The sequence below is a fragment of the Toxorhynchites rutilus genome, chromosome 2, assembly GCF_029784135.1.
Source record: "Toxorhynchites rutilus septentrionalis strain SRP chromosome 2, ASM2978413v1, whole genome shotgun sequence".
In the NCBI taxonomy this organism is placed as follows: Eukaryota; Metazoa; Arthropoda; class Insecta; order Diptera; family Culicidae; genus Toxorhynchites; species Toxorhynchites rutilus.
Window position 1 is genome coordinate 156,263,188 of NC_073745.1, and position 72,089 is coordinate 156,335,276.

At 39.8% G+C, this 72,089-nt stretch overlaps 3 protein-coding genes, 1 long non-coding RNA gene and 1 pseudogene across 5 annotated transcripts; 3 read left to right on the forward strand and 2 right to left on the reverse strand.

Annotated features, from left to right (window-relative positions):
- Positions 1-9,924: 9,924 nt before the first annotated feature.
- On the forward strand, positions 9,925-13,431 carry LOC129766259 (zinc finger protein 699-like). Its single transcript, XM_055766776.1, has 6 exons — positions 9,925-10,369; positions 11,099-11,323; positions 11,382-11,967; positions 12,025-12,925; positions 12,986-13,243; positions 13,305-13,431. Exons 1-6 carry the CDS (start codon positions 10,349-10,351, stop codon positions 13,429-13,431), a joined length of 2,118 nt encoding a protein of 705 aa, XP_055622751.1. The 5' UTR covers positions 9,925-10,348.
- Positions 13,432-21,730: 8,299 nt separating this feature from the next.
- LOC129770379 (zinc finger protein 37-like) lies at positions 21,731-23,760 on the reverse strand. Of its 2 annotated transcripts, none has more exons than XM_055773196.1 (4): positions 23,462-23,760; positions 22,315-23,389; positions 22,024-22,256; positions 21,731-21,956 (listed from the first exon to the last, which is right to left on the reverse strand). In XM_055773196.1, exons 1-4 carry the CDS (start codon positions 23,642-23,644, stop codon positions 21,792-21,794), a joined length of 1,656 nt encoding a protein of 551 aa, XP_055629171.1. In that variant the 5' UTR covers positions 23,645-23,760; the 3' UTR covers positions 21,731-21,791. The 2 variants fall into 2 exon arrangements, with proteins under 2 accessions (XP_055629171.1, XP_055629170.1); XM_055773195.1 differs by having other exon boundaries at positions 22,315-23,410.
- Positions 23,761-38,218: 14,458 nt separating this feature from the next.
- LOC129772069 (U4 spliceosomal RNA) lies at positions 38,219-38,290 on the forward strand (annotated as a pseudogene).
- A 23,859-nt stretch (positions 38,291-62,149) lies between these two features.
- LOC129770380 (alcohol dehydrogenase class-3) lies at positions 62,150-63,905 on the reverse strand. Its single transcript, XM_055773197.1, has 2 exons — positions 63,755-63,905; positions 62,150-63,331 (listed from the first exon to the last, which is right to left on the reverse strand). Exons 1-2 carry the CDS (start codon positions 63,773-63,775, stop codon positions 62,219-62,221), a joined length of 1,134 nt encoding a protein of 377 aa, XP_055629172.1. The 5' UTR covers positions 63,776-63,905; the 3' UTR covers positions 62,150-62,218.
- A 2,190-nt stretch (positions 63,906-66,095) lies between these two features.
- On the forward strand, positions 66,096-70,169 carry LOC129770388 (uncharacterized). The gene is made up of 4 exons (XR_008742107.1): positions 66,096-66,123; positions 66,192-66,402; positions 67,520-68,290; positions 68,374-70,169. It is a non-coding gene; the product is annotated as an uncharacterized LOC129770388 (long non-coding RNA).
- Positions 70,170-72,089: the final 1,920 nt, after the last annotated feature.

Genomic DNA, 72,089 nt, shown 5'->3' on the forward strand with positions numbered 1-72,089 from the left:
ATACATTTGGTTTTGTGGTTTTTCATCAGTAGGATATTTCCGTATCCAATATTGGATGCATAAAACCTTGTGCCTCCAACGTAACGCTCTCGTTTTCGAAGTTCTCCAAATATTCATTCATTCAGAATGAATTCAGATTCAACTTCATACAAATGATCTCTAAATCAACGATAGTCCTACGTCACCCTTGCGGTTATACCATAGATATAACCCACTTCCTGTTTTTAGTATATCTTTTCGCCTTTCTTTCCAAGCAAAATGTACTTCTGTTTGGCTCCCATCGGCTTGGAGAAGAGTACTATCAGCTTACGGCGATGGTGACAAAAAATAACGCTGATTATGGCTCCACTGATTTCGCTCAGGGAGGAGAAGAATGCTGTGCATATACCGGGAAGGAGATCCGGAAAGGGCCGTTACAAGTAATTGGCTAGAGCAAAAGGAGGTTGTGCACTATATTTCACGAATATATATTTGCTTATTTTTTCCTTCAGTTATTTTCCTTAGCGAGTTGACATTGAAATCATAACCTCACACCCAAACAAAAAGTAAATAATTCTGAAAGTTACGTCTCGCTACTCGTCTCACGTCATGTCCTGAAAGTGTCAAGAACGAAACACCTATAGTTCAGCATCTTGGAAGTGAGGGTAGTGAGCCTGTGACGTTTTAGCTTTGCAAGTATCATTGAGCAGTATAATAAATTTGTTTGAATAAGTTTATATCTATGTATTTTAGCTTAATGTATATATTTATTCATTGCAGCGTAAAGATAATCTATTTAAATTCAAAACATAATCAAAACATTGGGGAAATTGTGGTTCGGTGATTCGAATTTTAGCTTCCTGAAACTCTCTGTAGCTCTTCGATACCTCCTGCCGCAATGCTTGAATTAAGCCATGCTGCTCCCGATTTCCTTTGACGGAATATCCCTCTCGGGATAGTCTTGTCTAGTCCCATTAGAAGGCTGGGCCAATTCCGCGGATGTTACGGATGCTTTTACTGGATTCAACTCTTGCTTGATGTCAATCAAGACCTTTCAGCGATCCGTCCGGTTTTGATTTCCCGAGGCATGAGAATCGTTGGCCTTTCTGACAGTAGGAACAGCTAAAAATAAGCTGTTTTGTGTATCTATTGAATGATCTAGATTTGTTTAAATTTACCTGTTGATATCAGTTTTCGACGATATTGTTCTTCCAAGCCATCGATATGCACGGAACAATCTGGACTGAAGTGAAGCGATCAAATGTACCTGTTTTTAGTATTGCTGTTTAGGTCCTGTCGGAAGAATCAAAACCATTTCATCCGAATGGTCACATCCCTCGGGATTCGATGAAATGATAATTTGTGGGATATGTTTTGACGTAGGACTACGTCTTTCATTTCTATACCGGGGTGTAAAATCAAAGTTTCGAAAACGAAAGCTTTACGCCGGAGACCGAGATTTTGAGCGTTAATAGCTCCTAAACAACTGAACGAAATGGTATGATAAACACTTCATTCGAAAGATAAAATGTCTACGCGTTATATACTTGTTACTTTTTGATCCAAAAACTTGTTTCAATAGTCTTAAAATTGCTTTCAAAACAGGCTATTGAAATCACCAATCGGTATATAAGCGAGCGGCGCTCGGAAATCCACTCAGTTCTAATTGAACAGCGATTGGAGCATGTTGTCGCTGTTGCAGTGAAGCTCTTTATTTATCATGAAAGCGCGGATGAACGGTGTCACCAAGAGCCTGTTTGTGCACCCTAGGCCAGAAGGGAATCTATCAGGAGGAGAGTGATGCCACAAACGGTTCCCTGGGAAGACATCGCTACACACACATACACGCGCGGCTATTAACAGGTGGTTATCGAGTTGGCATTAACCACTGGTGGGCTTCCAGTATCGAGGAAAATGTGAAAATATCTAATCGTTACTGAAAATAATCTGCCAGTTCCTTTGGGAATTTTCAAAATATATTCATGTTAAAGAGTTTATTTGAATGTATTCTTTCCATGTAACACTGTGATCAAATACATTTGGTTTTGTGGTTTTTCAATCAATCGCAATTAACAGGATAGCTTCAGAAGATTATTCTTCCCCATCAGTAGGATATTTCCGTATCCAATATTGTATGCGCCCGCAATCGATTATTGCTCAGTCGCCGAAAGTTCCGAGCTCAGAGAGTTCATTCCCCTCTAGTTTGCCTTCCAAATTGCCATCGTAAACCACACCTTCTCTCGATTCAATCACACACAAAAAGCATACTTAAGCGATATTCTGGTGGTGAGACACATTCATTTTTCGTGAGGACATCGACAAGACAACATTGTTGCCTAACGTGCTGGAGGCGGTGGACGGCGAAGGATCGACACATACACGCGCAGAACTCTTTCCGTTAGGATGCCATTCAGCATCGAGAAAGTTCCGGAAAGATCTAATCATTGCTGGAAAATAATCTGCCAGTTCCTCTGGGAATTTAAAAATACATTCATGTGAAAGAGTTTATTTGAATGTTTTCTATCCATGTAACACTGTGACCAAATATTTTTCAATCAAGCCTACTGGTGGGTTTCCAGTATCGAGGAAAATGTGGAAATATCTAATCGTTACTGAAAATAATCTGCCAGTTCCTCTGGGAATTTAAAAATACATTCATGTGAAAGAGTTTATTTGAATGTTTTCTATCCATGTAACACTGTGACCAAATACATTTGGTTTTGTGATTTTCCAATCAATCGCAATTAACAGGATAGCTTCTGAAGATTATTCTTCCCCATCAGTAGGATATTTCCGTATCCAATATTGTATGCGCCCGCAATCGATTATTGCTCAGTCGTCGAAAGTTCCGAGCTCAGAGAGCATCGTAAACCACGCCTTCTCTCAATTCAATCACGCACAAAAAGCATACTTAAGCGATATTCTGATGGTGAGACGCATTCATTTTTCGTGAGCACATCGACAAGACAACATTGTTGCTGAGAGTGCTGGACAGCGAAGGATCGAGATCTCCCCTGAAACGCAAGCAGTTTGTTTGAAACTGTGAGGGAGCACAGAGAAGCCGATCCTTCAGGAGAAGAGAAGGTGACCATCGAAGCAGCCGCTACACACACACATACACGCACGGAATTCTTTTCATTTGGATGAATGGCATCGAGAAAGATCCGGAAAATAATCGACCAGTTCCTCTGGGAATTGAAAAATACATTCATATGAAAGAGTTTATTTGAATGTTTTCTATCCATGTAACACTGTGACCAAATATGTTTCAATCAAGTGCTATTAACAGATCGTTATCGAGTTAGCATTAACCACTGGTGGGCTTCCAGTATCGAGGAAAATGTGGAAATATCTAATCGTTACTGAAAATAATCAGCCAGTTCCTCTGGGAATTTAAAATTACATTCATGTGAAAGAGTTTATTTTAATGTTTTCTATCCATGTAACACTGTGACCAAATATGTTTCAATCAAGTGCTATTAACAGGTGGTTATCGAATTAGCATTAACCACTGGTGGGCTTCCAGTATCGAGAAAAATGTGGAAATATCTAATCGTTGCTGGAAAATAATCTGCCAGTTCCCCTTGGAATTGAAAATTACATTCAAGCGAAAGAGTTTATTTTATTGTTTTCTATCCATAAAATATCCATATAATACATTTGGGTTTGTGATTTGTCACTCAAGTACAGTTAGCAGGAAAGCTTCTGAAGATAATTCTTCAGAACAAGGTTTTTCGTATCCTATATTGGATGCATAAATCCTTGTGCCTCCAACGTAACGCTCTCGTTTTCGAAGTCCCCCAAATATTCATTTATTCATTCATTCAGAATGGATTTAGATTCTACTTCAAACACAAATGATCTCTAAATCAACGATAGTCCTACGTCACCCTTGCGGTTATACCATAGATATAACCCACTTCCTGTTTTTATTATTCGAGTTGGACTCGAGCCCGCGCATCAATGATCGAACACTAACGCATCCTGGTGCCACCCATCGAGCCATGAGTTGTCTGAAAATGGAAATATTTTATATATATATATATATATATATATATATATATATATATATATATATATATATATATATATATATATATATATATATATATATATATATATATATATTCCTTCGCAGTCGAGCCGCCGTATAAGACCAGTTTCAAAAAGTAGCACAGAAACAACACATCCAGGGTACTAATTCCGGAAAGCCTTTCACATTAATGGTTCACTAACTACTCTATCTCACGTATTGTTGAAGAATTTTCAAAAAAAAGACTTCGAATCCAGGTTATTTTGTCATAAACGTACCCTGGCCAAACATCAAAAATACACAAAATTTTACTGAAATATTCAACGTACGTCAGTACATGGTTTAACAAATTGGTTTAAAAAAGTTTGAGCAAACAAGTACTAAATATTTGCTCGTCGTGTTTCGTGTCGAATATATTTGATCACGTTGCACACGTAACTGCAGTAACTGTTGACAATGTTGTTATTTACGTATTAACGCCATCGGAGCACTTTTCTATTATGTATTTTCGTAATAAAATTTATTCTGAGGTCAATGTAATCTAGTCAATGTAATCCAAAGGCGGCTTTCGATAGGATCGACCATAACGTACTTTTGGCTAAACTGTGACGTCTCGGATCATCTGCGATGCTCGTGTCATGGTTGAGATCTTATCTGACGGGAAGAAAACTGCGCGTTAAAATTTACGGCTGCGTTTTCTCGAGCTTCTGTACTTCGTCTGGAGTGCCTCAAGGAAGCAACTTAGGCCCTTTGTTTTGACGTAAGACTACGTCTTTCATTTCTATACCGGGGTGTAAAACCAAAGTTTCGAGAACGAAAGCGTTACGCTGGAGACCGAGATTTTGAGCGTTAATAGCTCTTAAACAACTGAACGAAATGGTATGATAAACACTTCATTTGATAGATAAAATGTCTACGCGTCATATACTTGTTACTTTTTGATCCAAAAACTTGTTTCAATAGTCTTAAAATTGCTTTCAAAACAGGCTATTGAAATCACCAATCGGTATATAAGCGAGCGCCGCTCGTAAACCCACTCAGTAATGATTGAACAGCGATTGGAGCATGTTGTCGCTGTTGTGGTGGAGCTAATTTCGTTTATCATGAAAACGCTGATGAACGGTGTCACCAAGAGCCTGTTTGTGCACCTAAGGCCAAAAGGGAATCCATCAGGAGGAGAGTGATGCCACGGTTCCGCTTGAAACATCGGAGCAGCCGCCACACACATACACACACATACACGCGCGGAATTCTCGTTGCTATCATCGTTGCTGAAAAATAATCTGCCAGTTCCCCTGGGAATTGAAAAATACATTCATACGAAAGAGTTTATTTTAATGTTTTCTATCCATATAACACTGCAACCAAATACATTTGGTTTTGTTATTTTTCAATCAATCGCAATTAACAGGAAAGCTTCTGAATATTTTTTTTCCCCATCAGTGGAAATTTTCGTATCCAATATTGGATGCATAACATGAAAAACGAAAAATGTTTCACATCGCGAAAATCAAGTCATTTTCGAGCGATTATTTGCTTTCTACTCATATAATGCTGCGACCAAATACATTTCGTTTTGGATTTTTTCAATCAAGTGCGATCAACGTAAGACCACGTCTTTCGGCAATTTATTAGAGGTGCAATGAATCTTTAGGAATTCCCGCTCTACGCGCACTGGCAAACAATGTTTACTCAACAATTTCTCAAACGAGAAATGGGTGTTGTGAGAAAGGATTAGCGAACGCGAAAACGACAAATGGGAGAAAGATACGTTTGGAGGTTGAAGGAAATTGGCAGAAAACTTCTTCATTCTATCAATCAAATAATGTGATTCATACCACATCGTTTTGCCAGAAAGAGATTATTAATGTTCAAAGGAGGAATCGAGTCCTCCGAGGAAATTACCCAGCGCAAATTAGAGTCGACTATCGATTGCGGCATTCGTACACAAATAATTTTATAATGCAGTTTCACCAAAGTGATTTCTTCGGATATATTCACTACATCATGTCATGTATTTCATATTCTTCATTAAGAAATCCATATCCATGGCACCTATCGGTAACGAATTATTATCGAAACCACGATTTTCGCTAAATGCTCCTTTCAGTTCGGCCTGTAAAAAACTTTTCTGAACTCTAATCCATCAAATTTGGAGCCCTGAAAAGGGCTGTTGATTATATGCTAAGCTAATATAGCACGCTCTCCTCGGATACGATGGGCCAGCTGGATGTCCTTGGGCATGATGTGACGCGTTTTGCATGGATAGCACACAAATTGGTATCTTCGAATAAGCCTCCTGCAGCGTCATAGCCGCGGAACTTTGGAAGCGCAAGTCGGTTTTGAAGTCCTGAGCAATTCCACGAACCAAATGCTGCAAAGGTAGCTGCGGATCAGCAATTCGGTCGACTTCTGATAGCGATGAATTTCACGCAAAGTTCCCGGTCGATAGCGATGTGGCTTCTCCACCTATCCTGCTACTGGTGCGCTTATCCGAGCTGACTTCGTGTGCCTTACCACCGAATGACTAACGAGCTGTCTGCGAAAGACTAACGAGCTCGAGTCCTCACGGTGCGAGAGTAGAGTAAGAAATGAACGAAAGCAAAGGAAGCGTCATTTTATAAACCATAAAAGTATAGAATCTAAATCCCACCCTTATTATATTCGTGAGTATACAGTAAGCTTATACAATAAAGAGGGTGGGGTTTACACTCGATTCTTTCATGTTTTATAAAATGACACTTCCCTTGCTTTCGTTCTCATTCTTTGTGTGGACACCGACTGGACAACATCGTTGCTGGACGGGCTGGACGGCGAGGTATCGAGTGCCTTTCTCAAGGCAAGAGGGCGGAGGTGGTAGCGCTGGAGTAAAATAGAGTAGTGTTTTCAATAGGCCTTTCTCAAGGCTAGAGACGAATGAACTGCAAAAGTTTAAAGTCTCTCTAATTCATTACCATTACCATTACCATTTCGTTCATTTCTTACTCTACTCTCGCACCGTGAGGACTCGTTTCATTGGGACTAAGCAGACAGCTCGTTAGTCCTTCGGTGGTAAGGCACCACGAAAGCAGCTCGGATAAGCGCACCAGTAGCAGGATAGGTGGAGAAGCCACATCGCTATCGACCGGGAACTTCGCATGAAATTCGTCGCTATCAGAAGTCGACCGAATTGCTGATCCGCAAGCTACCTTTGCAGCATTTGGTTCGTGGAACTGCTCAGGACTTCAAAACCGACTTGCGCTTCCAAAGTTCCGCGGTTATGACGCTGCAGGAGGCTTATTCGAAGATACCAATTTGTGTGCTATCCATGCAAAACGCGTCACATCATGCCCAAGGACATCCAGCTGGCCCATCGTATCCGAGGAGAGCGTGCTATATTAGCTTAGCATATAATCAACAGCCCTTTTCAGGGCTCCAAATTTGATGGATTAGAGTTCAGAAAAGTTTTTTACAGGCCGAACTGAAAGGAGCATTTAGCGAAAATCGCGGTGTCGATGATAATTCGTTACCGATAGGTGCCATGGATATGGATTTCATAATGAAGAATATGAAATACATGACATGATGTAGTGAATATATCCCCATATCGAAGAAATCACTTTGATGAAACTGTTTACCGTTTGTCGTTTTTAAGTGTTGGGAAAGGGCATTATTTTTGCTGAGTAAATTCCAAGAAAAAATCCATTCCTTCTTTAAGCGTGATTCATTCTGCTTCGGATCAACGGAACAGTGATAATCATTTCATACAAAAGATAAAATGTCCAAGAGTTATATGATTGCTATTTATTGAGTCGGAAAATTGTTTCAATAGCTTCGAAAACAGGTTATAAAATTACGCTTCCTTTGCTTTCGTTCATTTCTTACTCTACTCTCGCACCGTGACGACTCGTTTGTTTGGGACCAAGCAGATAGCAGGTTAGTCTTTCAGTGGTAAGGCACACGAAGCGCACCAGCCGCAGGATAGGTGAAGAAGCCACATCGCTATCGACCGGGAACTTTGCGTGAAATTCATCGCTATCGGAAGTCGGCCGAATTGCTGATCCGCAAGCTACCTTTGCAGCTTTTGGTTCGTGGAATTGCTCAGGACTTCAAAACCGACTTGCGCTTCCAAAGTTCCGCGGTTATGACGCTGCAGGAGGCTTATTCGAAGATACAAATTTGTGTGCTATCCACGTAAAACGCGTCACATCATGCCCAAGGACATTCAGCTGGCCCGTCGAATCCAAGGAGAGGGTGCTATATTAGCTTAGCATATAATCAACGGCCCTTTTCAGGGCTCCAAATTTGATGGATTAGAGTTCAGAAAAGTTTTTTGCAGGCCAAACTGAAATGAGAATTTTCGTTTGGATGCCATACAGCATCGAGAAAATTCCGGAAAGATCTAATTGTTGCTGAAAAATAATCTGCCAGTTCCCTGGGAATTGAAGAATACATCCATGCGAAAGAGTTTATTTTAATGTTTTCTAATTATATGGCGAACACAGTGACCAAATACATTTGATTTCATAATTGTTCAATCAAGTGTAATTAGCTGGAAAGCTTCTGAAGATTATTCTTTCCCATCAGTAGGACATTTTCGTATCCAATAATGGATGCATAACATGAAAAACGGAAAATGTTTCGTATCGCCAAAATTATATAATTTTCAGTCGATTATTGCTCAGTCGCCGAAATTTTCATACTCAGAGAGTTCATTCTCCTCTAGTTTGCCTTCCAAATTGCCATCGTAAACCACACCTTCTCTCGATTCAATCACGCACGAAAAGCATACTGAAATGATATTCTGGTGGTGAAACCCATTCATTTTTCGTGAGGCGTCGTGCACAAATTACGTAACGCGATAAGGGGGGAGGGGTTAGATGTTGCGTTACTTTCTGTTTATTAGAGATAGGAAATTGCGTTACGAAAGGGGGGGGAGGTTCAAAATCCGGATTTTTACGTTACGTAATTTGTGCACGACGCCTGAGGACATCGACAAGACAACATCGTTACTGAACGAGCTGAACGGCGAGGGATCGAGGTATTCATTACCTGGCTTGACCTGACCTGAAATGCAATCAGTTTGTTTTAACTGTGAGGGAGCGCAGAAAAGCCGATCGATCAGAAGGAGAAGAGAAGGTGACCAAGAGAGTATCAGCATCGAAATACGGTTCCTCGGGAAGACATAGAAGCAGCCGCCACACACATACACATACACGCGCGCAACTCTTTTCGTTTGCTGGTTATCGAGAGGAAACCTGGAAAGAAATGATCGTTGCTGAAAAATAATCTGCCAGTTCCCCTTGGAATTGAAAATTACATTCAAGCGAGTTTATTTTAATGTTTTCTATCCATATAATACTGCGACCACATACATTTGGTTTTGTGATTTGTCAATCAAGTGCAGTTAACAGGAAAGCTTCTGAAGATTATTCTTCAGAACAAGGTTTTTTGTATCCAATATTGGATGCATAAAACCTTGAGTCTTCAAAGTAACACTCTCGTTTTTGAAGTCACCCAAATATTTATTTATTCATTCATTCAGGATGGATTTAGATTCAACTTCAAACAAATGATCTCTAAATCAACGATAGTCCTACGTCACCCTTGCGGTTATACCATAGATATAACCCACTTCCTGTTTTTTACACTGTTTTGCAATGTATTGCTGCGAAACTAGGGTTAAAGTCCAATCTCATGTATGTTGATGGCCACGGAGGTGACGCAATCCTAGTTGGCCGTCGGCCTGTCGTCTGAAGCGGTGGCTTCGCAAACAAATCTGCGTTTTCGCCGAAAATTCTGTAGTCCTGTAGACGATTCACTTCGATATACCGTGTAGTTCATTTGACGGTGAAAAATTTAACGAACACGGACCGTCGTACAACAGATAGTGACGTAAGGCCCCTTTTACGAACCGGAGGTTTGATTTGAAGCGAAGCTGTTGCTGTAATGAAGGAGTTCAATCTGAAACAATATTATGAGTCGAAACATGCGTCAAAAATGAACAATTATTTTTGGCCCAGTCCGTGCTTAAAAATTGAGTTGAAAGAAGAATTGAGTAGACAGCGAGCGTGTTGTGCATTGAAACAATTTACATTGTATCGAAAGAAAGTGCTGCTCGATCAACAGATTTGCCATTGGATAGTAAGTTTGCGAAGGAGTGTATGTAGGCAGCGGCTCGAACGATTAGCCTATCAGGAAACGATTTGAGAACATAGCAGAATATCTGATTTAAAGTTTGAATAATTATTTATATATTTTGGGTCATATCGGAAGAATTTGAAATTGTGGAAGTATTGATTTGCCTTTTCCTAAGAAAGAAACGACAAAAGGCATCGATATCTTCAACGCACCGCGATGGAGCTCCTGATTTCTGTGGTATGTTCAATTTTGATTACACTTTCCATATTCCATTATAATATTGACTGTTTATCTTAGTAAGTAATTAAAATCACTGCTGGAGAAACACGTGGAGCACTACATTTTTAATTTTAGGTTATGGTTTCTATGCTCAAGATTTTCTATGCTGGCAACAAAAAGGCGGCCATCTTAGCAATCCCTTGGTAAAATTAATTTTGCCTTTTTCTGACACTGAAAATTTAAAAGTATCGTCAACTTGGAAATACGTTGACACACTCCAGGCGATGATGGTTGATTTTTCTCAAACTTCACATGGAAGGAAAGTTTAAAATTGGTTACTGTGTTAAAACAAAGAAAATCTAATTTAATTTTTAACTCAAAATTTAATATTAATTAACAAAATAAACCCTGCGTTACATGCATTTGGTTCGTAAATGACTATCGTTTCATTTTTCTTACAAGCATTCTCGATATATTTATCCATTCCGTCCAGCGAAAATCAGTTCAGCTGCACTCGTTCGTTCGCAAACACTTCGTTCTCAAACAGTTCGTTCCCAAACAGTTCACTTTTGTGAACTAGTTCTTTCGTACCGTTCGTGAACATTTTGCCCATCTCTATGAAATACTGGCAACTCTGTCAAACGTACAATTGCGACTCCTCTGTTTATGTCTGCGATATCATTGATTAGAAGAACGAGAAAAACAACATTGAGCTGTCATGTACAGTATGGTTTCATTTACACTCAGATTGTAGCGTTTATAAACAAACGAATATTCATCGTTCGAAAATATATCATATACAACATGAAGGATTGTGATGATCTAGAACTGCAGGTCAATGCAGAAGAAATGTGCCGTACTTGCCTCAGCCAACCGCCTCTCAATCAACTGAAGCCAATTTTCTGCGTTGAAATCATTGACGGTAAAATTATTCCGTTCCCCAAAGTTTTAGAAATAATTATGGGTGTGAAGGTATGTTACAAACCATGAATTTTATTGAAAATCACCCAATGTCTGCCTGTTTTTTTAGCCAACGAAGGATGAATGTTTCCCAAAAAATGTTTGTATCGGCTGCAAAACAAAAATGAAAGATTTGTTCGCATTCAAAGAGAAGATATCGAAATCTTACGATTTGCTTTATGAAATCTTCGGGGTGGAGAAACCTTTGCAACAACGACCATGTACAAAAAGTCAATCGTTTAGTGTAGGAAGTCAGACGGATCCGATTACTGTTCGAGAAACCGAGTTCAATTTATGTAGTGAATTTCTTTCAATCGAAAGGTTACCAAAACCAGAACAAAAGGAAGTGTCGCTTCAAGTTAAACCAACAATGCGTGATTCCTCATCTCAGGCCGTTTCGGTGTCCGAAATCAGGAAAGATGTCTCAGTTCAGGTCGAAGATATGGTGGAGCAAAATGAGCATTTGGAAGCATACTTGGATGAACCGGAAAAGTCAGACGAACTCATCGAATCCGATATAGAGGGTAAACCACCGTTCTGTAACATGGACATAATTGATGGAATGAGTGATTCAGAAAATTCACAAAATATTCAAGAGGAAAACCTCGAAGAACTCGACATGCGCGAGGATATAGAAGAAAATCATGAATTTGATGGTGAATACTATTGCAATTATTCCGTTTCTAATTTATCATAACTACCTTTCATTACAGCTACATCTATGAAAAGCAAAAACAATTCAAATGTAAAATTTGAACCACTTCCCGAGCAAGATTATGACCATGAACCAGTTGAGTATGTGACGTATGAAGTCATTGATGAATGCAATGATGAGACTTCTTCTCAAAAAAGTAAATCATCTATCCAAGATGAACCACCTGGAAAAGACCCATTCGAGTGCAAATACTGCAAATATGTAACCGAGAGCAAAACTTCGTTCACCAGTCATATTATGATACATCAGCAAAGCTTAGAGAATATCATTGATAGGGTTGATTACTTTCGCTGTGGGAAGTGTAAAACCGTCTATACAAAATCTGCTGAATTGGCGTCACATTTTAATGCTGACTCATGCACTGCTGTCGATCAGGACGATTTTTCCGAATCTACTGATACCCAAAAGCATGAGCATGTGTATAACAATGAGTTGGATGTTTGTCTTCCAAGAATGAAATCATTCTACAAGGATAAATCTCACATTGTTTGCAATGAATGTTCTTTGCCGTTTACAAATTTATCAAAGGCTCTCCAACATTTTGCTTCGGTTCACGAAAAAGAAGACGATTCGCGACGAGAAGTTAACCAAATATGGGAGGAAAACGGATACGATCAAATTCATGTGTGTGGAGTATGCAATGACCAGTTTGCAGATGCTAGTTTTATACGGCAGCATGTATATTTCCATCGTAATTTATTCGAATGCCCATACCATTGCCCGGAAAGGTTTGAAGATTTTTTCAAATTGACCATCCATATCAGTAAAAACCATTTGAAGGCAAGAACTGCACAAAATTCTTCTCTGGGTGGTGAACAAAATAGCACACAGACTGAGTTTGAGTGCGACGTATGCTGGAAAAGATTTGTATCTAAGACATCTTTCAAGATGCATATGAAGTGAGTGTTACTTGTTCTAATAACGATTAATACTGATACTTTCATTTTAAACTGTTTAAGGAATCATTTTGCTAAACGCCGTTTCACCTGTACGATGTGTCCGAAGGCTTTCTTCCAAAAATCCGATCTAACCATTCACATTCGCTCACACACTGACGAACGACCGTTCACGTGCACCGTTTCGGGATGTGATAAAAAGTTTCGCACGTCCAGCCACCGACGGGATCATATGTCTACACATGCTGAGGAAAAAAAATATCAGTGCGATATTTGTCAAAAACATTTCAAATCGGAGCGCATCCTCCAAGGACACTTAAGGTAATGTTTCAAAAGTTGCAACCGAAGTAAATGAACTAAATGATCGATTATTTTCCTGCAGATTACATTCAGGACTCAAGCCATACGATTGTGAACAATGTGGTAAAAGTTTCAGTCGAAAACATCACGTGAAACTACATATGAAAACTCATGAAAAATATGGTGACTTTCCTAAAGTTCAAATATGAAAAATATTTTATTCAAAAACAAATCGTCTGTTTATCGAGAACTTCAAACCAAAGCCTTATTTTTATTTTTTATTTACGTAAAATCTATACGTAATATATATGTCGTATATACGTATGAACGTTCGTGTCGATTTATAATTATTGGGCCCTATTATAGAAATCGAGGCGATAAGAATTTTGCTAGCAAGTCGATAGCAATCGGTGCAACTATCAGATTTTTTCGAGATGGTTGGTTTGCTTGTTGCATATCTTCAGAGAATGATTTTGTTTTGGTTTGCGTCCCTAATATTTTCCTTTGAGAAACGTTTCAGAAACCGTCCTCCTAAGAAACCCAATTTTCAGTTAAACGTCTTTTAGGATTTCCCCTATTTGTTGTGCTTCATATCATTGAGTATATAATAATCTACTACTAAAAAATGTGTAACTGTTGATTGTATAACTTTTTCGGCGTTTTTTCATTAATTTTTGAAATGATAAAAAAACACTTCTTATTTTACTGGCGGGGTAAGAAGACCCGAGGGGTAGACGGAGCGATACTATTTTCAAACAGTTTAGTCTAGTAAAAATATCAGGAACATTGTTGTCTAATGTGCTAAATGTTTATGGTTGTTCATAAACTACACACAAACTTCTGAAAAGGCTATCTATATTCCGATTATCTACGTGGGTCTAAAATCTCTCAAAATCTAATCACGTGGAGTCTTAATGATCCCGAAGTAGGTATTTCTGGTTCCGATTCGATATGTTGATATCACAACGTGTGGCGCTTTCACCCTGTCGAAAATGGTCCGTCTTCCCCCCAGAGCACCTTTTGCATTATTTTGCACTTTACATGCATTTTATATTATATTTTACATAATTTTTCATGCAGGCAGAACCGGAACAATCTACTGAAGGACTGGGATACTGACAACTAAAGGAATATACAGTTTTTGCTGGAGAAATCCTTATTTCGGTTACCTTGAAAATTAGATCGCTTGCAACCGCAATAGACGAAAACTTTGTTTTGTTTACAATTTTGATATTTCGTGCGCTCAAGTGTTGCAAGGTGTTTCGAAATGACAAAAATATGCTATTAATGCTTCTTGCGTAGCATATTTGCCAGAATACTGAGGATTTCTTATAAAACTAGAAGTGGTCCGTCTTACCCCGCCAGACGGTCTTACCCCGTCTTCCTCTAAATATATGCAATTCGCAACACATAAAATTCGAGCTCGGTAATAGATTGTATCAACTACTCGATTCGATTTATTTAAAAGGGTTCATTGGCCCATAGTGCAATAAACTTACTTATTGTTGCTGTGCTCTAAGCTGAGCGCATATTGAGTCGAATGAGGAGGTCATCGCCGTCACGGAGGCCTACTTCGCAGACCTCGAGAAAACGTATTTTTCAGATGGATTAAAGAAGTTGGAGCATCGCTGGATCTAGTGTATCGAGCTAAAAGGAGACTATGATGAGAAATAAATCGCCACTTTTCCAAAAAAAAAATGTTTTTTTGTTGGTCCCGCCATCTGACGCAATCTGGCTACCAAGATATTGGAAACTCTCGACCCTCTCCACTGCTTGCCCAGCTACCGTGAATCTGGAAGGCGTAACCGTGTTGACATCCAAAGCATTCGTCTTGCTGGCATTACTTTTTAGGCCAGTCGTGGAAGAGCATGCGGCCTGGTCGTCAAGTTTACTCTGCATATCAGAGCGCCGCGGCGGTACTAGTGCAAGGTCATCAGCAAAATAAAGTCGTTGAGGTGCTCCATTCTAATAGGCTCCCAAAGATGCCCATGATTTGCTTCACGGTCGATAGTGCCCACCATGATCTCGTCAATGACGATGAGGTATATTAGTAGTGAAAGTAAACAGCCTTGCCTAACACCAGTCGCGACCCGGATTGGGTCAATCAAGACCCCATTGTGCAAGAACGAACGAACGTGATGAATTATAGAGGTTTTAAACTTTTCAGTTCATTCGCCTCTAGTTGTGCAAGATGATGATGATGATGTTGAATTAAAGAGGCTTTAAACTTTTCAGTTCATTCGCCTCTAAAAGTTGTGCAAGATTCTGCACGCAAAGATCTCATACTGCGCTGATACTAGGTTGACTAGTGTTTCATAATTAGGGATCACAGAAGTGTCAAATACATATACGAAGATATGTTACTGTTCGCGCCCGATTCGACCGCTCCGGAATGACGTCATCGATGCACACATTGAGCGCATACGCGGGGCAGATTTATTCATCGCCGACAGCACTGCGCACCGAATTACATCGCTAGCGCCACACGTTCACTTTCACATAAAATGAGGTGGCGGTCGAGGAATTATGGTATTCAGTTTTTACGCGTTATACACACAACATCGTTAAATAAAACCTAGGAGAAAAGTACCAGTGTTTTTTGACTTCCATTCTGCACTCTTGCCATCCGAGCAAACCTTCGCACCATCGATATCTGGCTAGTAGACTGCTGTGGAAACCATTGCCTGCCTTTTTCAAGGCGGAAGAAGAGTTTTATTTCCACGCAGTTGACCAGTCTTCCACTTATACAGTCCACTGCCTTGGCGCTGAGGAACGCGCCAACAGTTACTACTTTTAGTGAAATACTGTATTAATTTAAGCGAATAACAATTTTTAGAAGTCGGGATAAAGAGAACCGCGTGTAGCTTTTATTCGATTTTTCTTATAACTGAAGGCAGTGGTGCCAGAATGATTTCAGGATTGATCTAACAACTGTTTGCATATACAACATTTCTTCCCTTCTTTCATTTTGAATCGTCTACGGAGAGTATCCGTTCGGAAGGACGATAATTTCTTATAGAACGCCGCACAATGGCAGGATTTGGGCTACTAGACGGTGTTCGGAACTCTGGAGAATCTTGATGGACAGGAACACTTCTCGCATTGATTGGTGTTGGGAAAATTTTCGAAAAAGTTGAACGGTTCTCGTAGAAATGTATGCGCCTCGGAGCCTCTTGCTGGTTAGAATCCTCTGCATCGGTTAATTCGACTAGCTGTGAACCATTGAGACTGCTTCTCGACTGAATCTGGTCGACGTGACGCTTGAACCGCTTACCTTCATAGTAATGTAGATCTCCAAGTCGAGCCGTAAAAACACCGGGAATCCATTTTTCCATACGAGGATTGCCGGATAAGAAATAGATCTGTTGATTTAGGATGAATTCACGGAATGGTTCAAAACGAGATTGTTGCTTATTCGTAACTCTTATTTGAACTTCGGTCTTCGGGCTTCAAAAGATCAAATCGCGTTCGAATGCTCCGACCAAGGAACAATTTAGAAGGTGATTCACCGGTAGTTGCGTTTGGTGCTAGATGATACAGCTGTAGAAACTTATTGAGATTTATGTGCAACGTCGACACTATAGTTCTCATGGCCTTCAGAGCATCTTTAGTCGTTTGCAAGTATCATTCGGCCTGTCCGTTTGTTGCGGGTTGTTAAGGGGCTTTTAACTTGTAAAATTTGACTCTACTTTTCTGCAAAAACTCTTTAAACTCCGCTGCAGTGAATCGGGAACCATTGTCCTACACAACGGTTACTCATCCAAGTCATCTATAATATTAATCGTTGCTGCTGTCGTGGTAGTATTGGTGACCTTCACCTCCAACTATGTACTATATGCGTCTACTATAATCAGCAACATTGAGCCTGTCACTGGACCCGCATTATCGATATGTATTGGTTCCCAGGGGGCTTTGGGATACTGCCAGTGGTGCTCACTGACGAGCACACTCAGTGCACGATTTCGCTGTATACTAAATGTCAGCAAAAAAAGGAGCAAGCGAGGCCCTTTATTTTCACAATCCTAATATGTGCTACATTAAAGTGACCAGATGGTCAGAGGTCTAACGCGGGACACAAATAACGTTATGTATATAGGTTATGGGAACATATACCATAGTTTAGCGAGTCTGAACTGATATGTATTATATTTTTCTAAGTATCGGCACTCAGTTGTGATTTTTCGGTGGTTTAGATTTTGTTTGCGCCTGAAAATCACTCGCACAATCAGAGCATTTACGCCTGGCAAGCAATTTTCTTTGAAAAAGAAATTACGAATATTACCGAATGGAATGCTCGAATTTTTTCTTAAATCTTTGGTTTATTAAGCCTAAAACAAAAATTTTTCAAGGCTGTTGATTCGCAGCAGCAGCACTGTCAAGCATCTTGATGATTTTTTCATTCTGCAAGCTCCACCCCACATCGAAGGAGTTGGACATCCTGAGGCACTTTGTGTCCGCCAGATATAGCCGATCTGGTATTTACAACATCATATCCCTGCTGATCCTTAAGCCGGGACATCGAAGCAACCGGCCAAACGGTGAAGGAGAATATGGTCAAACTGGACATTTTTATGTGGAAGCGTCAGATGAGACCGGCCGTATCTGAGCAGCAAGCAATCACCCAGAAGGAGTAGCTTGAGGTGCTGGTGAAAATACTCTTTCCGGCCAAAGCAATGAAAAACTTCTTTTTCACTGGTGAAAAACTTCTTTCCGTGCTTATAATGAAAGACGAGACATACTTGATGCTAGAATTTAACGAATGGCAGGGGATCGGGTACTTTACGTTCCCCAGGTAAGCGATGACTTCGAATATATCATCCACACCAAGTTCTCGAAGAAGGTCCTCCTCTGACAGATGTGAAGCGAATGTCCAAGCCGCTCTTCTTTCTAATCATATTGAAGGTGATGTGGTCTTTATGCCGAACCTGGGATCAGCCCATTATGCCAAAAGATCACTGGAGGATGGATCGGCTGGAGATAAACATTGTCGCGAAGACCGCCAACCTTCTCAACAATCCCCAGCTGCGACCGTTGAAAACTTTTGGGTGAATGGCCAAAATGGAGAGACAGTCGACCACCAAACCACGAAAATGTCAAAAAAACACGCCGACATACATCTTTTCATCGACCATGGTTCCGACCAACTTCCGTAAGACCGCCCAGCGCTTCATTCACGATACTTCATCAAACAACTCTCCCTCTTCCTGTCGAGTATACACTAGTTTTTCCGGCTTATTTAAAACGTTAAGCCCTGACCGAGCTAGAGGACCAAAGATGATCTTTTTGTTTGACTCGCGTTGGTCCCTGCGGATCAATAGGGGACTTTTATAAAAATCATTTTCCATTTTTGTTGCTGTCGCTTCCAGTTGACACTCTCTAAACAAAAAGCCCACTGTCGGTACGATGAAACCAGCTCAACGTATTAGTCTTAGGATGTATTAGAAACGCTCTTGAACAGTCTGCCAAATAAAAGTTTTTTTTTTGAGGTTCATCCATTTAAAAAAATCAACATGATTAGATTGTGATATTGAAATATACTGATATCGCGGGACATTTTCGTTTCTTTTGACAAACGCGGGACATTTTGTTGAAATGCGGGACTGTCCCGCGACTGTCCGCGGGACGTCTGGTCACTTTATGCAACATGAAGATCTTTTAACACATACTGTCGTAGAACAGGCGGCACCACAACTCTGTGTTCAAACACCAAACACCTAATCCGGTTTTGCTTGCGTCTGTTGCTAGCAACAAAAGAAGAGCCGGATCATACTGCATCAATACCTGCGGCATAATTAGTGTTGATTTAATGTCTTCGTAGCCTGTCACTCGTTCAGGCTTCCACTCGAAATCTTCGTCTTGTAGCATGTCACGCAGACAACGAAATCGTGTTGAGAGATTAGGAATAAACGAATTATAGTACGTGGCTTTTCCTAAAAACAGTTCCTCTTTGTTCGAAGGGCGGGGTGCATCCCGTATAGCTTCAATGTGTTTGTCTGATTTGTGCAACCCGTGCGCATTTGTTTTGTGACCCAGACATGCAAGTACTGGAGAGGCGAATATACATTTGGATCGATTTAGACGTAAACCATGGTGCTTTAATCTATCGAAAACTGATGTGAAGGCTGACAAGAGGTTTTCGAACCCCTCGGCATAAACTATAATATCTTCGTAAAAATTGATGACATTAGATAGACTTTGAAATAATGTTTCCATACGACGTTGCCAGATCGCTGGAATGTTTGCCGCACGTGCTCTTCTAGGACGTACCAGCGCATGTGTTAGTTTATTGAGTGTTAGAACATGTTGAAAATCGGCATCTATAGGAAGGTGTGTGTAAGCGTTCGTAAAATCCAGATAACAGAACAAATAACAAACTTGAAAATGGTTTCGATCTATAGGGGATCGGGTACTCGTCGATAATCATTCGAGGGTTTGCCGTTTGTTTGTAATTACCAGTGATACGTAGTTTTCTCACTGACCCGGCTCACGGCGGCTCACGCAGGGGTGTTAGCGATTGGTTGCTCGCGGGTACTTGGAGCAGCTGCTCGATGTGTTCGAATCAGCGTTTTAGCTGCTCAGTGGGGTCGGTTATCAACTGACCAGTCGTGTCGTTCACAGGCATCTTAGTACTCCTTTCAGGCGTCTTGAAACATCGCAGAAGAGGTGAAGGTTACCGGTTACGACGGCTCTCTCTCCCTCGTTTTTGTTATCCCATCAGTTTATTATATTAGGCTCATTTAGCAATTCAGCTGTAACAGAGCCGAGTTCATTCGTGTACATTTTATCTTAAGATAACATTTGTTGTATATTACACTGTTACCATTTTTAGGCGTAAGAGTATTCCTATCCCTTGATAAACATTTGTTTTATCTATTACGCAGTAGCCGTACAGGCGTAAGAGAATTCCCATTCTATCGAACAACACATGTTGCCTTTGTTCGAATGTTCACAGTTGGACTGTTCACAGTGGGACTGTTGATATGAGGCTTCCATTGTTGTGTTATGAATAGTGCCAATTATCGATGCAGCAGACCGAAAATGTGAGCGGTAAGGGACTGGGATTACCGTCACATGATGATTTTTACGTGGACATAATAGCTAGAATAACACACAAAGATGGTCAGTTGATGGGGCCCTAAGCTTTGCGCTCATGATCGTTCGCTTAGTAGCGGACACGCAACCAATTAGGCTACGAAGACCCCATTCCCCCTCGTTAACAAGAGCCCACGATCGCGTATCCCATCGACATGAGCGCTTTACTTCCAAGTCGTGAGTATGATACCGTCGACGGGCTGTATCTTTTCCCCTCCTGGTTCTTGGTCGCTCTATCGCGACTTTGGCGTCCTTTCTATCATTTATCTTCTTGCAGGTGTCCTCCGAGATCCTTTCTTTCCTCCGTGTGCGCAGTTCATCCAGGTTATTCTCGCTGGTTGCGATGAAGGCGTTCATGACGGCGGTCCACTGATCCTCGACGCTGCCACTAGCAGGAACATCCTCGGCGTCCCGAATTCATTCACAAAGAACCTTTTCGCATTACGATTGGTTGGAAGCGATGTCGGCACTGCGTTTATTCCGCACGTCAAGCAGGCTCCGTCCAAACATTCGAATGATGCAGATGTGGTCGATTTGGTTCTCAGTGTAACCGTCACTTGAAACTCACGTAACTTTGTGTGCTGGTCGATGAGGAAAGAGCGTGCCTCAATCACCATGTCGTTGTTGCTACAAAACTCTGCAAGCAGTTCGCCGTTTCGCTCTTCTCTCCTAGACCGTGGCGCCCCTTGACGCGCTCGTAGCCCATGTTGTCGGAACCTATCTTTGCGTTGAAGTCGCCACGTATGCCAGTGTACAGTAGTACATGTCCTGAAGGTAGCCGGTGTTATCCAAAGTTCGGCCAATGGACTTCACTCAGCCCCAGAATCTCGAGCTTCATACCCCTCGCTTCGCTAGCCAGTTGGGCCAGCTTACCTTACTGCGCCAGGATCAAAACATTCCATGTTCTAATTCGTGTCCGTATTCTTCTAACTTGGGTTGCCGTAATATATTGTTCATTTCGGGTACAGTGGGTTTAAACAATCGACGTCATATTCAAATTGATGAATTGCTGTGAGAAGCATTCGAATGTTATTGACATTATTTTCGCATGAAAAAAAACATTGATTAAATTACAGAAAAATAATTTCCCCAAATTATATATCATACCTGTTGTCGCATTCAAGGCAAAACTCCCAGTAGAAACCTTTTATCTATCCAATTTCGCGAAACAAACAATTCATTGAAGTTCCCCTCGAATTTATTTGACGTTTTATATGCCGGTCCAGTTAGAAAACGAATGGCTTTCTTTCTAGTTCAGTTACCGAATAATTACTGATTCGCTTCGTGTAAACAGGCTGTCAAATCCGGATTCCTTTTGACAACCAATTTAAATGTATCCCCATGACCCAGAACTTTATTGAACGATGCATAACGGATTTTTTCTCGAAACAGTAACAAATTTCCGAACAAAAGGAATTTCTGTCACATCTTCGATGTAATAGTAAAACATTGTTATATTCGGAACACAATACGATCGTTATTGGTTGATTTTGTGTACTTTCTCTTTGTGTATTTTTACATTATATTTGGTATAAAACTTCTTATTGCATATATCACATCCATGCTGTTTCTCTTCTGAATGTCGTCTTATGTGGTTTCGATAACAGGTTCGGGACTGCAACTTTTTTCCACATATTTGACACTGGAATAAAAAACGTACAATGTGAATTAAACCGCAAATTGGGAACGCGTTCGTGCTTTCAACTTACCTGAAACGTCTTACCGTTAATATGAGAATCCATATGAGCTGTTCTGAGTGAAGCCGTTTTGTAACGCTTACCACAAATTGTACACTGGAACGGCCGTTCGCCATTGTGCATTCGAAGATGCAGCTTGAGTTCGCCTTGTTGAGCAAACGTCTTACCGCACTCTTCGCAACTATGCTTCTTCTCCAAACACCTAAGATGCTGTGCCAATGATCTTGAAGTGAGAAATTTTTTGTCTACAAACAGAAGTGCGCATGGAAAAATATTATTTAAATCAAACAGAAACTAGCTTACCACAATGATTGCAGTGGAATTTTTTGGCGGGACAATTCACTCTAAGATGTTGTTGCAGCTCAATCATTGATCCAAGCGAATCAACTCCGCAGTATGTACATTTGTGAGATTCATATTCTATATGTTTGTTACATATATGCGTTTCGAGCCTTGTTGAAGATGTATATTCGCTCCCACACCCATCAAAAGGACATGGAAATGCACTCATATGTGAGAGTAAATGTTGCCGAATGTGATCGAATCCCTCATATTCAGATGAACAATTGCCGCAGCTGTATGGCGTATGTTGATCTGCAACAGCAACACCATTTATGTGGCCATTCGCTTTACAACGATCCAATAGTTCTTTTTCGCTCAAAAACACCTTTCTACAAAATTCACACGTATGATACGTGAAAAATTCTATTAAATTCGAGCCAGATTCATGCGATTTCATATGTTTCAGATGAAGTGAACGTTTTTTGAATGTCTTTTTGCAGATTTTACACATCAAATCATTTGACAAAGTGTTAGACTCGTGTTCAACGGGTCCATCTTCCGTCAAATTCGGTGCTCCTACCACAATTGGATCATCACAAACATTTGAGTTCAAATCTTCTATTATGTTGTTATCCTGTACGTTGTTTTTTTCTTCTGACAATGTAAAATTGTTCAAATCTGAGATCGCATCTTTATCATTTTCGTGGTTTACAAATTCTGTGATATCTTCAGGAGATTCGGCATTTTCCTCAATTAAATCAAGATGTTTTTTTGAGTGATCCCTTAGTCGTTCCTCACTGCTATACACATCATCACATAATTCACATTGGTACTTATCAACAAAGGGTAGCATATCACATTCATCAACAGAAGCATCCTCATCCTGTTGTTCGGAATCCAACATTTCCACTATTTCCTCCGATGAACCGCCAATATGCTTACTCAGGACAGATGAATTTTCTTTTCCTTCGGACGGGAACGCTTTGCGTAATACTTCTTCGGTTCGCTTACATTTTTGTTTGAAAATGTAAAACTTCAATAACTGACCTCTGCAGCACTCACAAATTTTATTCGGTAAGCCATCTGTCTCTAAAATCTGCGATGAATTAGAAAAAAGCTAGGTGATTATACAATTTACGAATTTCAGTATTTCCACATCCACTATTACCTGTAGCTCGACGCAAAACATGATAACATCTGGGACAGCCACAAGAAATCCATCCACTATTGTGCTCGAGAAGATGTTAAACAGTTGTTTGTTTACATCTGTCTGAGATAAACATATACGACACATCTCTTCTAAGTCCATATCCAGAACATAGTTTTGCTGCACAACAGACATATTTTCCATGGTCAGAACAATATGCCATAAATAATTAATGAATGTTATTAGTATATTTGCAATTATTATATTTTTAAATCATAGGTGCTTAAACTCAGGGCACCACTTCATCCACTAGTCACTGGTTTGGTGGTCGCAGGTAGTGATCCCCGATAATCGTTCGATTAATTGGCGATCTAACGTACAAATCTACACCTAGGCGGCGCAGCGGTGAAAGTGATGATGATTTTAAATTTTGCCATGTGAGCTTATGGAAGGTTTGTAGTTCTTTCCACAAATTACAATGTTTTAATCATAAAAGATTGTTTGATTGCGATGAGTTTATAAGAAATTTAATTTTTAAATTTAAAGAAATTAAATTTAACGTTGGATTTACAACCAGATGGCGCAGTGAGTAAAATGAGGATGTTTTTTTTTGGTATGAAACTCGTTCAAATTTTCTAGAAAAATCAGAATTTATCTTCAAATTTCCCGGTTTCATGTATTCTTTCCACGCTGAAAAGTTTAGAAAATCATCATCACATAATGTGCTATGTATATTACGAGGAATGGCTTGTTATAAGTATTGTAACTTTAATTTTGACGTAGGACTACGTCTTTCATTTCTATACCGGGGTGTAAAATCAAAGTTTCGAAAACGAAAGCGTTACGCCGGAGACCGAGATTTTGAGCGTTAATAGCTCCTAAACAACTGAACGAAATGGTATGATAAACAATTCATTCGAAAGATAAAATGTCTACGCGTTATATACTTGTTACTTTTTGATCCAAAAACTTGTTTCAATAGTCTTAAAATTGCTTTCAAAACAGGCTATTGAAATCACCAATCGGTATATAAGCGAGCGGCGCTCGGAAATCCACTCAGTTCTAATTGAACAGCGATTGGAGCATGTTGTCGCTGTTGCGGTGAAGCTCTTTATTTATCATGAAAGCGGGGATGAACGGTGTCACCAAGAGCCTGTTTGTGCACCCTATGCCAGAAGGGAATCTATCAGGAGGAGAGTGATGCCACAAACGGTTCCCTGGGAAGACATCGCTACACACACATACACGCGCGGCTATCAACAGGTGGTTATCGAGTTGGCATTAACCACTGGTGGGCTTCCAGTATCGAGGAAAATGTGGAAATATCTAATCGTTACTGAGAATAATCTGCCAGTTCCTCTGGCAATTTTCCAAATATATTCATGTGAAAGAGTTTAATTGAATGTTTTCTATCCATGTTACACTGTGACCAAATATGTTTCAATCAAGTGCTATTAACAGGTGGTTATCGAGTTGGCATTAACCAATGGTGGGCTTCCAGTATCGAGGAAAATGTGGAAATATCTAATCGTTACTGAAAATAATCTGCCAGTTCCTTTGGGAATTTTCAAAATATATTCATGTGAAAGAGTTTAATTGAATGTTTTCTATCCATGTAACACTGTGATCAAATACATTTGGTTTTGTGGTTTTTCAATCAATCGCAATTAACAGGATAGCTTCAGAAGATTATTCTTCCCCATCAGTAGGATATTTCCGTATCCAATATTGTATGCGCCCGCAATCGATTATTGCTCAGTCGCCAAAAGTTCCGAGCTCAGAGAGTTCATTCCCCTCTAGTTTGCCTTCCAAATTGCCATCGTAAACCACACCTTCTCTCGGTTCAATCACACACAAAAAGCATACTTAAGCGATATTCTGGTGGTGAGACACATTCATTTTTCGTGAGGACATCGACAAGACAACATCGTTGCCTAACGTGCTGGAGGAGGTGGACGGCGAAGGATCGACATATACACGCGCAGAACTCTTTCCGTTAGGATGCCATTCAGCATCGAGAAAGTTCCGGAAAGATCTAATCATTGCTGGAAAATAATCTGCCAGTTCCTTTGGGAATTTTCAAAATATATTCATGTGAAAGAGTTTAATTGAATGTTTTCTATCCATGTAACACTGTGACCAAATATGTTTCAATCAAGTGCTATTAACAGGTGGTTATCGAGTTGGCATTAACCACTGGTGGGCTTCCAGTATCGAGGAAAATGTGGAAATATCTAATCATTACTTAAAATAATCTGCCAGTTCCTTTGGGAATTTTCAAAATATATTCATGTGAAAGAGTTTAATTGAATGTTTTCTATCCATGTTACACTGTGACCAAATATGTTTCAATCAAGTGCTATTAACAGGTGGTTATCGAGTTGGCATTAACCACTGGTGGGCTTCCAGTATCGAGGAAAATGTGGAAATATCTAATCGTTACTGAAAATAATCTGCCAGTTCCTTTGGGAATTGTCAAAATATATTCATGTGAAAGAGTTTAATTGAATGTTTTCTATCCCCTGTTTTATATAACACTGTGACCAAATACATTTGGTTTTGTGGTTTTTCAATCAATCGCAATTAACAGGATAGCTTCAGAAGATTATTCTTCCCCATCAGTAGGATATTTCCGTATCCAATATTGTATGCGCCCGCAATCGATTATTGCTCAGTCGCCGAAAGTTCCTAGCTCAGAGAGTTCCTTCCCCTCTAGTTTGCCTTCCAAATTGCCATCGTAAACCACACCTTCTCTCGATTAAATCACACACAAAAAGCATACTTAAGCGATATTCTGGTGGTGAGACACATTCATTTTTCGTGAGGACATCGACAAGACAACATCGTTGCCTAACGTGCTGGAGGAGGTGGACGGCGAAGGATCGACACATACACGCGCAGAACTCTTTCCGTTAGGATGCCATTCAGCATCGAGAAAGTTCCGGAAAGATCTAATCATTGCTGGAAAATAATCTGCCAGTTCCTTTGGGAATTTTCAAAATATATTCATGTGAAAGAGTTTAATTGAATGTTTTCTATCCATGTTACACTGTGACCAAATATGTTTCAACAGGTTTCAACCAAGTGCTATTAACAGGTGGTTATCGAGTTGGCATTAACCACTGGTGGGCTTCCAGTATCGAGGAAAATGTGGAAATATCTAATCGTTACTGAAAATAATCTGCCAGTTCCTTTGGGAATTTTCAAAATATATTCATGTGAAAGAGTTTAATTGAATGTTTTCTATCCATGTTACACTGTGACCAAATATGTTTCAATCAAGTGCTATTAACAGGTGGTTATCGAGTTGGCATTAACCAATGGTGGGCTTCCAGTATCGAGGAAAATGTGGAAATATCTAATCGTTACTGAAAATAATCTGCCAGTTCCTTTGGGAATTGTCAAAATATATTCATGTGAAAGAGTTTAATTGAATGTTTTCTATCCCCTGTTTTCTATAACACTGTGACCAAATACATTTGGTTTTGTGGTTGTTCAATCAATCGCAATCAACAGGATAGCTTCTGAAGATTATTCTTCCCCATCAGTAGGATATTTCCGTATCCAATATTGGATGCATAAAACCTTGTGCCTCCAACGTAACGCTCTCGTTTTCGAAGTTCTCCAAATATTCATTCATTCAGAATGAATTCAGATTCAACTTCATACAAATGATCTCTATATCAACGAGAGTCCTACGTCACCCTTGCGGTTATACCATAGATATAACCCACTTCCTGTTTTTTTCAACTAAGTAAACGATGAATAGGGTGTTTTGCGCTAAAAATACTGCAAATCCTTCTCGTATCGGCCCCTACATAATCAATGATATCAGCCAATTTGATATGATATCGATTTCATCGCAATTATCCATAGTATCAATAACCAGTATGCATCATCAAACCTAAAATTTCCGAAGATTATCTATGACTTTGGTAAAATCGCTTGTTGAAACCATCGGCAATATACAAAACAATAATTTTCTAACCATATACTGACGACATTTAGTGGCTGAAATGAATCTAAATAAAAATAAAATTAATAATTGACGAATTTACGTAAAGCTGAATCAGCTCATGCGACATCTACATTAGAACTGAGAACCACAAAAGTGAGGGTGTTTGTTTATTTTACGCACTGAAAAGCAATATTCGGAGGTGATTATTCATTTTATTTCAATTTAGATTCATTTCAGCCATTGAATGTCATCAGCATATGGTAAGAAAGTTGGAGTTTTATATATTTACGATGGTTTCAACACGCGATTTGACCAAAGTCATAGATAATCTTCGAAAATTTTAAGTTTGATAATGCATACCGGTTATTGATACTATGGATAATTGCGATGAAATCGATATCATATCAAATTGGCTGATATCATTGATTATGTAGGGGTCGATACGAGAAGGATTTGCAGTATTTTTAGCGCAAAACACCTTATTCATCGTTTACTTAGTTAAAAAAAATAAAAGTTACAATACTTATAACAAGCCATTTCTCGTAATATACATAGCACATAGTAAAATGATGATTTTCTAACTTTTTCAGCGTGGAAAGAATACATGAAACCGGGAAATTTGAAGATAAATCTGATTTGTCTAGAAAATTTTAACGAATTTCATACCAAAAAAACAAAACATCCTCATTTTACTCGCTGCGCCATCTGGTTGTAAATCCAACGTAAATTCGTCAATTACGACCGAATCGCGCTTTTCAGTGCGTAAAATGCTCGCTGCGCTATCTGGTTGTGAATCCTACGTAAATTCGTCAATTACGATCGAATCGCGCTTTTCAGTGCGTAAAATTGACGAATTTACGTTGGATTTACAACCAGATGGCGCAGCGAGTAAAATGAGGATGTTTTGTGTTTTTGGTATGAAATTCGTTCAAATTTTCTAGACAAATCAGATTTATCTTCAAATTTCCCGGTTTCATGTATTCTTTCCACGCTGAAAAGGTTGGAAAATCATCATTTTACAATGTGCTATGTATATTACGAGGAATGGCTTGTTATAAGTATTGTAACTATAATTAATTTCAACTAAGTAAACGATGAATAGGGTGTTTTGCGCTAAAAAATACTGCAAATCCGACCCCTACATAATCAATGATATCAGCCAATTCGATATGATATCGATTTCATCGCAATTATCCATAGTATAATAACCGGTATGCATCATCAAACTTAAAATTTTCGAAGATTATCTATTACTTTGGTCAAATCGCGTGTTGAAACCATCGTAAATATACAAAACTCCAACTTTCTTACCATATACTGACGACATTCAATGGCTGAAATGAATCTAAATTGAAATAAAATGAATAATCACCACCGAATATTGCTTTTCAGTGCGTAAAATAAACAAACACCCTCACTTTTGTGGTTCTGAGCTCTAATGTAGATGTCGCATGTGCTTATTTAGCTTTGCGTAAATTCGTCAATTAACAAACACCCTCACTTTTGTAGTTCTGAGCTCTAATGTAGGTGTCGCATGAGCTGATTCAGCTTTGCGTAAATTCGTCAATTGATGATTCATTTTATTTCATTTTATTTCAATTTAGATTCATTTCAGCCATTGAATGTCGTCAGTATATGGTAACAAAGTTGGAGTTTTGTATATTTACGATGGTTTGAACACGCGATTTGACCAAAGTCATAGATAATGTTCGAAAATTTTAAGTTTGATAATGCATACCGGTTATTGATACTATGGATAATTGTGATGAAACCGATATCATATCAAATTGGCTGATATCATTGACTATGTAGGGGCCCATATTAGAAGGATTTGCAGTATTTTTAGCGCAAAACACCCTATTCATCGTTTACTTAGTCAAAAAAAATTAAAGTTACAATACTTATAACAAGCCATTCCTCGTCATATACATAGAACATTGTAAAATGATGATTTTCTAACCTTTTCTGCATAGAAAGAATACATGAAGTCGGGAAATTTGAAGATAAATTCTGATTTTTCTAGAAAATTTGAACGAATTTCATACCAAAAAAACAAAACATCCTCATTTTACTCGCTGCGCCATCTGGTTGTAAATCCAACGTAAATTCGTCAAAAGTCATGAAAGATTATTTGATTGCGATTAGTTTGTAAGAAATTTAATTCTCCGCAATTTTATATATAAAATGTTATTCTCTTACCTCTTTCAGTAGTGAAAATTGTATAAATGTTGACAAAGGTTTAATCAAGAATGAAAATTACAGAGCAAAAACAAAAACAAGTTGAAAAATGCATGTTTCCTACATGTGAGAACTACCTTCGAAATACCGGAAGTAAAATATACGTGATTTGTTTTTGAATTTTAGCTTACCTTATCATCATTTTCTTAGTTCAAAAACAAAATCCAGATGTCTCACCGATCGTTTACGTTTTGCGTTAGATCGCCAATCGAATACTTCCAACAGAAATCGAATATTAATCGAACGAATACTCCCAGGCAAATGGCAAATGCTTACCGAATTTGTTTGGATGAATATGCAACTTTGACCGGCTATAACAGCGATTATGTTGAAATTGAATTGCGATCTAATATGAATATATTCATGAATTGTCATAGCACCAAATACGACTTTTGCCAAACTCATACGATTTATTACAGACATAGAAAAAGTCACAGAAGGTTGTGTCCGAGACACGACCGCATAGTTGACGTAGGATTACGTTAGGCTATCTGTCGCATGCTGATTTTGGATGTTTGAAAAAATATATTGTTAAACTCTTTAAAAATGATCTGATGGCCCTGAAAAGGGCCGTTTGGTTTGGTTGTTGGGTATTTTTTGTTTTTTGGCAGCGGTAGCTTTTTCGGAGTGCACCCGTGGCCGAGTGGTTAGCGTCATAACTAACATGCCGGGTGTTCGGGTTCGATTCCCGTTCTGGTCGGGGGAATTTTTCGTCAAAGAAATTTCCTCCGATTTGCACTGTGATCACGCGTATTCTAGAGCTTGCCACTCAGAATGCATTCAAGGCGTGTTATTTGGCATAGAAATCTTAACTAAGTACTAATAAAAATGACGCAAGTAATACTACGTTGAGACGGCGAAGTTCCTCTAGGAACGTTAGTGCCATTGAAGAAGAAGAAGAAGCTTTTTCGGAGCCGCTGCTGCCTATTTCTGTTTTTGACGTGGGACTACGTCTAACCGGAATATATGGGGGGTAAAATGAGAACCTGAACACAGAACATGCAGGAAAAAATGAAAGATTTCGAATGCTTATAACTCGAACATTTCTTAACGGACCGGAAAGTTGTTTGCATCAGTTGATAGGGAATATTTCTACGCATGTATCGCAATCAATGAAATGTTATTTTTCATTAGATAAACAATTGAATAACTGTAAAATGGGAAGTGTTATCTAAACGCCATAACTGCTTCGTTTTGATTGGCCCGATTTACGGTTTCCCCAACACAACCATCATAACCAAGCAGCCTTGGGGAAATCGGCATTGCAAATACATGGAAGTATGGGGACTTTTGTTCTCACCGAAATGTGTTCCCTAACACAGACTTTTGAACCAAGCAGTGTTGGAGACCTCAAACCTCAGACCTCAAAACCATGGAGCGTGGGGGAAAATTGGCATTGCAAATTCATGCAGGTCGAGGCATTTTTCTTCCGACTGAAATGTGTTTCCCTAGCACAGACTGTAAATCCAAGGAGTGTGGAGAAATTGGCATTGCAAATTCATGTAAGTCGGGGGCAATTTTGTTTCAGCTGAAATGTGTTTCCTCAACACAAACAGGTCCAAGGTGTCTGGGGAAATTGGCATTGCAAATTAATGCAGGTCGGGGTTATTTTTGTTCCGACAGAAATGTGTTTGCCTAACACAGACTTCAAAACCAAGGTATCTGTGGAAATCGGCCTTGCAAATAAATGCAAACTACGAGTAGTTTTGTACCATGCCAAATCGATAGTGTTTCTCAGATTTCTATGAAAAGAGGTAGTTTCGTTCATTATCGTATTTTTTTTTTTTTCGTTAGGGTGACCATTTCTATTTTAGTGTCGTCCGAATAATTCACTTTTTCCAAAAATTACTTCCTTTAAAAATTCATAACTTTTGAACCGATTTAGATGATCGACATATCGAATTGAATTCAATGAACTAGCCTTTCATAAAAAAAAATTGAACTTGCAAAAAAGATGGATTTTATTTTCGTAATTATTGATTGTAACCGTTTTTTATTGTTTTCATGGCCTTGGACTAGAGGGCGCTATATGTTTTTATATTTTTTCTTGAAAGCTTTTTCTGAAAGGCTAGTTTATTGGATTCAATTAGGTATATCGATCATCTAAATCGGTTAGGTAGTCCAAATATTATGAATTTTTGAAAAAAAATTATTTTTGGGAAAAAGTGAAAAAAAAATTATTTTCGGACCACCCTAAAATAAAAATGGGCACCCTAGTAAAAAAAATATACGGGTCTAATGTTTTGTAATAAAGAACAAAATTACCACTTTTGTCGAAAATCTGAGAACCACTATATCGGTTTGGCATGGAATGGCTGAGAATATGTTTCCTTAACACGGCCCAGCAAACATTAAATCGTATAACTTTGCACATGATAAGTCACATATAATGTCGTATCAAATCACAATCGCATAAAATATCAATCAAAATATCGATCATATATATCTAAAATCGCATAAAATGCAAAAACACGATTTTCCATGTCATCGATGGATTGAGTGGTAACGTTGTCGTATCAAATCGCATATCAGTCCAAAAAGCATCGCATATCGTTATATACGGCTTTATATGCGTGCAAAATATGACATATACGTATATCGCCTCCACTTTTGTGTGTATATGCTAGTTATCTGCATCATATATCATACAAATGTGTCTTGGTTGTATGTATATCGCCTCCAATTATAGCTATTCATACGACTTAATGTTTGCTGGGGGTCTTCTCAATTTAGGAACCTGGTAAAATCGTGCATACATTAGAGGCGAATGAACTTTCAAGTTTAAAGCCTCTATAGTATAAAAAGTAGAAGTTGAAGTTATTGATTCATGCAAGCCAGGGGTACTTCTGCACATGCAAGTTTTTTTTTGCACTTCGAAACGTGTTTTCCTAACATGGATTACAAAAGCGGATACGAAAACAACGCTTTGGCTCGGTTATTCAAGATTGCATTGAAGGATATGTCTTCATATCTTCTGCTCACTGAATTTGTACGCATAATATTTGATTACTAAGCGAAACGTTGATAATAATTTGCTGTGATAACGCCTATTGAGTAAACAATATGCGTACGATGTACATGTCAAAATCGAAACTGAGCGCCTGAAGTTCATCAATTCAAGCAAATTCGCGGTTCGAGAAGTACGTACACTTGAGAGATGCAAACTTCAGAGGGAAATAATCGTTTGATAATTCTTCCGTTCACATATTTTGTCCTAGGCATCATACCAAACGTAAAAGAACTGTCATTAAATTTACTTGTAACGAAGAACATAAACTAGCACATGTCATTTATTCAATCTCTTTACTCACAAAGCAAATATATTGAATTCAATTGAATTCGGAAATTGTTTCATTCAATCAGAAATTTAAGAGGAAAAGACCTCTGTATTGTCAGCTTGTATTGGCCTCCCAGAGCTGCGGTTAGCCGCAAGCAACTTGTTGACATGTGCTCACTCCTTCCTGAGCCACGATTGATCTTGGGAGACTTCAACTCTCACGGAACTGCCTGGGGGGAACAGTACGACGACAATCGTTCACTGTTGATATATGATCTTTGTAACAGCTTCAATATGACACTTTTGAACACTGGGGAAACAACACGTGTACCTAAACCTCCTGCTAACCCAAGTGCTCTTGACCTCTCACTTTGCTCGAATTCACTATCGTTAGATTGCAAGTGGAATGTAATCTAGGACCCCAACGGTAGTGATCACTTGCCAATCAAAATTTCCATCACCATTGGGTCGAATTCTTCTGAATCTATAAACATGGCATATGACCTCACAAGACACATTGACTGGAAAAAATATGCGGACGCGATTGCTCTAGCCATCAATTCCAAAGATGGTTTACCTCCATTGGAGGAGTATAACTTCCTTTCTCGTTTGATATATGACAGCGCGGTTCGCGCTCAAACGAAACCCATCCCAGGCTCCACTTTTCGTCAAAGGCCTCCCAATCCATGGTGGGATAGCCAATGTTCCAAGCTTTATCAGGATAAATTGAACGCATTCAAAGCTTTTCGGAAACGTGGAACCATTGAAAATTTTCAATCGTATTTGGACCTTGAAAATCAATTTAAAAACTTGATCAAAGGGAAAAAACGTGCTTATTGGCGAAATTTCGTGGGAGGTTTGTCACGAGAAACGTCAATGAAAAAATTATGGAAAGTGGCTCGAAACATGAGAAATCGCTCTTCAACAAATGAAAGCGAGGAATATTCACATCGATGGATTTTTAATTTTGCACGGAAGGTTTGTCCTGATTCCGCTCCTGTGCAAAATTGTTCGAGATATACCACAAGATAGGTGCGATCTTGATTCCGAGTTTTCGATGGTAGAATTCTCTCTTGCTCTCCTTTCATGTAACAATTCTGCTCCGGGATCGGATAGAATTAAGTTCAACTTGCTGAAAAATCTCCCTGATGTGGCAAAACATCGCTTGTTGAACTTATTCAATCGGTTTCTGGAGCATAATATTGTTCCAGGTGATTGGAGACAAGTACGAGTTATAGCTATTCAAAAACCCGGAAAACCCGCGTCCGACTTCAATTCGTACCGCCCAATAGCAATGCTGTCTTGTATACGGAAATTGTTGGAGAAAATGATCTTGTTTCGCCTTGATCGATGGGTTGAAACGAATGGCCTACTCTCAGATACACAATATGGGTTCCGCAGGGGCAAGGGGACGAATGATTGTCTTGCGTTGCTTTCTTCAGAAATTCAAATGGCTTACGCCGGAAAAAAACAAATGGCTTCAGTATTCTTGGACATAAAGGGGGCCTTTGATTCTGTTTCAATAGAGGTTTTGACAGACAAATTACACTCTCGGGGTTTGCCACCTCTATTGAATAATATGTTATATAACTTGCTTTGTGAGAAGCATTTGAACTTTTCTCACGGAGATTCGGCAGTAAGTCGGGTCTCTTACATGGGCCTCCCCCAGGGATCATGTTTAAGCCCCCTTTTGTACAACTTCTATGTAAGCGACATCGACAATTGCCTTACACAAAATTGCAGCCTAAGACAACTTGCAGATGATGGAGTGGTCTCTGTCGTAGGATCAACAGAATCCGACCTACAAGAACCCTTACAAGATACTTTGAACAATTTTTCAACCTGGGCCATTGGGCTGGTTTTTTCTAGGAAGCATAGACCAGCAAAACCAAAGCTTCAACTTTTGGGTAAACCGATCACTCATGCTATGTCATTCAAGTATTTTGGGGTCTGGTTCGACTCCAAATGTACTTGGGGGGCCCATATTAGGTATCTGAGTAAAAAATGCCAACAAAGAATAAATTTTCTCCGTACAATTACCGGCACCTGGTGGGGAGCCCATCCCGAAGATCTTATAATGTTGTATAGAACAACTATTCTCTCAGTGATGGAGTATGGCAGTTTCTGTTTTCAATCAGCTGCCAAAACACACTTAATTAAACTCGAGCGAATTCAGTATCTTTGTCTCCGTATTGCGTTGGGATGTATGCCCTCAACGCATACCATGAGTCTCGCAGGCCTACTCCCACTAAAAGATCGCTTCAATTTATTATCTCTTCGGCTCTTCATCCGGTGTAAGGTCATGAACCTATTGGTGATCGGAAATTTTGAGCGGCTGATCGAGCTAAATTTTCACTCCGGATTCATGAGTTCATATCATGAATTCATCTCCATGCAGGTTGATCCTTCTTCGTATATTCCCAACCGTGTTTGTTTCCCTGACTACATCAATTCCTCTGTGCATTTTGATCTGTCCATGAAGCAAGATATCCATGGATATTCAGATTACCAACGATCGAGGATCGCTCCAACGATCTTCGATGAAAAATATAGGGGTATCAATTGTGATAATATGTACTTTACTGATGGGTCCACTATAAATGAGTCCACAGGATTTGGAGTGTTCAACGAATTTTTTAGCACCTCACACAGTCTTCAGAATCCTTGCTCAGTGTATATTGCTGAATTGGCAGCAATTCATTGGGCGCTGGACAGCCTCGCCTCACGACCTGTTGAACACTATTACATTGTAACGGATAGTCTTAGCTCTGTCGAAGCTATCCGTTCAGTGAGGCCGGAAAAGCACTCGCCGTACTTCCTTGAAAGAATACGAAAAATTTTGAGTGCTTTATCCAGACGCTGTTATGTCATTACCTTTGTGTGGGTCCCTTCTCATTGCTCAATTCCGGGTAATGAGAGGGCTGACTCATTAGCAAAGGTAGGTGCGATTAAAGGCGATATTTATCAGCGTCAAATCGCCTTCAATGAATTTTACTCTTTAGTCCGTAAAAATACCATCGCTAACTGGCAACGCAAATGAAACGAAGATGAATTGGGCCGGTGGCTTCACTCGATTATCCCTAAGGTTAGCCTCAAACCATGGTTCAAAAGTCTGAACTTGAGTCGGGACTTTATTCGCACCTTCTCCCGACTCATGTCCAATCACTGTTCGTTAGACGCGCTACTCTTTCGTTTCAATTTGGCCGGCAGCAATATCTGCGTTTGTGGCCGAGGTTACCACGACATCGAACACGTTGTTTGGTCGTGTGAGGTGTATCTTGTTGCCAGATCGAATTTAGAGAACTCCCTTCGGGCTAGAGGAAGGCAGCCCAATGTGCCGGTGAGAGATGTGTTGGCTCGGTTAGACCTTGATTACATGTCCCAAATATATGTTTTCCTTAATTCTATCGATGTTCGTGTGTGATTATCCTTATATCCTTATACCCTCCATTTCTTCCTTTGTGAGTAATTGGTCCGCTTGCTATAAACAGGAGAATGAAATGTAAATTCACAACAGATGTACGAATAGATTTAAGAATTGAGTGTATGTGATTATCAACATTGTAATAATTTCCTTATACCCCATCCTTTTCCTGAGAAAAATATGTCACCCTTTTAATCTCGAGTCCACCGCGAGTAATCGGTTTCCCACATTACTAACCATAGATTTAAGAAAATTGTTCATATATATAGTTTTAAAAATATATTTAAGATTTCGGCTCCTTTAAACTTATGTAACTAAGCCTGTAAAAATAAACGAATTTAAAAAAAAAAAAAAAGACGGGTGGGTAATGTCGGGGACATAACCGGAGTGACGTAGGACTATACAAAGGGGACAGCTTTTGTTAAATATATATTTTAAATATATTGTTTTATTTTCTTCTCCTACGTGAATACCTACCTATCTACCTGAAAAATGGATTAGTTTACTGTTTACTCTTTATGAATATGTTGATGGTTCTGAAAAGAACCTTTGGTGTTGTGTTTTTGTTATCACTCGATATTCCCATCTTGTTCGGTTAAACCTTTCTGTTTAGCTATTGCGTTTGCCACTCGCCACAGTGGTGACATATTTTACAGTAAATTACATTCAACGGCACGTCGCATTACCACCACTCAGTATCGGATTGGAGGTAATTTTAACCTGTAATTGAACATTTGCGATGACCATTTCAAACGCCCTCGATGCCGCCTTGTTCTGGATTTGCCACCAAAGCAGTTTGTATAAAGAACAAACTTTTTTCTTCTGCTACCTGATGCCGTTTTGCGATTGCGTTTGCCACTCGCCACTCGCTGCAACTGCCTGTTGTCTTGATGTCCACCGAACCGAATGTGTTCTGTTCCGAATGCGGGTTTTCTTATCGTCGCGAGCAGCTTTGCCAGCTAACTCGATCACTTCGGCGGCCGAAACTATATAACGCCGGCTAGGTGGACTGGTGCACGGGTACTAACGCGCTCGGCTTAGCTACCCTTGCGGGGAACTCCAGATCAACACGGTTCGAGCGGGATTTTGCCTTTCCCTTCACTTTTCCTCCTTTACCATGTCCAGACATGGCTGCTTGGGTTGGTTTGTTGATTTGTTGTGATGCGAACCGATGTGGTGTACGGTTTGAATGAGAATGATTGTTACGGAAGGAAGGAAGGTATTGTATTATAGAGGCTTTAAACTTTTGCAGTTCATTCGTCTCCAGCCTTGAGAAAGGCCATTTGAAAACTCTACTCTATTCTACTCCAGCGCTACCACCTCCGCCCTCTTGCCTTGAGAAAGGCACTCGATCCCTTGCCGTCCAGCCCGTCCAGCAACGATGTTGTCCAGTCGGTGTCCACACAAAGAATGGATCGTTACGGCAGCGGAGCGGGGATTTTTAAGCTGACTGGCTGGCTCGAGAATTACGCATGTGTGAGACTGCGACCAATGTTTCGTTCATTTTTTTCTTTTTCCTTTCCAATCGTGCTTCATTCTATTTCGCTGCTGCTCTGGTTGCCCGTTTTGGTCGGTACGATTTGAGGAGCACAAAATGGACCAATCAAAAATGGGCACATAGTGAATTTTGAGAATGCTTGATATTTCACAATTATTCAATTATTTATCTCAAGAAAAATGAAATGTTATTCGTTATGATAGATGCGTAGATATATTTCCTATCAATTGATGCAAAAACCTTTGCGATCTATTGAGAAATGCTCGAGTTATAAGCGTTCCAAATCTTGCATTTTTTCCTACTTGTTCAGTGCCTAGATTTCTATTTCACCCCCTATATCTTCCGGTTAGACGTAGTCCTACGTCAAAAATCAGAAATTTACTAGCTTTGCGCAGTGGCGATATCGTAACCAATGAGGTTTTACCGAGGTGCGATTATTGCTAGTTGAAAAAACAGGAAGTGGGTTATATCTATGGTATAATCGCAAGGGTGACGTAGGACTATCGTTGATTTAGAGATCATTATGTGAAGTTGAATCTAAATCCATTCTGAATGAATGAATGAATGAATATTTGGGAGACTTCGAAAACGAGAGCGTTACGTTGGAGGCACAAGGTTTTATGCATCCAATATAGGATACGAAAAACCTTGTTCTGAAGAATAATCTTCAGAAGCTAACATGCTAACTGTACTTGATTGACAAATCACAAACCCAAATGTATTTGATCACAGTGTTACATGGAAAGAAAACATTCAAATAAACTCTTTAACATGAATATATTTTGAAAATTCCCAAAGGAACTGGCAGATTATTTTCAGTAACGATTAGATATTTCCACATTTTCCTCGATACTGGAAGCCCACCAGTGGTTAATGCCAACTCGATAACCACCTGTTAATAGCACTTGATTGAAACATATTTGGTCACAGTGTTACATGGATAGAAAACATTCAATTAAACTCTTTCACATGAATATATTTTGAAAATTCCCAAAGGAACTGGCAGATTATTTTCCAGCAATGATTAGATCTTTCCGGAACTTTCTCGATGCTGAATGGCATCCAAACGGAAAGAGTTCTGCGCGTGTATGTGTCGATCCTTCGCCGTCCACCTCCTCCAGCACGTTAGGCAACGATGTTGTCTTGTCGATGTCCTCACGAAAAAAGAATGTGTCTCACCACCAGAATATCGCTTAAGTATGCTTTTTGTGTGTGATTGAACCGAGAGAAGGTGTGGTTTACGATGGCAATTTGGAAGGCAAACTAGAGGGGAATGAACTCTCTGAGCTCGGAACTTTCGGCGACTGAGCAATAATCGATTGCGGGCGCATACAATATTGGATACGGAAATATCCTACTGATGGGGAAGAATAATCTTCTGAAGCTATCCTGTTAATTGCGATTGATTGAAAAACCACAAAACCAAATGTATTTGATCACAGTGTTACATGGAAAGAAAACATTCAAATAAACTCTTTAACATGAATATATTTTGAAAATTCCCAAAGGAACTGGCAGATTATTTTCAGTAACGATTAGTTATTTCCACATTTTCCTCGATACTGGAAGCCCATCAGTGGTTAATGCCAACTTGATAACCACCTGTTAATAGCACTTGATAGAAACATATTTGGTCACAGTGTTACATGGATAGAAAACATTCAATTAAACTCTTTCACATGAATATATTTTGAAAATTCCCAGAGGAACTGGCAGATTATTTTCAGTAACGATTAGTTATTTCCACATTTTCCTCGATACTGGAAGCCCACCAGTGGTTAATGCCAACTCGATAACCACCTGTTAATAGCACTTGATTGAAACATATTTGGTCACAGTGTAACATGGATAGAAAACATTCAATTAAACTCTTTCACATGAATATATTTTGAAAATTCCCAAAGGAACTGGCAGATTATTTTCAGTAACGATTAGATATTTCCACATTTTCCTCGATACTGGAAGCCCACCAGTGGTTAATGCCAACTCGATAACCACCTGTTAATAGCACTTGATTGAAACATATTTGGTCACAGTGTTACATGGATAGAAAACATTCAATTAAACTCTTTCACATGAATATATTTTGAAAATTCCCAAAGGAACTGGCAGATTATTTTCAGTAACGATTAGATATTTCCACATTTTCCTCGATACTGGAAGCCCACCAGTGGTTAATGCCAACTCGATAACCACCTGTTAATAGCACTTGATTGAAACATATTTGGTCACAGTGTTACATGGATAGAAAACATTTAATTAAACTCTTTCACATGAATATATTTTGAAAATTCCCAGAGGAACTGGCAGATTATTTTCAGTAACGAGTAGATATTTCCACATTTTCCTCGATACTGGAAGCCCACCAGTGGTTAATTCCAACTCGATAACCACCTGTTAATAGCCGCGCGTGTATGTGTGTGTAGCGATGTCTTCCCGGGTAACCGTTTGTAGCATCACTCTCCTCCTGATGGATTCCCTTCTGGCCTAGGGTGCACAAACAGGCTCTTGATGACACCGTTCATCCGCGCTTTCATGATAAACGAAGAGCTTCACCACAACAGCGACAACATGCTCCAATCGCTGTTCAATTAGAACTGAGTGGATTTCCGAGCGCCGCTCGCTTATATACCGATTGGTGATTTCAATAGCCTGTTTTGAAAGCAATTTTAAGACTATTGAAACAAGTTTTTGGATCAAAAAGTAACAAGTATATAACGCGTAGACATTTTATCCTTCGAATGAAGTGTTTATCATACCATTTCGTTCAGTTGTTTAGGAGCTATTAACGCTCAAAATCTCGGTCTCCGGCGTAACGCTTTCGTTTTCGAAACTTTGATTTTACACCCCGGTATAGAAATGAAAGACGTAGTCCTACGTCAAAAAGATCCGAAATTTAATCAATATAAAAACTTAATGCTAAGCTAAGGTAGTCCCACGTCAACTTTGCGGTTATATCATAGATATAACCCACCCATTTTTTTATTTTGGTGGTTTTCGTTGACACCATCACGTCGAGCTAAACGGCGAATAGCGAGTTTGATACACTGGATATTGTCATGTAGAACCTTGCGATACGCTTCGATCCTCCTTTGCCTTCCTTGCCGCATGAGGTCATGTTGGTTGATGTTGATCTGATGTGACCACACTTAAAACACTGAAAACATATATGTTTACCGATCTGAACGTCGAACAAAATGAGAAATTTGACTGAGCAGCAGCATCAGCAGAAAGAGAGAACATGCCTGAAACTTTCTGCTCATGATGTTTGCTGTTGCCATCAGTACTGGACCGATGCGGGACACAGCTCGATTGTTGATGTTAGGTCTCGATGTTTACCGCCGCTGCTGCTGCTTCTGCCACTTAAGTTCGATATGAAACACAGCTCAATTGTTGGCCGCTCAGATTCGATGCTTCGATGTCTTGAAGTTCACTGCTGCACTTTCACGATTCCAAGAAGCGTGTGCTCGCACTTCTGATGGAGAGAGCGTGCCCGAAATGCTCCGCTCGCGATGCTTGCTGCTGCTACTAGTAGTAGTAGTAGTAGTTTGCCGCTGCTTATACTGCCATAGAAGCTTGATGTGAGGCACAGCTAGCCTATTGACCACACAGCTTCGATGCTCGTCTATATATTAGCCGCGTCCACTGCTGCTGCTCTCCACTGTTGTCCGTTCCACGTCCGTTGTAAAAATGAATAAAATCCATTTTTGACGTAGGACTACGTCTAACCGAAAGATATAGGGGGTGAAATGGAAATCTAGGCACTGAACAAGTAGGAAAAAATGCAAGATTTGGAACGCTTATAACTCGAGCATTTCTCAATAGATCGCAAAGGTTTTTGCATCAATTGATAGGAAATATATCTACGCATCTATCATAACGAATAACATTTCACTTTTCTTGAGATAAATAATTGAATAATTGTGAAATATCAAGCATTGTCAAAATGCACTATGTGCCCATTTTTGATTTGTCCATTTTATGCTCCTCAAATCGTACCGACCAAAACGGGCAACCAGAGCAGCAGCGAAATAGAATGAAGCACGGTTGGAAAGGAAAAAGAAAAAAATGAACGAAACATTGGTCGCAGTCTCACACATGCGTAATTCTCGAGCCAGCCAGTCAGCTTAAAAATTCCCGCTCCGCTGCCGTAACGATCATTCTTTGTGTGGACACCGACTGGACAACATCGTTGCTGGACGGGCTGGACGGCGAGGGATCGAGTGCCTTTCTCAAGGCAAGAGGGCGGAGGTGGTAGCGCTGGAGTAAAGTAGAGTAGAGTTTTCAAAGGGCCTTTCTCAAGGCTAGAGACGAATGAACTGCAAAAGTTTAAAGTCTCTATAATACAATACCTTCCTTCCTTCCGTAACGATCATTCTCATTCAAACCGTACACCACATCGGTTCGCATCACAACACATCAACAAACCAACCCAAGCAACCATGTCTGGACATGGTAAAGGAGGAAAAGTGAAGGGAAAGGCAAAACCCCGCTCAAACCGTGTTGATCTGGAGTTCCCCGCAAGGGTAGCTAGGCCGAGCGCGTTAGTACCAGTGCACCAGTCCACCTAGCCAGCGTTATATAGTTTTGGCCGCCGAAGTGATCGAGTTAGCTGGCAAAGCTGCTCGCGACGATAAGAAAACCCGCATTCGGAACAGAACACATTCGGTTCGGTGGACATCAAGACAACAGGCAGTTGCAGCGAGTGGCGAGTGGCAAACGCAATCGCAAAACGGCATCAGGTAGCAGAAGAAAAAAGTTTGTTCTTTATACAAACTGCTTTGGTGGCAAATCCAGAACAAGGCCGCATCGAGGGCGTTCGAAATGGTTTTTTTCAAAACCACGAGTACTAAGTTTTCTAAATTGGAACCATTCCATAAAACAAGGCGCTTTTCAGGGCCATTAAACCTTCCAAAAAAGAGTTTAAAAAATACAGTTCAATGCTTTCTAAAACATTATCCAAAATAATAATAGAACACAAATTGATTTTTTCATAATTTGTTTGCCAGAATCTGATGAGTATGTGAATTTGGCAGTTGTTCTGAGCTTATTGATAGTTAGGGACTTTCCTTAAATTGTTTCCAGATTGAAAGTACAGTAATTTACAATTAGTTCGACATTTAGCTAATTGGACGGACATGTAATGCGACATATTTAGTTGGACATTTTTGTAAACATAGAGATCCAAATTAAAGGACCCTTTTTAGCCTGCAAGTGAATCCAACGAGCGAACAAATCGTAATGAATATATTTTTTTTGCCATCACTCCCTTTTAACGCTCATTCGTTCGTCTCGTTGGACTCGCCCCTCTGGCTAAGTCTGCCGATTTGTCTCTATCCTGTGAGTGTGTACCGCTTGAGTATAAAACACGCGGACCCCAAAAAAATATCTTATTTTCTTTCAAACCGTAAACCCGTGTGGATGTACGGCATCGGCATCGTGGACGTAACAAAGGAGGACAAGTTAAGGGAAAGGCAAAGTCTCACTCGAGCCGTGCAGGTCTCCAGTTCCCTGTTGGTCGCATTCACTGATTGCTCCGCAAGGGTAACTAGGCCGAACGGATTGGTGCCGGAGCACCAGTATACCTAACAGCGATTATAGAGTTTCGGCCGTCGGAGTGCTCGAGTTGGCTTGCAAAGCTGCTCACGACAATCAGAAAACCCGCATCAAGAACAGAGCAGCTTCGGTTCGGCGCTCATCAAGGCAACAATTAGTTTCAGTGAGTGGCAAAGTGTTTCTCCGGCACGTCGCATTAAATGTAATTTACTAAACAACATGTCACAAGCTGGATGGGAATTTTCCAACTGTGAAAGCTGTGGCGAGTGGCAAACGCAATAGCTAAACAGGAAGGTTTAACCGAACAAGATGGAAATATTGAGTGATAACAAAAACACAACACCAAAGGTTCTTTTCAGATCCATCAACATATTCATAAAGAGTAAACAGTAAACTAATCCATTTTTCAGGTAGATAGGTAGGTATTCACGTAGGAGAAGAAAATAAAACAATATATTTAAAATATATATTTAACAAAAGCTGTCCCCTTTGTATAGTCCTACGTCACTCCGGTTATGTCCCCGACATTACCCACCCGTCTTTTTTTATTTACCAATTTTTGTTTTACAATAGGTTTTTGCAATTTAAGTGATTCCGCAGTATTTTGCTTTTCATGCTTTTGTTAAATTATTTATTCTATGTGGAATTGGATTTGATTTTACTCCTTGGGATTTTATAGCTGCTTGACATCTACGGATGTATGTTTGAGTTTTAATTTGATATTCTAACCTAACCTACAAGCTTAAACTACTATACAAAAAATGTATTATTCTAGGGGTAGAGTTCTGTAATCGTTTGCCATTCTGATTGTTGACATCTTTCTATGTGCCTTCGTTCAAAATTATTTATTCTAGATTCGATTGGGTCAAATCCGCTAGCCGGTGTACCTCGGTAGTTCTAGTGTGCCACGGGAGGTTTAGGATTAGCTTTAAGAACCGGTTTTGAATGATCTGGAGCTTTTTCATGTGTGATTTAGCACAACTCTTCCAAACAGGAGAGGCGTACTCAAGCATCGGCGAAATCATCTGTTTGAAAACGGCGAGTTTGTTTATAGTTGATGTTTTGGCCCGCCGGGCGATGATCGGGTAAAGGCTTTTGAGTATATTTATAGCTTTAGTGACCCGGTCGTCTATGTGAGACCTAAAGAGCAGTTTCATATCGAGGATTAGTCCAAGATACCGAACGGCAGACGTCCACTCGATTTCACATCCCTGCACCTTTACCTTTGAGGTGGGCTTCAGTCGGTTCGAGTTTCGATGTGGAAACACAATGGTTTGCGTTTTGGCTGCGTTTACCCGAATCTTCCACGTCGACAGGTATTCGACGTAAGAATCGAGTCCAGCTTGCAGTTTCGCCACGAGAGCCCGGATAACTCGTCCTTTGTAACTAATTGCAGAATCATCGGCAAATAGCGAGTGTTCCTCCATCTGGTAGAGCCGGGATGTCCGAGGTATACAAGCTATACAGCAGCGGACCCAATATGCTGCCCTGCGGCACTCCAGCAATGACTTGGTATGGTTCGGAGAGGGCACCAGTGACAAAGACTTTTGACTTCCTTTCCTGGAGGTAGTTTTGGATAACTTTCACCAGGTAAACTGGGTAGTTGAAGCGTCTCAGTTTGTGGATCAGTCCGCCATGCCAGACGTTATCAAAAGCTTTTTCTATATCCATCATGGCCATGACTGTGGTCTTCGAGAGATCTTTGGAACGTCTCACCTGATTCACTACCCTCTGGAGCTGATGTACAGTGGAGTGCCCTCGACGGAAGCCAAATTGCACGTCAAGGAGAATATTGTTCTCCTCAGTGTGCTTGAGGAGCCTGGTATATATGATTCTTTCGAACAATTTACTTGCCGACGAGAGGAGACTGATCGGGCGATAACTTGACGGGCTCGTGGGGTCCTTCCCCGGTTTGAGGATAGGTACCACTTTAGACATTTTCCAAGCTGCTGGGAAATAACCTAGTTCCAGACAGCGGTTGAAGACATTCGCTAGGAGAACGTGCGATTTGGGCCCAAGGTTCTTGAGCGCAATGTTGAAATGCCCATCAAAGCCAGGAGCCTTCATGTTGCGGGTGTTCTTGATAGCTTGAGCAATTTCGTATTCCGTAACCCGTTGTTCCTCGGCTAGTTCGATTGGCACAGATGCAAGTTGAGCAACACTTTGTTCGACTGACGCTTCCATCGGACTAGCGATATTTTGACCCAATTCGTGAGCAGCTTTGAAATGAACAGCTAAAACGTTAGCCTTTTCACCAGATGTTAGGAATGAATGATTATCAGTTCTGAGGGGAGGCACAGGCTTGGGTTTTTTCTTAAGGACTTTAGCGAGTCGCCAGAAGGGCCTAGAATAATTAGGTATATTTCTAAGTTCCTTGCTGAATTGCATGTTTTTTAATTTTTCTACTCTAGTTGCGATTATTTTGTTGAGTTTTTTAAAAAGAATTTTCCTAGAAGGATTTCCTGTCCTTTGGAACTGGCGTCTGACGCAATTCCTCAACGAAATAATGTGTTTGGTTACTGTATCCAGGGGTAAAAACATACAATTTACAGTCGTCGTCGGGATGAAGCGATCCTCCGCCTCGCTGATGTCGTGGGAGAGTGCTTGCAACACCCTATCGATGTCTTCTACTGCTGCCAGGCAGGGGATCTCGTTGACACGGTCCTCCACGAACCGCTGAAACTGGGACCAGTTGGCTTGATCATAGTTCCGCCTGCGGTACTGCTGTCGGTGGTTGATTGCTTGATTCAGTTCAAATACCACCGGGAGGTGGTCGCTGGATAGGTTGGTGATTGCAGAGGGGCGAGAGCAGCCATCGCTGATGTTAGTAAGAGTGATGCCGAGAGTGGAGCCGGCCCCGGTTGGAGAGTAGTAGGTTGGCGTATCTGGGTGAAGAACCACATAGTGTCCCGCCTGGAGGTCCTCAGCGAGCACTGCTCCGTTTCGGTTGCCACGAATGTTCCCCCACGTGGAGTGGCGGGCGTTGATGTCCCCGGAGATGACGAATTTACCACTGCGTCGAGTCAGCCTCTGGATGTCGTTTTTAAATTGCACTGAGGTACCATCAGAGACCTTGCACTGAATCGGACAGTACACGGCAATCATGGTTATCAGTCCCTCAGGAGTATTAAGCTCCTGCCAACGGCCTCGATGATGGATAAGCGGAAGTCGGGCAGAGTTTTGAATTCCAGTCCTTTGCGAACGGCTATTGCAACGCCACCTTTGGAAGCTCCAGCTCGATCGAGTCTGTAAATGGCGTGATGAGGCAGAGTGAAGTTAACGGAAGGCTTGAGGTGCGTTTCGGTTAAGAACGCGACGTCGACTTGGATATTTTGCAGAAATTCGATGAGTTCTAACTTTTTGGCTGCTATAGAGCAGGCGTTCCAATTAAGGATTCTGGTGGTGAATTTTGAGCTGCGTAAAGAGATGCATCATCTGCACCATCATTTTTTGGAGTTTGGCCACGATGCTTGCCAGGTGAACAATCGTCTGATTCGATGGATCTGTGCATGTCTTTTGAAAATTTGCTTCGGACGGCCATTGATTTGTGTCAACGGAGGGCTGAACTCTAAACCGGAAGAGCGGTCAACTATTGATGGATTTCGCGTCTGCTGATGATTCGGAAGTGGAAGGGGCGCGAGATTGGGTACCGGTCTCGGACGCGGAGGTGGCAGTTCCGGGAAGGCATCCAAATTGATGTTTTCTTGCTTCTTCTACTTGCGCTGGATTGGCTGCTGATTCTTCGTAGAGGCATCGTAGCGGATGCGGCGATATTCCTCGCGCTTGGCACAATTCCTGTTCGTGGACATATGGGCCCCACTGCAATTTGCACATTTGAAGGCTTCAGGTTCCTTCATCGGGCATTGGTCGGTGAGATGAACAGCAGCACAAACGTTGCATCTTGGTTTCAAATGGCAGTTCCGTGTGCCGTGGCCAAAGTTGAGACAGCGCATGCACTGTGTCACGCTCCGATTCGGTCCTCTGTATGCCTCCCATTTAACCTTCACGTCGCTAATCATGCGGATGGCTTGCAGGGCACGTAGTGATGCACTGCCCTTGGCGAAGTGTACCAAGTACAGGCAATCACGATATGTCAGCTCTTTGTTCCGACGGTTAATAGGGAATACCGCCAGAGGCTGTAGCTTGTACATGTCGTGCAACTCGGCTATAATTTCCTCGGGTTCCATAGCCGTAAGCCCCCTGACTACCACTTTAAACGGTTTGTCTGCTGGCACGTCATGCGTGTAGAATGGAATACCAGCCTTGGTTAGGTAGGTTTTACATTTGCTGTATTCGTCTCGGCTTGCCGTGAGGATCTTAATTCCCATCCTAGTGATTTGATAAATGGCTTTTACGCCGATCGCTAGCATTGTACGCTTGAGCTTATCCAGAGGGACCGATGCAACCACCAGAGGGGGTAGCTTCAGTTTCTCCTTTGCCGGGGGTTGGATTCCAGATAGTACTCCGCTGGGATCCGCGTTGTTGTTTCCCATCGCTGCCGTGGTTCGATTTGATGTAAGTTCTTCTTCTGCATCCGTCAGGATCGCAAATCGGTTACTGATGCGGTCTGATTGGTCTACGCTTCCGGTGAGGGAGGCCGGCGGACGGACAGACACGATGCTGCTTCGTTTACCTCTCTTCTCATCGGGACTGTTGCTAGAGTCATTGGGGTTGAGACTCTTCTTCTTTCTCTGTCCCATGTTCACACTTGACTGTACTACGCTTGATGAAAAATCCAATACATCTTTACTCGGTGAAAGCTAACACTGAACTGAACTGGAATGATGAATGAATAAAATCCACGAACGCTCCATCCTTTTATATCATTTGGTATGTGTGAAGTAGGCGCCTCCTACTCGATTGTCATGCAGCTTGCCGGTGAACGAACGAATAGGGCGCGAAAAAGAAATGACGTCAATTTCGATCAATCAGGCCTTGGTATCTTCTGTTTAGATAGTGGTTGAGATTTTTTAATTGTTCGATTGTTAGTTACATGATATATATTATTTTATTCAATGTGAAAAATTATTATGGAGTGCCGACAACGTATGATGCAAACATCTCATCAATCCATCATGAAATGAATGAGCAATAAGCGTTTGAAATTGGACGGGTCGCTCATTTATTTTCTAACGATCATTTATTTTCTAACCGGGAAGCAGTTGACATACTACGCTGCGCTTTTATGTACATGAAAAACCACTTTTAACATGCGGGAGAAACATCTCATATGAAAATTGCCAGATTTCAATGTTGCCAAGCGTAGTTATTGATGGTTAACCCTTCCGTTACGAGCGTCGTCTATAGACGACATCCGCGCGACGAGCTGTGTGTACGAGCGTCGTCTTTAGACGACATGAAATTCATACTGCTCTTCGATCACACCAGCGCGATGTGCATACTTTTCGGCGCAGTGCTCCGTACAGGGGTAGCACTTCGGCGGATCACACTGCCGTAATGAAAGGGTTAAACCGACGCCGAACCGAATAGCGATGAACGCACCCATATCACGAACTTCGACATTTGATTTGCTATTATGGTGCTACTCGCCCGTGTAGTTCGCGCAAAGGCATCGACAAAATATTATTTAAAAAATTCCTTGAGGCATGACCGGAGCCGTTTCGCTATATATATATATTCATACATATGTCATTCGCCTCCCTTACCGCATCCAGTCAGATTGGTTGATGGAAAGTATGTTTCTGACGTGATAAGTTTCCTGTTAGTTGCACATGATCAAAGAAAATATAAAAGTAAACAGTATTTTTGATCGTAGTTTTATATCATTTTTATGAAAAGTGGAAAACAATAAATTAAACTCTTTCGTTTCAAAGCAATATCGAAAGTCCTGAAAAGGACTGGAATGGTTAAATGGGTTGTACGGAATCTGCTGCGTGCTAATGTGAGGTTTCAGTCGGATGTAGCAGTTGTTAACTTTTTGGCAACGGTAGTTTTTTCCGAGTCGCTGCTGCTTTCCTTGGCTTCGGCATCTTCGGCTTCTGTGCGTCGGTTTGCAAGGGTTTCGTTAACACCATCACGGTGAGCTAAACAACGGATAGCGGGTTTGATACACTGGATGTTGTCATGTGGAACCTTGCGATACTCTTCCTTAACCGGGTCCTTTGTCTCCTTTACCTCCATAACCGCATCCAATTGTATTGGTTGATGTGAACAGGAGTACCAGCAATGCACACTAGAAACACATTTGTTTATTGATCTGAGCGTCCAACAAGAATGAGAAATCTGACTGAGTAGCAGCAGCAGCAGCAGCAGTAGAGAAAGAGAGCTTGCCTGAAAATCTCTACTCATGATGTTTGTTGTTGCCAACAGTAGTGGACCGATGCGAAACACTGCTCGATTGTTGAGGTTCAGCCTTGATGTTTACCGCCGCTGCTGCTGCTGCTGCCACTTATGTGAGACACAGCTCAATTGTTGGCCGCTCAGATTCAATACTGTACTTTCACGATGCCAAGAAACGTTCTCGCACTTCTGACGGAGAGAACGTGCCTGAAACGATCCGCTCGTGATGCTTGCTGCTCCCACTAGTAGTAGATCGGTTTCAACAACCGTTGCTACTGTTTGCCGCTGCTTATGCTGCCATAGAAGCTCGATGTGAGACACAGCTCGCATTTTGACCGCTCAACTTCTATGCTCGCCTTTATATTAGCCGCTTTCACTGTTGCTGCTCTCCACTTGTTGTTGTCCGTTCCACGTCCGTTGTAAGAATGAATGAGATCCACGAATGCTCCTTCCTTTTATATCATTTGGTATGTGTGAAGTAGGCGCCTTCTACTCGATTGCCATGCAGCTTGCCGGTGAGAGAACGAATCGGGCGCGAAAAAGAAATGACGTCAATTTCGACCAATCAGGACTGGGTATCTCTGTTTGGATAGGGGTTGAATATTTTCAATTGTTCAATAGTTAGTTATATGATATATATACTATTTTATTCAATGTGAAAAATTGTTATGGAGTGCCGTAATCGTTTGATGCAAAAATCTCATCAATCCATCATGAAATAAATGAGTAACAAGCGTTTGAAATTGGACATTTTTCATGATGCGATCGATTTTCATTTTTCAATTTGTACCCCAATATGTTCCCGAAAGACGTAATCCTACGTCAAAAAAAACAAATGGCGCAAAATATTTTCGTGAAATGTTTATTATAGCCTCACGAATCGCCATTTTTATATATGAGTATTTATGTTTGTAGAAATATTAATTGTTTGATTGACTTGTGTTGGGAGTGGAATATGAATGTTTAAAATGGCACAGATTGATGTTTGGTGAAAACTGCTCCGATGTGGATTCGAACTCCGGTCGTCTAGATTATCATCCACCAGCTATCCGCGCGGCTATCTAAAATTTAATTCAACAGCGGTTAAAACTTTCCAGTGCATCAGCATTTCATTGACATTTCAATATGATGTAATATGTTCTTTATTGGGATCTAATATGATTTACTGTTTCATGATTTTCTTCAGCATGCAACACGATTTACTACGGTACTGAATCGATTTAAATTCTACGCTTATATGACACACAAACTGTATCAGCGTAATATCCCAGCAAACATTAAGTCGTATGAATAGCTATAATTGGAGGCGATATACATACAACCAAGACACATTTGTATGATATATGATGCAGATAACTAGCATATACACACAAAAGTGGAGGCGATATACGTATATGCCATATTTTGTACGCATATAAAGCCGTATATAACGATATGCGATGCTTTTTGGACTGATATGCGATTTGATACGACAACGTTACCACTCAATCCATCGATGACATGGAAAATCGTGTTTTTGCATTTTATGCGATTTTAGATATATATGATCGATATTTTGATTGATATTTTATGCGATTGTGATTTGATACGAAATTATATGTGACTTATCATGTGCAAAGTTATACGATTTAATGTTTGCTGGGATACGCATATGATGCGGATTAAATATATTTTACGACAATGTACATCATAAAATTGATGATTATTATACCGAATTGCGACTTAATTTGATAATGGTATATAAAATCGAGTTTTTACATTTTATGCGATTTCAAATATACACGATACATACGTGTAATGATGCAGGACTGCTACGATCGTAAGTAAGATGCACACACCCAACAGAGTGTCGGTCCGCTTCTATGTGCTCGTGTTTGGGCCCTGTTGTTGGAAATCGAATCATACGGCAAGGGGTTAACTAACGATCACTGTATGGGCGACACTTTCCCCGTTCCATCGATGAAATCTTGCATGAAATTTGAGAGATGTATGATATATTGCATCTGATTAGATTAAAAAACAGGAAGTGGGTTATATCTATGGTATAACCGCAAGGGTGACGTAGGACTATCGTTGATTTAGAGATCATTTGTTTGAAGTTGAATCTGAATTCATTCTGAATGAATGAATATTTGGGGGACTTCGAAAACGAGAGCGTTACGTTGGAGGCACAAGGTTTTATGCATCCAATATTGGATACGGGAATATCCTACTGATGGGGAAGAATAATTTTCTGTTAATTGCGATTGATTGAAAAATCACAAAACCAAATGTATTTGATTGCAGTGTTATATGGATAGAAAACATTAGAATAAACTATTTCGCATCAATGTATTTTTCAATTCCCAGGGGAACTGGCAGAGTATTTTTCAACAACGATTAATTCTTTTCAGATTTTCCCCGATACTCGAAGCCCACCAGTGGTTAATACTAACTCGATAACCACCTGTTAGTAGCATTTGATTGAAAAATATTTGGTCGCAGTGTTACATGGATAGAAAACATTAAAATAAACTCTTTCACATGAATGTATTTTTCGATTCCCAGGGGAACTGGCAGATTATTTTTCAGCAACTATTACATTCTGGACTTTTATGGCTTATAATAAGATGCTTCCTTTGCTTTCGTTCATTTCTTACTCTACTCTCGCACCGTGAGGACTCGTTTGTGTGGGACCAAGCACACAGCTCGTTAGTCTTTCGGTGGTAAGGCACCACGAAAGCAGCTCGGATAAGTGCACCAGCCGCGGGGAGTGTGACCACATCGCTATCGACCGGGAACTTTGCGTGAAATTCGTCGCTATCAGAAGTCGACCGAATTGCTGATCCGCAATCTACCTTTGCAGCACTTGGTTCGTGGAATTGCTCAGGACTTCAAAACCGACTTGCGCTTCCAAAGTTCCGCGGTTATGATGCTGCAGGAGGCTTATTCGAAGATACCAATTTGTGTGCTATCCATGCAAAACGCGTCACATCATGCCCAAGGACATCCAGCTGGCCCATCGTATCCGAGGAGAGCGTGCTATTAGCTTAGCATAAAATCAACGGCCCTTTTCAGGGCTCCAAATTTGATGGATAAGAGTTCAGAAAAGTTTTTTGCATGCCGAACTGAAATGAGCATTTAGCGAAAATCGTGGTGTCAATGATAATTCGATACCGATAGGAGCCATGGATATGGATTTGATAAATATCCATGGATATGGATAAAGAATATGGGCCTGATTCTCGAATACATTACGAATACACTTTACGGTGGAAACGGTATGAAACGCATTCGCGATTACAACGGTACGGTGTCGACATCTGGATGCGAGATTAGTTTCCCACTAAATTTATCATTATAATATCAAATTATCTTCAGATTAAATTTTTGTATGAGATTATTATATCACATGAAGAAAACAAAGTTTTCCACTCACATTGAATATCAGTTTGATACGAAGAAGATAATTTTCATTAATGATTTTTTATTTGAAGTGCTCATTCTGCCTGAAAACTCATCATTATCTTCGACACTTCACTAACTCGTAAAACGTAGTTCAATGGCGTGCCGTTTATTTCGTTTCCACCGTGAAGTGTATTCGAGAATCAGGCCCTATGAAATACATGACATTATATAGTGAATATTTCCCCATATCGAAGAAATCACTTTGATGAAACTGCATTATAAAATTATTTGTGTACGAATGCCGTAATCGATAGTCGACTCTAATTTGCGCTGGGTAATTTCCTCGGAGGACTCGATTCCTCCTTTGAGCAATGATAATCTCTTTCTGGCAAAACGAAGTGGTATGAATCACATTATTCGAAAGATAAAATGAAGATGTTTTCTGCTAATTTTCTTCAACCTCCAAACATTTCTTTCTACCGTTTGCCGTTTTTGCGTTCGCTAATCCTTTCTCACAACACACATTTCTCATTTGAGAAATTGCACCTCTAATAAATTGCCGAAAGACGTGGTCTTACTTTGATTGCACTTGATTGGAAAATCCAAAACGAAATGTATTTGGTCGCAGCATTATATGAGTAGGAAGCAATAATTACTCGAAAATTACATGATTTTGGCGATGTGAAAATTTTTCCGTTTTTCATGTTATGCATCCAATATTGGATACGAAAATTATCTACTGATGGGGAAAAATAATAGAAGCTTTCCTGTCAATTGCGATTGATTGAAAAATCACAAAACCAAATGTATTTGATTGCAGTGTTGTATGGATAGAAAACATTAAAATAAACTCTTTCGCATGAATGTATTTTTCAATTCCCAGGGGAACTGGTAGATTATTTTTCAGCAACGATGATAGCAACGAGGGTTCCGCGCGTGTATGTGTGTGTGGCGGCTGCTCCGATGTTTCAAGCGGAACCGTGGCATCACTCTCCTCCTGATGGATTCCCTTCTGGCCTAAGGTGTACAAACAGGCTCTTGGTAACACCGTTCATCAGCGCTTTCATGATAAACGAAGTTAGCTTCATCACAACAGCGACAACATGCTCCAGTCGCTGTTTAATTATAACTGAGTGGGTTTACGAGCAGCGCTCGCTTATATACCGATTGATGATTTCAATAGCCTGTTTTGAAAGCAATTTTAAGGCTATTGAAACAAGTTTTTGGATGAAAAAGTAACAAGTATATAACGCGTAGACATTTTATCTTTCGAATGAAGTGTTTATCATACCATTTCGTTCAGTTGTTTAGGAGCTATTAACGCTCAAAATCTCGGTCTCCGGCGTAACGCTTTCGTTTTCGAAACTTTGATTTTAGCCCCCGGTATAGAAATGAAAGACGTAGTCCTACGTCAAAAAAATGGTGCGTTATATCTATGATATAACCGCAAGGTTGACGTGGGACCTTATCCTTATCCTTATCTTAGTAATCATTTGTTTATGTTGATTAAAATTTTGATTGAATGAAACAATTTCCGAATTCAATTGAATTTAATGTATTAACTTTGTGAGTAAAAAGATTGTATAATGCCATGTAAGGTCAATTCATCCAATAGATTTTTCTTCGTTACAAGTAAATTTAATGACAGTCCTTTTACGTTTGGTATGATGACATCTTGGTTTTGATGTCTCTGTTAGGCCTGACCTGCATTGGCAATGCCAATTTCCTCAGACACCCTTGTACTGAAGTCTGTGTTAGGGGAACACATTTCAGTCGGAACGAAAATGCCCCCTACTCGTATGTATTTGCAATGTCAATTTTCCCACGATCCATGGATTTGAAGTCTGTGTTAGGGAACACATTTCGGTGCGAACAAAAATCCCCATACTTTCATTTGTTTGCAATGCCGATTTCCCCAAGGCTGCTTGGTTTGGATGGCTGTGTTGGGAAAACCGTAAATCGGGCCAATCAAAACGAGCTAGTTAGGGCGTTTAAATAACGCTTAACATTTTACAGTTAATCAATTGATTATCTAATGAAAAATAACATTTTATTAATTGCGATAGAAGCGTAGAAATATAACGTATCAATTGATGCAAACATCTTTTCGATTTCGAAAAACAATTATTCGAATGAATCGAATATATAATATATAATAAATGACCCCACGATTAATCGACAATCGAATAAACGAAAAATTTAGACATCTCTATTTACAGTCAAATCCCTTCCCACAATCCTCTGTATATTTATACCGTTTCCCCTCGCGTACTTATTGACGACACGGTCACACCGTTATTCCACACGCTTGGATCAAACCGAAGAGAGCGCTTCCTTCTTTTTTCCTTCTCAGCCGTTGTTTTGTTTTTTTCTTTCTGCCGGCTCGATTGAGTCGCTGTGACTGTTCTGGTGTGTTCGATTTTGTGCAGGAGTGTAATGCATGCGTGCATGAACATAAACGTTTGATTCAGACGCCCAAAACGTAACACTGTTCCCGTAAAAGTTGTTCGGCTCCCTGGAAATTGGTCCTATTGTCGCTAAATATTTCGATTGGGGAACCACGGCGATCAATGAATCGTCTGACACATTTGATACACGAGGCAGTACTTGGACTAAATGCTACCTCCACATGCACCGCTCTGATGGTCAGACAAGTGAAAAGGGCAACCCAGCGCTTAACTTGGCTACGATCAACTTTCACTAGAAGCGGCCCAAAATAGTCCAGGCCAACGTAGCTAAACGGGCGTACATGGGAGGAAAGTCTGACCTGGGGAAGGGGTGACATTCTGGGAACTTTCGAAGATGCGCTTCGTATTTTACACATCTGACACTCCCACGAAACTTTCTTGACCAACGAACGAAGTTGATGTATACAGAAGCGTTGCCTCATTGACCACCGTTTCGTTATTTCCATGGTGGTATTGCCGGTGGAGATGATCGATGAATACAAATGAATTTTTTGGGCAGGATTACAGGATACAAGCGCAGTATATCGTGCTGCTCCTATCCTCCTATCCTATCACATGTACCGATAAGATTAGGAAAAGCCCTTTTGAGTTGTTGGATGTTTTACACAAAAGGGCATAAAAACCTTATATCTTTTCATAATTCCTACTACAAGATATTAACAATAACTAAGCACATAGTACAGAGAAAAAACATAAAAACAGGAAGTGGGTTATATCTATGGTATAACCGCAAGGGTGACGTAGGACTATCGTTGATTTAGAGATCATTTGTTTGAAGTTGAATCTAAATCCATTCTGAATGAATGAATAAATGAATATTTTGGGGACTTCGAAAACGAGAGCGTTACGTTGGAGGCACAAGGTTTTAAGCATCCAATATAGGATACGAAAAACCTTGTTCTGATGAATAATCTTCAGAAGCTAACCTGCTAACTGTACTTGATTGACAAATCACAAACCCAAATGTATTATATGGATATTTTATGGATAGAAAACATTAAAATAAACTCTTTCACTTGGATGTAATTTTCAATTCCAAGGGGAACTGGCAGATTATTTTCCAGCAACGATTAGATATTTCCACATTTTCCTCGATACTGGAAGCCCACCAGTGGTTAATACTAACTCGATAACCACCTGATAATAGTACTTGATTGAAAAATATTTGGTCACAGTGTTACATGGATAGAAAACATTCAAATAAACTCTTTCACATGAATGTATTTTTAAATTCCCAGAGGAACTGGCAGATTATTTTCCAGCAATGATTAGATCTTTCCGGAACTTTCTCGATGCTGAATGGCATCCAAACGGAAAGAATTCCGCGCGTGTATGTGTGTGTAGCGATGTCTTCCCGGGTAACCGTTTGTAGCATCACTCTCCTCCTGATGGATTCCCTTCTGGCCTAGGGTGCACAAACAGGCTCTTGATGACACCGTTCATCCGCGCTTTCATGATAAACGAAGAGCTTCACCACAACAGCGACAACATGCTCCAATCGCTGTTCAATTAGAACTGAGTGGATTTCCGAGCGGCGCTCGCTTATATACCGATTGGTGATTTCAATAGCCTGTTTTGAAAGCAATTTTAAGACTATTGAAACAAGTTTTTGGATCAAAAAGTAACAAGTATATAACGCGTAGACATTTTATCTTTCGAATGAAGTGTTTATCATACCATTTCGTTCAGTTGTTTAGGAGCTATTAACGCTCAAAATCTCGGTCTCCGGCGTAACGCTTTCGTTTTCGAAACTTTGATTTTACACCCCGGTATAGAAATGAAAGACGTAGTCCTACGTCAAAACAAACATTCTCATAAATCATAATAATAAAATGAGAGTCATAAATAATAAAATGTATACAGTAAAGCTGCTGATCGTGGTGGTTCTTCAGTCTTCCATCGTTGGGTGTTATCCATTTAATAGATTTCGATTGGATGCTGCACTGCCCATGTTTGTATAGGAGACGTAAGTGACAAAATTAACAAAAGCGACTTTTTCGCCATTTTGCATCCTATGCAATGTAATACGTTTGCTCAACATGCAAACAAACATATTTTGTTCGAAAACATTTGGGCAATTTTGCAAAAAAGTTTCCGAAAAATTACTGTTTGTCCACATAACAGACGTAGTTACATACAGCTTTCATACATCATTCGAAAATCAACAGTTATAAGTATTATGTGCATTAAGCTAAATCTAAATTTGAATCATATTCTTTGTAGAGTCCAAACATGTCTGTCTGTGTTTTTTTAATGTTATAACTACCTAAATGTCTGCATTTGGATCTTCAAGTAGATAATGAAACAATCATATCAGTAATGTTGGTTCTTAGCATTATAACTCCTCGGATTCGACTTCGAATTATTCCACATACTCAGCATTTACTCATACCGTTGGTGTAAGTCACTCCAACATCTTTATGCGATTGATCATGATATCGGTAAATAATGTTGCAAATTACCAACATTGCGGATTCAATTAATTGAAAAACACGAACCTGCTGTTCTTATCATACCCCAGAGTATTCAGGGAAAAAGCACTATTCTAGACTCACAACAAATCCATAGTACATTTTCCAGACATTTCACCAAATTTCTTCCAAATATTTTTGATTTTATCCGATCACAACTAAAACTACCGACGAAGACGTTTTGAATATTATCGGAAATGTAAATACTAACGCTACAGACAGAGTAACCTGGTGATTACGTCTAGCTATGTGAACAAATGTTCATTGAAACGATTGATTGTCCGCATAAATAGACGTAAGCGTTTTCCAAATGGAAAAAATATGTTTCAACCCGCAAAATCTCCTAGACCCTCTTTTTGCCGATAATATCCTTCAACTGGACAGATTATTTCATTGGAAATTTGCATGGTTACGCTTGTAGGTGAAAAAACAACAAAATTGCGTTTTCCCAACACATATGCTGTTGGTGATTACGTCTCCTATGCAATCATGGGCAGTGCAGTAGAAGAGTTAAAATCGAACATCAGATAGACTTTGTTGAATCTTGACGCCATAAATCGAATGGGGTCATATTGACCATATGCTGAACGACGACCGTCTAGTAACAGGAAGTCCCGCTCTCGAAGGGCTCTAATAGGTGTGTATATATTTAGTTGTGTCAATATTTCCGCTGAGTCAATATCACCCAAAAGAAATTTTGCGACAAACATAACTTGGGCAATATATCTCCTGCATTCTCTTCATACGGTGGTAAATTTAACGGGTCTCGCCATGGAAGACTACGAAGCGCGTATCTAATGAATTTCTTTTGTATTGATTCGAATCTACTTATCCAGTTTAACTGATACGGGCACCACACGATTGCATTTGATTCCAGAATGGAGCGCACCAGTACACAGTAAAGTGACCGAAGACATTGTAGATCACGGAATTCGTTGGCTACTTTAAATATAAATCCTAGTTGTCGGTTAGCCTTTGCAATTATGTTGTAATAATAGGGGCGAAATGTCAATCCTGTGTCAAGGGTGATTCCCAAGTCGCGTATTTGATCAACACGCACTAGAGGTTCGTTAGAAATGTTGTAATTGTGGATGATTGGGTTCAATTTTCAATGAAACGATATTGCGTTGCATTTATGGATACTAATCGTCAATAAATTATTTGTGCACCACTCTTCGAATTCATTGATCCATTGTTGTGGAGTATAGCGATCTTGGATGTGATTTATGGCTGTGTATATTTTGATATCATCCGCGTAGAAAAGGCGACATCCCGGTGGCAGTAGTTTTGATAAAGGCCGTTTTATATTATCCAGCACGTAGTGTAAACGGCACGTACCGACACCGGCAGACAAATACATGATGTATTCATATCATCAGGCATAGCAACTTCTCTGTACGGACCGGTAGCGCAGACGGAGCGGAGAAATGCTACTGGTGATTGAACCGATGTCGTACCGAAGAGCGACGAACGCACCCATACCACGAACTTCGATGTTTGATTTGTATGTATGGTGCTACTCGCCCGTGTAGTTCGTGCCCGGCACCGGCAAAATATTCTTTTCGAGAATTCCTTCATGCATTTGTCTGAAACGTGCTGTGTATGTCCGGAGCCGTTCCGCTATATATACGCATACACATTTGAAACACACGCAATAATATTTGTCTTGCATGAAACGTGCCGTGCCGGTTACGCTACGTGCCTGATTATATAATATTACCTTAACTCGTTGATGAAAATGAAGAATAGAAGAGGTCCTAGATTGCTCCCCTGCGGGACACCTGATATGTTGGTGAAAAATTCAGATGATTCAGATCCAATTCGCGCACATAGTTTTCGATCCGTGAGACATGATTTAAACCAATGAGGAGGAGCAGTAGGCAGAGTATATTTGTATTGGTAAACAAAATATTGTGTCGTCATTATTTGCATTCAAAATGGAATTAATATGGAAGAAACGAAACAATATTTCAATAACTCACAATTTGATGAAGTCATGATCCAAAATTCTCATGAAATCTTGTAACTGATTGTTTTTCAATGTATGATAATTGTATTGTGACTTATTTCCATCATTTAAGGAGCAAAAACGTCCAGAGAATAGTCGTATTCTTAGTCCTCGGAAATTGCAGAATTTTGTATGAAATGTTGCTTAATTGTAAACTATTTTTCTCAAATTACATACACCGGTACTGGGAGTCTTCAAAACATCATAATATCATCGGGAAAATAACAAAAATTTGTTTGTTTCTTTAAAGGTGAGAAAGTGAAAAAGACACACAAAAATATCACTTTTAAGTGCGCTACACATACACCGTTCCGTCACCGTGAAGTCAATGTAAAGGAATGAAATGTCAAATATCCTCCCATAGAAATCGTATGGTAGCATTCACATAACCATTACCGGCAACTTTGACGTCGGCAAAATAAGTCCAAGAGAATAGTTGACGGGACGGTGACGGTGACGCTATATGTGTAGCGCACTTTATTCATCTTTTCCGACATACAGTGAAAGCTCTCCATAGCGATATCGCAAGGGACCGTCGTTATAGAGAATTGTCGCAATAAAAATTGTCGTTATAGAGAGCTTAGATGTCGCTATAAGGAGAGAAACGCTCAAGCTCACTTAAAACAATCTAATTATATTAGAAACAAAAGCAATTGATGTCTAAACATTTTGAAAGAAAAAAACATTAAACAAAGAATATAAAATACAGCTCATTTGTCCGACACAAAATTTTCTCTAGATGGAAAAAATAGTAAATTGTTAATTGATTTTTTGTTAATATACCAGCATAGATAATCTGGAAAGCATCTGCTTACTGGGTGAGCTTATAGCTTCGATGTTGAATGCTCCGTCAGACCCTGATTTAATGAATGATTAATTTTATGTATCTCATCGCCAGACAAAATATACCAATTGATTATCATTGAAGCCAATATCCTTCTTCTTCTTCTTTTTGGCTCTAAGAGGGTTTAAACTTTTCAGTTCATTCGCCTCTAGCCAATATTCTTACCCTTTTCACGGCTGTAGTATTTTTTTATGATGAATGAATTCGCATTCATTAGACAATGTTGTCTTTTTACTACCCTTTTCGAACCTTCGAATTATGTCCAATTTATTTTAGGCGTTGAAAATTTTCGTGTATTTCAACCCATGTTGGACAGTGAATGTTTTCGAAGTGAAACAAACGATACTTCAAGTTATTGGCTGAATTTGATATCAAAATAACAATTGCGCAAAATTTTAAATTTATTGCAAATTTAATGCAATTTAATTCTAGGGCGTGATTCTTTTTCAACAATTATTCGATTATTTTGTTTCAATAAGCTTCCCCCATCTTTTATTGGTTAAATTTATGTTTTTGTAAGTATCCGAAAATTTGAATCAGTTGGGCGTGAACAGATGTTCAAAGTTGATTAAATCTTATAATACACAACATAGACTATTTACGTTCGCGGGTCAGTACATTGACACATACACTATGAGTGGAGTAAAATTGAAAATTGTCGCAATAGAGAATGATTTGTATGAGCAGAAATGTGTCTCTACAGAGAATGGTCGTTGTAGGGAAATGTCGCAATAAAGAAATGAATGTCTACGAGATTTTGAAGGAACTTTTGGAAATGTCGTTATAGAGAGATTTGCCGCTATAAAGATTGTCGTTATAGAGAGCTTTGACTTTAATTTCAAAAATATCCACTGCACACTGTCGCATTGTACGCATATTCAGTGGGAACTCCGCGAAAAGATCTGTTTTTAATTAATAAAAAACATGCAGAAAAAAAGCGTTTTCACATGGATGTGGAAGGCAATTGATTTTAAACACAAATATTGATGTCACAATATGAAAAGTAGGTATGGCGGTGCATGCACACTACGTTCGCAATTTCTGCCATCTGCTCCACCTAATAATCCTGCTCATGGGTGTAACTTTTTGAAATTTAATGTCGAATTTTTCCCATACATTCATTGGCACCCTACTTTATCTAGATTAATTAGGCTTTCACCCTCTTGGGCTGGTTCGATCCCGAACTGGAATTGATTTGTTCGCTTTGGAACAAGAAACCTTCTTGTGGCTTTCGCCGCTAATATAGTACCAAAGTGGTTCATACAAATAAGCTGAAATGATTCTTTTAATAGAAAAGTATATTTATTATGAGTCCATCAGAACAAATGTTAAACGCATCAAAACACGTTTTAAAAATTAATAACCGATCTAAGGCTCTTCCCATCATGCATCAAACTAAATGCCTTATTAATGTCATCAAGTGACATAGTATGGGTTATGAATTCATCCACCATCAGTTCCTTATTCAGATACTTAGTAACCAGTTTTGGTACACTTTCAACGCTTTTCCATCCTCCAAAAGCTGTTCCCTTCCATGTTCTGCCAGTGACCAGCTGGAATGGACGAGTCGAAATTTCGCGTCCCGACTCAGCTACACCTATGATGACAGATACTCCCCAGCCACGAGTGCAAGATTCGAGTGCCGCTCGCATCGTTTGTACATTTCCAACGCATTCAAATGTGTAATCCAATCCACCATCTGTTTTCTCAACAAGAACCTGCTGGATTGGAACGTCATAATCCTTGGGGTTGACAAATTCAGTGCAACCGAATTTTTCACCCAGTTTAAATTTTTCCGGGTTAATATCTACTCCAATAATCCTTGTAGCACCTGCTGCTTTGCAACCCATCACAGTGGCTAATCCAACAGCTCCTAAACCCCAAACAGCGCAGCTGCTTCCTTGCTCAACATTAGCTGTATTGATGGCTGCTCCATATCCGGTCGAAATACCGCAGCCTAATAGGCAAACCTTCTCAAGTGGAGCTGAGTCATCTATTTTACACAACGAAATCTCCGATACAACGGTATACTCAGAGAAAGTGGATGTACCCATGAAATGGTATAACTGTTGGCCCTTGCAAGTGAACCGCGTTGTTCCATCCGGGAGCAATCCCTTGCCTTGCGTGGCACGAATCTTCGGACAAAGATTTGTCTTTGGGCTCCTACAAAATTTACACTCAAAGCATTGTGGAATGTACAGCGGAATAACGTGATCACCCGGTTTGAACTTGGTCACGCCTTCGCCAAAACTTTCCACTACACCCGCTCCTTCGTGGCCAAGAATAACTGGGAAAACGCCCTCAGAATCAAGGCCGTCCAATGTGTACGCATCGGTATGGCATACGCCTGTGGCCAAAATCTTGATCCGAACCTCGCCAGCCTTTGGTGGTGCTACTTCGACAGTTTCGATTGCAAGAGGTTTTTTTGGCTCCCAAGCTACGGCTGCTTTACAGGAGATAACCTGAAATTCCCAAATATGAAATTATCATTTCGTATTTTAATGTGCTTGCTCTAAAACTGTACATTATCTGTTATCTGAGAGTTATTCCAATACAATAAAAAATGGTTTTAATTACATCATGAAACGATAAGTATTTGTTTTGCGAATGTGTAGAGAGTCATGCAAATACACCAAGAACCAGTTTTCAGTATTTCATTTGGAGCTTGAATCAAATTGGAATAAACGCAATGGAGCATGAAACTGTTTCATACTCATTGGGAAGATTTAGAATTATAATTAACAATCAGAATTTTAGGTACGATGTTTGTAAATCACAGATTGAAGTATGTCGAACACTGTCACGACGATCAAGTGACCAATGAAATGTTCAATTGAGCAACGGAAACTTTACATTAATCTCTGATTAAAAAATAAAATTCTTACCTTTCCAGCTGTATCGCTCATATTTCCTCTAATTAATGATCAACGCGATATAGAAGGCAGATAACAGAAGCAGTGTCGGTAGGCGAATCAACGCTGACGCAAATTCAGAACTGTTTTGCCGGCTCGATCCAGAGTGTTCAGTGCCGTGCGCAAGCCGTGATGCCAAACTTTTCATTCAATGTTTCAATTAGTTGAATTGAAATACAGTAGGACCCCGATTATCCGCGGAATAGTGTAGCAAGGTAGTGTGTAGCACTACTGCAAGTTGTTTGGTTCACTTGTTGCATATCTTCAGAGACTTATTTTTGACGTAGAACTACGTCTTTCATTAAGGGTGCCAAATCAGAAAACAGGTCACGTTTTTATGAAATAAAGTTAACGTTAATAACTATTTTTGCCGCGAACGGATTTTGGCGATTCACATACTAAACGAATCGGAAATGCCGTAAGATTTGTTTAATATGCTATACATTAGAATCCCCCGGTTTGTAAATGGTTAAAATTCACGAAAACTTGAGGCGTTTCCATTTTCCCATACATTTGTTCTGTACATTTGTGTGCTTTCCCGAACAGACCTGTCAATAACGAGCAACTTATCGACGGCCAACGGAGGGGAAATCGTAGGATTCAAATTCCCCATGAACAAAGGAAAAGTAGAAGAATGAAGGGGAATACTTGCCTAGAGTATAAACAGTGGATCTCGCTGAGGCAAACTTTCATTCGGCATCGGACTGTTGAACAATCCAGTTCACTTTGCTTTCGCTGCGCTTCGATCTAAGATTGGACCCCACCAGTGATAATCCAACTTGGATATCGTCGTTTGGTTTTTCTGTTCGTTTTTCGCGTTATTCGTATCGTGTGTTTTTCTTTCCGCGTCATAAATTGGACGCTTCGCGTAGTGTATGATGAGCAAGAAGAAGAGGAAGGCAGGCTCGAGTCCTGAAAAAACGAACGCATTGCCAGGGGCAAGCGTCATCCAATGATGCACGCGATGTTGGTGCAGTGAAAAGCGTTCGCACTGAACCGAGCTTTCGCGAGTGTGACACCGATGTGGCACAACAGTGAAGTAGGCGATTTCAGCGCGTCGGTCGAAAATGTAAACGCCGTTACCCAGGCAGCAACCAAGATCAAGCTCCCCCGCTGGTGGTGAAGGCGGTCGCTCTTGACAAACTCATCAGCGAAGTCGCATCGATGGGTGTTACAGCGGAGTACAAGCTGTTTGGCATAATTCAGTCTTTTTCCAAGCAGCTAACATTGTTTGTTTTCCGTCATCATAAGGTTGTGCGTCAAAAAATATTTGGGGAATACCGAGCATCTTGAATGTCTTACTGGAATGTTATAAGTTATTTGGGTTCGCGTGCCAGTTGCAAAACTGCCTTCAACTAAGATTGCATTAGCGCTATGAAGCATTGCTACTGTTTTCGAGGTTGTTATTAACAAAAAGAGTTTATTTCGCTTGTTTAGTCACCGAGAAAGTAAATGTCGTTCTGGAATTTTGTATGTGGTTTCGCTTGCCAGTATCAAAACTTCCTCCACTAAGGGTGATAGCTGCGCTTCTCTCGAGCATGAGAAAGAAATACAACTTTTTTCGAGGCCAGTAATATTAACAGAAGCGTTTTTTTTTTGAGAATAGCGCAAAATGATGAGAGGTGTTTTATATTCTTAGTAGTTTCAAGCCACCAATGTATGGCTCTGTATGCATGCTATGGCGAACGCTTGTTTGGCGCTTGGTTTACGTTGTACGAAAGATGCCCAGAGGTGCGATTCCTTTAAGGACAATACTAAATAACATGTAGCATGATATTTGATACTTGCAAGTGTTGTCATTGTTGTTGTTTCCATGCGGTGCCAAAGATATATTGATGTAGTTATGAGATATGGAATAATGGTGCTGATGCAACATGTATATAATCGAGTCTAGCCGAATCTATGTCAATTGCGAAAAAGGCAAAAAAAAAAGAAAAGCGTTCGAGGTAAATTTTCATTGCATTGACATGAAAATTGCGACTTACGATCAGCTAGTGTATTGTTTTGCGAGGGCAAGAATGAATCATCAATCAATTATCGTCAACAAATTCTACAATGAAAAAACCATTTTAGAGATTATTCTACTAAGCAGTTGTTTCTAAAATTTCACAGCATTATAGAATAATATCCGAAGGTATGAATAAGCGATTTATATAGAATAACAGCGTAGTTCTACGTCCACAATGCGGTCGTATCTTGGACACAACCTCCTATATTTTTTTTTGTTTTGGCATGCATCCCTTTGGGAAACATTTCAGAAACGCTATATGCAATTTGCAACACATGTTCGTTTGTTTTGATCAGCATTTGTTTTACGGTGCTGCCAGAATGGTCTATACAAGGTAAGTGTTCAATTCAGCATTATTTATATTAATCATGTTATAACTTACAATGCAGAATTTACTTCCAGCGCATATTTCAGTGGCTGAAAATGAGTGACGCTCATTTTTCACCACCAGTTTGAACGGCTCCTTGAAACAATGGAGGCGAATGTAGACATTGGTCGAGGTTTTTGTGGAGGCATTTCTAATATAATCCCGGTGTAGGAAAAGTTGGAGGAATTCAGAGAGGAACTTAATGCACTGAGACCATTAATGCATCTAGGTTCAGAATGGCAGAAAGTAAGTATTTCTTTTACGATACACATAACTTTCATAAGTAAATTTTATCTAGCTCTTTGAATTTCTTTTAACCGAATTTCCTACCTTAAATTGCTTACTTCTACTAGCATACATTAGAACGTTATTTTTGGCAGCAATTTTCTTCTTTTTTTTCTTTGCTATACTATGCCAAACTATACCACTTTCATTACAATAGATCAAACTAATGGTCGGAGTGGTTTACTGCTCTATACCATATGCTAAAGCTATCCGTGTGGAAAACATACGTGATCTTGGAATTACGCTTGACTCTGCCTTAGAGTTTAAGTCGCATTACTCGGACATAATTACCAGGGCTAATAAGCAACTCGGATTCATGTTCAAAATCTTTCGGCGACCCAACCTGTTTGAAAGTATTGCTCTGCACGCTTGTTCGATCAGTTCTGGAATTCGACGTGGTTGTCTGGTGTCCTTATCACACATTATGGATGGCTAGGATTGAATCCATTCAAAAGAAATTCGTCCGTTATGCCCTGCGTAATCTTCCGTGGAATGATCCAATCAATCTTCCACCCTACGAAGCTCGATGTCAGTTACTTGGACTGGAAACACTGGATTCCAGAAGAAAGGTTAGCCAGGCGATGTTTACAGCTAAAGTGCTAGTGGGTGAAATAGATTGTCCTGGTGTTCTCGCGAAACTGAATATTCATGCTCCTGAGAGAGTACTCCGGTCAAGAAGTTTTCTTCACCTTGGGCCCCATTTTGCAAACTACGGTTTACATTACCCAATTCGCTCCCTGTCAGCACGATTCAATTCATTTTATGGATTCTTCGATTTCAACCTATCTGCCGAAGCCTTTCGTCGTCGGATTCATCGAGGACTACATAATCGAGAGTGATTACCGGACACTTCCAACGATGGGCAACTTTTTACTATTTTTTTTTATTGATTATCGATGTTTTGACCATCATTATTGTTCGTCTATATCTTTTTTTTTACAATGTTTAATGTCAAGATATGGGGTTTTTACGCCACTCTGGCTTTTCCCCATCTGTTTTCAATATGACAACACAAGTCAGATGAAATAAATAGAGAAATAAATCCTGCAAAACAATAATGATTTTATTTAAATTACAGGTTTGGATTGACATGAGGGGAAAGGTAAAGAAAACACTAGCACACAACAAGCGAGAATTTAGAGCAACAGGTGGTGGCCCCAATACAATAAAGCTATCGACGCTAAAAGAGAATTACATGTTGCATTACATGAATAACAAAAATTGTTTTGCTAAAAAAAGTGAAATTCGTGCATGACTCTTTCCGGAATTTCATAGATTTTCTAATAATTATATTTTTTGTACAGTAAATTGTTCCACGCTGTCGTTTTTATAACACATGAATGCGTGCCTTACACCTATTAAGCTTTATTCTTTGAGGGAATATCAGTTTACTCCAAAACAACCATATTAACACTTTTGGAAATACATTTTCATAGCAGATGCCCCAAAAAAAGATTTGGCTTCCTTTTTATAGTGCTTCATGAAACATTTCAAACTTGTTTCAAAATATTTCATCACAACCGCTGACATTCGCTTGCCAACGAATCGAGCAGTTTTCCTCGATTTCTATAATTCCCCAGATTCCTATATTTTCGAGCAGTTATGGACACCATGTTGGCCGAGCGACGAAAAGTGCTCCAAAAGTGCTGGAATATTACCTCACCTTGCCTCCCGCAGGCAACAATGTCTATAGTTTCAGCTATAATTCTACAAGATAACTTGAACAGAGCGATCACTGTAGCTTTGCTTTCTCTCTTTCTCGCTAAGCTGTCATTTAAAACACGAAAGCGAGTGCTACATTTAAAAACAAAACATTGAAGCAGTGGTTGAATGGTTACAACAGTAAAAGGTAATTTCCCAAATCAAATGACTTGCTAACACGGTAGGCTTATATTTTCATTATTCTCAAAAGTAAACTTCATCTTATTTCAGCTGTTGCGGCACAAATTTCATGCACCAAACCCGTCCTGGAGAACATGCAGCTGGAACACCACCCAGCAAACATTAAGTCGTATGAATAGCTATAATTGGAGGCGATATACATACAACCAAGACACATTTGTATGATATATGATGCAGATAACTAGCATATACACACAAAAGTGGAGGCGATATACGTATATGCCATATTTTGTACGCATATAAAGCCGTATATAACGATATGCGATGCTTTTTGGACTGATATGCGATTTGATACGACAACGTTACCACTCAATCCATCGATGACATGGAAAATCGTGTTTTTGCATTTTATGCGATTTTAGATATATATGATCGATATTTTGATTGATATTTTATGCGATTGTGATTTGATACGAAATTATATGTAACTTATCATGTGCAAAGTTATACGATTAAATGTTTGCTGGGCACCCAGCAAACATTAAATCGTATAATTTTGCACGTGCCAAGTCTTACAAGAAATCCGAATAAATCATAATCGCATATAATATCAATCAAAGTATGTATCGTGTATATTTGAAATCGCATAAAATGTGAAAAGTCGATTTTATGTACCATTATCAAATTAGGTCGCAATTAGGTATAATAAACATCAATTTTATGATGTACATTGTCGTAAAATATATTTAATCCGCATCATATGCGTATATTACGCTGATGCAATTTGTGTGTCGTATAAGCGTATAATTTAAATTGATTCAGTACTGTAGTGAATCGTGTTGCATGTTGAAGAAAATCATGAAACAGTGAATCATATTAGATCCTAATAAAGAACATATTACATCATATTGAAATGTCAATGAAATGCTGATGCACTCGAAAGTTTTAACCGCTGTTGAATTAAATTTCAGATAGCTGCGCGAGATAGCTGGTGGATGATAATCCAGACGACCGGAGTTCGAACCCACATCGGAGCAGTTTTCACCAAACATCAATCTGTGCCATTTTAAACATTCATATTCCACTCCCAACACAAGTCAATCAAACAATTATTATTTCTGCAAACATAGATACTCATATATAAAAATGGCGATTCGTGAGGCTATAATAAACATTTCACGAAAATATTTTGCGCCATTTGTTTTTTTTTCTATGTCTGTAATAAATCGTATATGAGTATGGCAAAAGTAGCTATTATAGCCGGTCAAAGTTGCATATTCATCCAAACAAATTAGGTAAGCATTTGCCATGTATGTATATGGCCTCCACTTTTGCATGTTATAAATGCGCAAGTATACAAAGTTTGAATTGTGACGTCACAAATACAATAGTCGACACAAATACAATAGTCGACACAAATACAATAGTCGACTCAAATACACAGAAAAGTACATGTATAGTAATTAGTTAGATTTATAAAAACTACATGCAATTCGAATTAAAAATGAACATCACTACAAGTGTAATACACGTATAGTAAACAGTAAATCGTTTAACCTACATGAAGGTTCTTTTGTACACATATTTCTCTTTGTAATTGGTTTGTCGTTTTCCCGAACTCAAAAGGAGTTGTCAGGCCTCGCCCGCTCTAGTTTGGTAGAAAGCGTGTGCCATCGTCAGCCTTTGAGGAAGTTGAAAAACGGCTGAGGGCTCGGTCCCTTGTTGCGTGTGTATAACACTTTTATGAAATTAAACCCGAACTCCCGATTAACAGCTTGATGCTGCCGGAGAGTGCTGGGGGAACGACCCTGTGGTGAGAACGTCGTGCGGTTTGAGCTAGACACTCACGAGTAACGGACAGGAAGTTACATACCAGAGTTGAATGATCAGCTTATAGTCTTATCGTTTTATGCGTATAATAAAATGATTATAAAGAACGCTTTTCTGCACTTTTTATTTTAATTTTCTTGAACACAAACAAAACTATAATAAAATTCAAGCAGTGCTGCGATCGGTCGACGTGGTGCCAGATTAGCACATCCTTGGCTCGTAATTGGTTTTCGAATACGGAATTCTTTTCGTTTGGATGCCATTCAACATCGAGAAAATTCCAGAAAGATCTAATCGTTGCTGAAAAATACGGCCTGATTCTACGCGGCGTGTGAGGTAAGATGACAATTGTGATGGTGCATCACGTAACTCTCCTCACTCTATTCCTACATTCGTATCGGATGCCGTGAGAGGTTCATTTTATGTATGTGAGAGGATGAACAGAAAGTGACAAGGCGTTCATTCTGCTGGTTGCCAAGTCTGATCAGAGATGCCACATTCACACATATGTTCACGAATTTGCAGACATTCAACTTTTGTCACAACCTTTTATTCCTGCTGCAGGTTGTTTAAAATAGTCGGCCTGATTCTACGCGGCGTGTGAGGTGAGATGACAATTGTCACATCACCATCACGCAACTCTCCTCACTCTATTCCTACAGTCGTTTCGGATGCCGTGAGAGGTTCATTTGATGTATGTGAGAGGATGAACAGCAAGTGACAAGGCGTTTATTCTGCTGGTTGCCAAATCTGATCAGAGATGCCACATTCGCACATGTGTTCACGAATTTGCAGACATTTAACTTTTATCACAACCTTTTATTCCTGCTGCAGGCTATTTAAAATAGTGACAAAACATTATTGATTCCATATGATAAACGAAGCTGGTCAGTATGTCAGACATTAGCACATATTTACAAATATTTCAGATTTTTATCGCATATATTTGAGAAAAAACATCTGGCATCCCAGAATTTTATTTGTTTCGCTCAGAGAGGTCAGATATTTGTTTTGCTGCAGTCAGTACCGTATCTATAGATCTGATTTAACCTGGCCTGTTGTTAGTGTATCAGGACATTCTGCCGAATTTGCAGGTATTTGATTTAGATTTGGTGAAACAGTTGATTGCATCCTGTAAAGTTTAGCATTTTTGTTTGTTTTGGTCGTAGTTGCTGCTGCTCTCTGCACTCTCAGTGTTAAATTGTTGCTCTGGCTCCGGCTCGGGCATATACCACGGCTTCTGAAATGGATATGCAGTTCGGTGACGATGACTCGCGGATAGATAGATGAAACACAAGACCCATATGATAGATATATTTTAGAGAAAATAAATAGATTTCATGAAATGAAAATAATTTCGGTGTGCTTATTCGTCCAATTGAGGAATAACAGACTCACTACCGCTTTCACAAAAAAAACAAACTACTTGCAATTTGTCTTTCGTACTGTGAAAATTGAAGATAAATTGAATTTATTGATACATATAATACCATTACTATCGATTCTATACGACCCAAAAAAACACTTATTATTCCTCTTCCTTTTTTCATTTGTTTTCATGCACTGTCGACACCTCAAGACATGTCGACGATTGTCACCTAGAAATCCCAGTTCATGTGACAATCGTCACGTATATTTGAGAGCGAGAATAAAGTGAGAGTTCATTCAAGTGAGATTTCTCACGGCATACGCCTGGTGGAATCGCGTGACATAAGTGACAATTGTCATCTCACCTCACACGCCACGCAGAATAAGGCCGAGTGACAAAACATAATTGGTTCCAAATGATAAACGAAACTGGCCAGTTTTGCAGACACTAGCACATATTTACAGATATTTCAAATCTATTTTCAAAAAATTGGAGAAAAACCATCTGGCATCCCAGAATTTTATTTATTTCGCTCAGAGAGATTAGATCATTTGTTTAGGATTCAGTTCGCCCAACAAGCAGACGGAAACGGTTGTTTGTATCCTGC

What these genes read in the sequence shown, in the direction of transcription:
- LOC129770379 (XM_055773195.1), bottom strand. Translation starts at nt 23,644, where the DNA reads ATGGAAAATATGTCTGTTGTGCAGCAAAACTATGTTCTGGATATGGAC. An exon ending in TGTTTTGCGTCGAGCTACAG is followed by an intron (nt 23,411 to 23,461) that starts GTAATAGTGGAT and finishes ATAATCACCTAG; the next exon opens with CTTTTTTCTAATTCATCGCA. An exon ending in TTAACGGTAAGACGTTTCAG is followed by an intron (nt 21,957 to 22,023) that starts GTAAGTTGAAAG and finishes TTTTTATTCCAG; the next exon opens with TGTCAAATATGTGGAAAAAA.
- LOC129766259 (XM_055766776.1), top strand. Translation starts at nt 10,349, where the DNA reads ATGGAGCTCCTGATTTCTGTG. An exon ending in TGGAGCTCCTGATTTCTGTG is followed by an intron (nt 10,370 to 11,098) that starts GTATGTTCAATT and finishes ATTTACACTCAG; the next exon opens with ATTGTAGCGTTTATAAACAA. An exon ending in AAATAATTATGGGTGTGAAG is followed by an intron (nt 11,324 to 11,381) that starts GTATGTTACAAA and finishes CTGTTTTTTTAG; the next exon opens with CCAACGAAGGATGAATGTTT.
- LOC129770380 (XM_055773197.1), bottom strand. Translation starts at nt 63,775, where the DNA reads ATGAGCGATACAGCTGGAAAG. An exon ending in TGAGCGATACAGCTGGAAAG is followed by an intron (nt 63,332 to 63,754) that starts GTAAGAATTTTA and finishes TGGGAATTTCAG; the next exon opens with GTTATCTCCTGTAAAGCAGC.